Below are 72,089 nucleotides of genomic sequence, written 5' to 3'. Positions count from 1 at the left end.
CTGAAGTTTTCGCAAAATTCAAAACAGTATGAGAATAATTACTCAAAATAGAGGTTATTTACAGCTATACAATGATACCTATGCTTCACAAATGATATGTTAGCATGCCAAAAAAAGTATTTGGGATTTCAAGAATTTCTTGTTCAGTGATTCCAACCAAGCCTTCATCAGCATTTAGCTTATGGGATACACATATTTCTCCAAATAGTCTCATAAATAGTCATAGGCAATAAAATCTGTTGATCTTTAGGACCCTTCTAAAAATTCAATACGCTGCACTGTCCAACAACGCCGCTCACCATTACAATAATTTTTTGTAGAGTAGCAAACATTCTCATCATGGAGATCATTGAGTTCTTTGATAACATGATGATTTCACACACACACATGTGCGTACATGTATTAGATATTATGTTGTTGAATTTCTCATGATTTAAAATCTCATCAGTAGTAACAGCAGTGCTAACTGTAATCACTGATGATGTAAGAGTTTTCTCCTCCATTAAGGTAATGATGATTTGTGTTGTTATAATAATGAGAACTTTGCTGGTTTACCATACTACAGAGGGATCAAAAAATATGTACTCCCTGTTTGTAATTAAATAATATCTAAACAAAAAGACTTATACTCACTAATCTAATGTGTAGTGTAGTGTAAGGTTCGGTAAACACCGAATTTGTTGTAGTAGGCGAAGCTGACCCGTGCATGCACAGGTGGTTGGTGGTGAAATGAGCCAGTCATATTAGCTAGTGTAGTAGAAGACAGACGAATAACAACAATGGCTGAAGTTCGCTAATCGTTTGTTGAACACAAGGCTGTATTGAAGTGGTGCTGGAAGTATAAAAACATTCACGAGGTACTATGTCAGTGACAAAGAGATTTTACAGATGTGCACAATAAAAGATCCGGCCGACCACGAACAGCTACAAGTCCAGCGTCCAGTGCTGCAATGTTGCAATATTTTACCCGACCACCGCAAAAATCATTGAACTAGAGAGTGCATGAAAATGAGCCGGTCAAGTGTAAGATGCATTTTGAAGAATGCAAAGTAGAAAGTCTACATTTCAAGACTGCTACACGCGATGAATAAGGACGACCCAGATCGAAGGATGGAGTACTGTGAATGGTTTCAGCACATGGTTGGCGAGAATGAGGAATTTGCAGGGAAGTTTGTGTGGACTGATGAGGCGGAAATAAAACTTAACGGTACTGTGAACCGCCACAATTGTGTCTCCTGGGTTCCTGAAAATCCTCAAGCTCATGTGGATAGGGCAGTGAATCTATCGGGAGTTGCTGTGTGGTGCGGTCTATCAGTGCCTGTTTGATGGTCCTTTCTTCTTCAAAGGTACCGTAACTGGTGAGGTGTATCTTGATATGCTTCAGGTTTTGGATGCTCCTCCCATCCAAAACCTGTATAGTGATGAACATTTTTACTTGCAACAAGTCAGAGCCCCATCTCACTACCATCGAGATGTCAGGTTGTACCTCGATAAAACTCTACCCGGATGGCGAGTAGGTCAAAGAAGTGCTATTGAGTTCCCACCTTGGTCTCCTGATTTGATACCTCTGGACTTCTACCTTTGGGGGACTGTCAGGAATGATGTGTGTCGACAAAAACCAGCAACAATCGATGAGCTACGTGAATCATAGTAATGTGCTGCCATTACACCAGATACACTAACAGCCATAGTTCGGTGTGCAGTTCGGCACCATGGGCATTGTTTAGAAGCTGCTGATGATCATTTCGAATACATACCATAATCCTTTCTCAGTACCAAAAATTGTCATGTCAAGTCAAATTTGTTACGAGATATGGATTAGCAAACAGCGAGTACATTTTTTGGATCCCTCTATATTGTGGTGTAAGGTAAACTCATCTAGAAAAATAGCATGGAAATGCCATTCAGGGTCATTTTTTAAAGGTTGATTACTCAGTAACCAAACTGTTCAATAAAATTATGGTATTTTAATGGTATTTATTTAATTAGCGATAGAATTATCGCCTGGACGTCACAACATATCAATTCCTTATAACATTTTTATTGGTGAAGGTGCGATTTTGGAAAAATATTTTTTTACAAAACTTCATATTTTTTGAAGTTTTGATATGCGCATAAGAAAAATGCGCATACCAAATGCGCATAAGAAAAATATGACCTTAATTAGGCGAAATCTCGAGATATTGAGGGTAACCTTGCTCTACAGCCTCACCCTTTTGATCTTTAAGTTGAGAATCTAATGTCATTAATGCCCCATATATAGAAGTAATCTGACCAAGTTTGGTCAAAATCGGTCTAGTAGATCTGGAGATATAATATGAGTTAGAGGCCAACACCGAATAGATACACGAACATTAACATCCGGAAAATTTCCATCCGGATTTTTGGGTTCCTTAGGTGTTACAACTTTAAGATCCAGTGAAAACCGCATGTGCCCAAATTGGACCGTTTACAATACTTTCCCTTCTAAAGCTATATCTCTGTTATAGCGCTATCTAGACGGGAAAGTAAAAATTACTTTTGCTATAAATCATGAAGAACATATCTAAGAACAGGTTCATGCAACATAGAGATCCTTTGCCTAATTAAATGACAGATAGTGTATCATGTAGAGTTATCTAACAGCTACAAATCACTTAGTAGACATTTATTGAAAGATAAATGGTGCTTGTAATGTTGAATTTTTCAAAAGCATTGAAGCTCAGAAATGTTTAGGAAGAAATTTTACATTCAGTGATATAAAAAATTTTATTATAATTTAATTTTATCACAACAGGATTTATTTTTCCAAAATCAGAGATATATACTAAAATTTTAATTAAATATATAAATAGGAGGATTTATTTAAATAACATACCGTTTGATTTTTATAAAGAAGGAACTAAGAGAAAAACTTGTTAGTGCTCTAGGGGAGTTAAAGGCCTAATAACGTGAGTGAGAAACCTAAATCGGGCGTCACATGTCCGGAAGCAATTCGGGTATACGATTGGTTTTTCTCATAACAAATACCCCCTGCAGTTCATTGGATTTCTGTTTTATATATATATATATATATATATATATATTATACACTAGTACAAAACAATCCTAATTAATACAAAAACAATTTATTATCATTTCATATCGTATGTTTATTTAGTATTTATTTTATAATTAAATATTTTTTTTTTGCTGATCAGAATGCAATTAAAAGAGTGTTTTATAAAATTATATTACAACGTTTTCCGTAATATTTTAAATTTTAAAGATAAATTTTATTTTAATAAAATTATCTTAAAAAGCAAACCTACCTTTCTAATATATTTTCAATATTTTTGAAAAATAGTGTTTGTATCTACGTTAAAAAAATCAAACAACTGAGTTACAAAGATAAGAAAATTTGTTTTTGACAATATTAGTATTCTTTTAAAACCCCAACGGGATTCAGTCAAGTGTTGTGTACCGTCTCGATAAAATTTGATTTGCACTTAATTTATTTACATCGAATTCAAAGACAACTTTTATAATTTTGTTTTTTTCTTGGAGGAAGTAAAAAAATGTTACTTTAATGGTTTCAAGGAGAATTTTACATTTATGCAAATTTATAATGCGTTCATATGAATTACCATTATCAAGAGTTTCGATCATGACTTGGGAAAATTTCGATAAAGTTTCCGCTGCATTTATTTCATATATTACCAGGGTATCTAATTTATGAAACACAGAATATTTCATTATACAGAGTGAGCAACATAAAATCGAACCCGTAACGTAACCGGTGCAGAATCGGTAGGTTATGTTGAAATGAAATTTTATGATTGATACGGATGAATTAAATAAGTAAAACATAAAACGTAATTTAAATGTTGCTTTTATTTACTTATGTTACAAAAGTTGTTCAAAATGACCATTGTTGTTAATTGCGTTGATTTCTCGTAGAATGTTCATCTTCAGTTCATCAATATTGCGGGGATTAGATGCATAAAATCTTTCCTTTATGTAGCCCCAAAGGAAAAATCGCAAGTAAACACCACTGTGGAACGTGGAGACCACCGTCCTCTAATGGCAGCTCGTGTCTGTCTCCTCCAGTTGTTGCACAGTTGTAACGGGTTTCAATTTTAATTCATGGAAAATTTTAGACAAGATGTGTATTTAACACCAGATTGTTGGGATAACTTGCGAAGTGATTTTTTTTGGACTAGTAGTAATTCTTTCAATATCGACAATGGCCTGTGGACTCTTAAAGGGAGGTTGTCTATTTCATTTTGCATTTGAAACCGAATCTGTTGTACGCCATTTTTTTAAAAACTAAATCGTGTTTGCTACTCTTCGCTGGGATACAGGCATTCGGGAACTTTTCTACGAATACTTGACGTGATTCTTCAAACGATCCAGAACGAATATAGGCCTCTATAGCTATCCTCTCCTGGATTGAATAAGAAATTTTACACAAACACAACTGCACTCCAGCAAAATGTATACTACACTGACACATAACCGCCTGAGAAATGGCAGCAACAATCAGTAGTAACATATACATCCACTAGTTGCGTTAATTGTGTGAGAGTCTTTCATAAATAGTGTTGGGTAGCGGTTTCATTATGGGTTCGGTTTTATGTTGCTCACTCTGTATATTAGATGGAACAGAAAAAGGAATTATTTTTTAATATCCGTAAAAAAATATTTATTTATAACGAAATAAAATAGATTAATTTTTTTAGACTATGTTGGCGATTATGTATATTAGAAAGTAAACGCCTTTCACCAACTTCTGTTACTAGTGGTAGAATTTTTGTCTACATCCGGGGTTTGAATTATTGTCAAGTTTGGCAATTTTCACGCAATAAAAATCCCATTTCTAATACGCAAACGTAGTTGGACTATAGCCTGTTGGTATTTGAAGAATAAATAAACAAATAAATAATATTTATATTTCACATTATCGAATGATTTATTTAAGTGGTGTAATTGGCTTGTTTTACTCTCATGAGTTTTTAGTACATTACCTAAGGAAGTATTGCTAAAGATTGCAAAATGTCCACTCCCTGAGTGTTTGTGAAATTTCAAATTTTAATGTCTACGAATCCTAAAATATTAAAGTATAGCTATGTATGTTGGTGTGTGAAAAGAGAATGGATGATTGTTGGTTTAACTTATGAGAAAACTGAGTTTTTTAAAAAATCCTGCACTGGATATAACTTTGATAAAGTAATACTATTTACAGTATTTTGAAAATAGTTCCTATTAAATTATAAAATTTATGTATTTGATACTTTTGGCTGTTGTTAGTCATTTAATTTGATTTAAAACAAAAAATACATCTCTTTTCTAAAATAGGGTTCTCATTTTCAATGTAGGAAGATTTTTTAACGCTGATGAGAGAAAAGTTTCGGGTTAATTTTTTCCGTAATTCAAAATGTAATTTTAAGAATTTTATAAATCTTTATCACATCAGTATCGTTTTGAACAATTTTTTTATGTAAATTACATTTCCCCAATGAAATAATGAGACGTTATCAGAGAAGGGACGATTTTAAAACCGTATGAAAGAGTTACGAGACAATAAACTTCCAGGTAGAAAGTTGAAAGCCGAATTTTCTACCTTTTTTCACAAAAGATGATAAAGGTGTAGATTTAAAAATTTACTTCACTATTGATTTGAATTTAAATTAAAATATTCTACATAACCCGCGTTACATCGAATTATCGATTTAATTGCTGCAGATTTAGCAAGAAAATGAATACTACAAAAATGTAATTTTCATTGATGTGTAGTAGCAATTGATAAGGTATAGCTAGCTACAGCTATACTTCTTTAGTTAAAAAAAAATCCTACATTTATTCTGTTCCTTTTTCGCTATTCTTTCTTATACAGAGTGACACAAAAAAGAAAACTTTTGAACTCCTTCTGTGCACCTTCCAAATTATTGTTGGTTTTGTAAAACCTATTTTATGGCGAAGCACGCTGTTGACCGTTCCACTGCTCCATGATGACTGAGTGGCAAGGTCGTCTTTGCATAAAGCATTGCTGCCAACTAAACACGGCTGCTACTACGCGTTTCACAAGTTCTCGTTTTTGTATCACAAATTCTTAATTGTACAATTAAAAATTGACTATTCAGATTAAAAATAAATTTTTATATGGGATACTATAAGGTTTTTACTGCATCTGATGTCTACAAATCCGATCTATTTATTACTTTTTCTTTCTTTTTCCTGTTTAGCCTCTGGTAATTACCTTTCAGATAATACTTCAGAGGATGAAATGTATGAGTGTAAATGTAGTGTTAGTATTGTACAGTCTCAGTTCGACCATTCCTTAGATGTGTGGTTAATTAAAACCCAACTACCAAAGAACACCGGTATCCACGATTTAGTATTCGAATCCGTGTTAAAATAACTGATTTTACTAGGACTTGAACTCTGGAACTCTCGACTTCCAAATCAGCTGATTTGGGAAGACGCGTTTACCAGTAGACCAACCCGGTGGGTTTGATCTGTTTATTACTAACACAACTTACGCTAATTTAACAACTTTCGTCTTACAAAAACCTGTGACCGGCAAACAATTAATGAGAACCCACAATACTACACTAAAACAACTTAAGAGATAAGTTAGAAAAATAAGGATTAAAAATTAGTCCCACTAAATCTGTTAAGCTCTTTTTTTTAATAAGAAAGTATACAATTCCTGGTGTATTTCTAAAAAAATGTGTTGATATTTCTGAAGTGAAGACCGGTATCAAATACTTGCTTAAAAAATGGTGTTTATATGGTAAGTTACATATAAAAATGAATAAGGAGTTTCTTAAATACAGAATAAAAAGATTTCTATGATTAAGTTTGTTAATTCTAAATTAATTTTATACAAATTATTATTGTAATCTTTCTGATGTTATGGAATTGAGATATTTGGTTTAGAAAAATCCAGTTACGTTTAACAAATACAAGTTTTTTGAGTAAATTTTTTCGCTTTAGTCCGATATTCTCTAGATTGTAAAAAATCGAATATTTTTCAAACCGTTTACTGTATCCATTAAGTATCAGATACTGAAAATTTCTTTTATTTCTACATAACTGACAAATAACTCAAATACATTGATCCAAGAACCTCAGTAATGTCTCCTTTTTGGAAATCCATTTCAACTTTTAAAAGGAAGATTAAATAAGGATCTTTTCTTAACACGTAATAAAGTCAACACGTAAAAAATAAAAGTAAGTTAAATCCAACTGATCCACTCTAACAATAAGGGCATTCATTTTTTCTAAATATGACTTTTATATTAATGTGCCTTGCTTTGTAACTATAGCCCTATTACTGATTTCTAACATTACATAACAAAACTAAAAAAAACCTTTTTTCCAAAACCACAATTATAATATTTAAAATAATTTTTAGTGAATATATGTAGTAAAATAATTTTAGATTTATTTATATGTCATCGTATTATTTGAATTACTGATGTTCAAATTTTAATTAATAAAAGGCCTACTGGGCTGGTCTAGTAGTAAACTCGTTGTCGCAAACCACTTGTTTAACAGCTGATTTTCCAAGTCGAAGGTTCGAGGTTCAAGTCCTAGAAAAGGTTAATTACTTTTATACGGATTTGTATACTAGACGATGGATATTGGTGTAATTTGGTGGTTGGAGTTTTCCATTAACCACACATTTCAGGAATGATTAGTCTGAGTCGGTACAACATTACACTTAATCTTGTTGTCAAACATATCATCTTCAAATCATTGGGTCGTAGTACGGGAGGTTGCTTCTTGTTCACTAGTTGAACAGATTGCAACGTACACATTAATAATAATAATAAAATGTATTTTTTAGTATGTCTTTTTGAAAATTATTTATGAAATAATATAATTAATCTTTCCGATACATATACTATTTTTAACTTATCCGACACATAACTTTACTTATCCGAATTATTTTCACTAATAAAATATTGCCAGAGAGGGAAATAGTCATAAAAAATCAAATAATTCGCATAACTTTAGTCAATATTTATTATTATATTCTGATTAATATTACATATATATATTATTATATTCCCTTGGCTGTTGCTGGATCAGCTATCGGATGCCGCCCCTGGCGATGGGGTACGCTCATCAATTATGGCTGGAGGGCACTGGGAAAATAAAATATCCAGAGTGGACAAAAACCAGCGAAGATACAAAACAACCCTGAAGGCGGAAGATAGATTCCCAACGATAGAGGGGGCGGAAAAAAATTACCTGGAAAAAAATTACCCGGAAAAAAATCAGAAAGTGAAATAAACCTTTATGTACTTTTCATTTTAATTCAAAATTTTTTAAATAGATTAATAATTATAATAAATCAATATATTTAAATTAAAAAATATATATATATGTATATGAAGTCGGATTCGAACCGATGTATGCATGGTTATGGATCCGACATTGTCACACTACATAACTACTACAACGTGGAAAAAAATTAATGTATAAACTAATATAAAATGCTGATACGGACACCACAAAAAATTGTGACGCAGTGTGGTGTCCACCACAATGCAGTAGTGTATTGTCCACTTTATTAAAGAATCGGAGGATCGCATCTCACTTTCAAATGAAATAGTTTTTTGAATACTAGATCGTGGATACCGGTGTTCTTCGGCAGTTGGGTTTCAATTAACCACACATTTCAAGAATGGTCGACCTGAGACTGTACAAGATTACATTTAATTTACATTCATACATATCATCTTCTGGAATACCTCACGGTGGTTCCGGAGGCTAAACAGAAAAAGAAAAAAATTAAATAGTTTAAATAAAGTCCAGCAAAAATTGTGTGTATGTAATTTATTAGGCGTACAAAAAAGTCATGCGGTGTCCAAATCAGATTTTTTTACTAAAGTTTTGTTTATAATGAAAACGTTCCGTGGAATAGTGATGAATTTGTGTTACTTTTTTTTTAACAACTTAATCTACAATCTTCTTGTAGTATTTTCATTTTGATAAAAAAATTAATAAATTAAGAAATAAGAAAGGTTAGAAGGTAATAATAATATAAATCCTTTTTAATGTTATTCATACAAAGGGTTGTTCTACACAAATGCCAAGAACATTCATACAGAAAGATAAGGCTTTAATTACTGGATTTTTTTTTACCTATCCTTACTTTGCTTTTTGTCAAATATATTTTCCTTCAAATTATATAAAACACTTTTCGTTTAATTGTCTGTGAATCATAAAAATTTGCTTCATTTTAAATAAAAAAAATTACACATTTAGTACAAATACGGTTAAAAATAATAATAAAATAACTTCAAAAAACACCTTTTATACCATTTTGATAATAATAATAATAATAAAATATCATTGTTATAATAATAACAATTGAAATAATGTAGATTTTTGCTCTGCATTACTAAAAATTCTGATGTGGACATCACATGACTTCCTTGTACGCCTATTAAACTGCATAGATATACCGTCTCTTCCTCGTCTACACACACCGGATAGTTAGCGGAGTGATCAAACGTAAACCAAAAAACGTATTCTCTGAACCCACCATGGCCCGCTAGAAACTGTGTGAGACTGTAATCCAGCGAGCAATAGGCCTTCTCGCACCAATTTCTCAGGTCCCCAATTATGCGGTGTGTCCATCGGCCTCTATCACTAGTGTCTCACTATATCTGCCATTCTCTCCTCATTTCTTCCATAGTCGAGCAACCACTCTCTTTTTTTCCGCAGGTGTTGACGCCCGTTGCTCTTTAATCTTCTTCCTGCAGGTGATCTCCAGATCGACAGATAATATTCCCGCCAACACTTCCACTGCCTTTCGAGAAACAGTGCGATATACAGCTGTAATAAGGCGGCAGATCCTTCTGTGTATTTATAGGAGAGCACTCTGTATACGCCTTATCTAGGGCCCCTCCCCATATCTGAACACCGTAAAGTAACGTGGAGTATATGACTCCAGACAGCAGCCTCCTTCTCTGCTGCCTCGATCCCCGACAGTTCGGCAGTAATCTGGCAACCAGACGCATCACCTTTTCAGCCTTCGAGCAGGCCTCCAAGACGTGCGTGCCGAAACGCATCCTGGCGTCCACCCATAACTATAACTCTGGAACCAATGAGAATAAGTACCACTTATGATATATCGTTGAATAGCTCTCAACGACGTATTTACTGCAGTTAAGAAAAAGTCCAGAATCCAAATATTTTTAGATTTTGAGCTTTTTTGGAACTTTTGGCCCAGTTGATTGGAATCAAAAGAGGAGGTGCACAACTAGATGTTACAACAGTCCTAAATCCAAAATTTCATCAGTCTACGACTAATCGTTTTTGAGTTGTACGAGATACGTGCGTACAGATGTCATGGAGTAACTAGTCAAAATTCAGGGATTTTCAAAATGGACATTTCCGTTGAAATCTGAAGACCAAAATTTTTCTAGATCGCAGTACTTCCTTTTGTTTGTACAAGAAGTAAAAGCAATTTTTTTAATTAAAAAAAAAATGTAGAGCTAAATAACTTTGAAATTCAGAACAAATAATTATTTTTTGATTGTAGTAGTAACCAGACCGTCAAGCCAGAACCTAGAACCTCGGGATCCAGGCGAACCCCGGATCCAATTCAGGGGCGCCACGGGGCTTACCCCAGGGCCACAAAGCTCGATTCGCTCGCCACTCCCGTGTTGCAGGAGGACCGGTGCCCTAGACACCCGCAGAGATCACTTCGGTCACCAATTGCGTTTACCCAGAGGGCTCCGTCCAATGGACCGCCGCAGTGTTAGTTATTCTCATGGTTGAGAAAATAATACTGATAAATAACAATTAAAGTATTCAGGCTTTATAAAAACCTGAAAAAAGAATCTAAATTTCTAAAGACAGAATGGTAGTAACTATGATAACTTAAATACAAACACTTTTAATGACGAAACGTGCATAACTTATTTCTTTGTCATGAAGGCAGGTCGGTTCTCGCATGGTGTAAGAACAAATAAATAGACAAACTTTATATGTACACATAAAAATACCGCATTTGAATTTTGAAAATTGGAGGATTGGTTGCGAATATGTAATAACATTTCCGAATAACCGTGATGTGTTAGATCGATAGTATACATGATGCAAAGTAGCTTTCAATCTACTAACCAATACCGCGTTTGAATTTTGAAATTCGCACGGTTGTTTGGAGGAATATTATAAGAGCTTCATTACACCTTCCAAAAAGTGGCCCTGGGGCATCTTTTTGTTTGAGTATTAGTTGATGGTGATGACTGGTCTAGCCTCAATGAGGTGTTGGCGTACCTCATCATTCTAGCCTTCTACGCAGTCCACACGGGAAGCCCATTATTGTTAAACAGAATTTTTTTTAAATTTATTTAATATTATTTTATTTTATTTAACGTAAATTTAATTCTATTATTTTTGTAAAATTATTCATTCGGTTGATTCGAATTATTCAGTTCAAACCCAGCTCAAATAGTGATATAGATTTACAGTTCACGGTTCATTAATTCAATTCATTAAAGTTTGTGCTTCAACCGGGAAATCTCAACTACTACATATATATTTTTTTTTTATTTTTCTAGATGAAATATATCTAAAAACCTTCTCAGTTATGCCAAGAAACATGGGTAAAAATTTGGTTACGATTGATCGAGTAGACCCTTTATTTACTCGGAACGAAGCAAAACCCTCTTGCTCTTTATATAATAGTACAGATAGGAATATTTATAAAAAAAGACCCTAGATATAAGTATTTAATTGTAACATTTTGTATTTTATTAATAATAAATCTCTATTACATTCTTATTTTTTATTTTGTGCAGATTGATAACTTATGAAAAGATGACATGCTTGATCGGAATTCGAACCCTGGACCTCCGCACGAAATTCTAAGACCTACTCAGCCACGGAGGTCGGCGCTGAATAATTTGGAATACGAAATGTTTGCTGTTACATGACTTTAAGTAGTAAGTTTTCTTGTTTTATTAACTCATAGTATTATATCTTTCCTCCTTTTCAATATTTGTTTCCTTAGATTAGTCATTCTGACAAGATAACCTTTTATCTGTATAAAATATTACAGTAGACAGAATAACAAAATGTTAATCTGGCTTGAACATGAAATTTTGTAAATTAAAAACTTAATTTTTATTTTTCAGAATTTCAATGCTTAGATTTTATTAATAAAAATAACTTTTTGATGATGCACTTAGAATATTTTGTAAAGCAATACGAAAAAGTTTTTATTGTTTTGTGTATTGAAATTAATTTTTATTTGCGATATTTTGCTGTAAGTAAAAATAATGAAAAAACAAATATTAATTCAAAATAACTTGTAGCGCAAAATTCTGCATTAAATCTGTAGTTATGCGATAATTATTTCTTAATTGTAAAATCATTTTTAAAAGTACAGGCTACATATATGAAAATTTACTTCGAAATTATTCAGCACATGAAAAAATAAATTCAATTTGAAAACCTAAAGAATACATTAAAATTCTGTACGACTGTAAAACAAAACGATTATGGGAAAAATAAAATGATTACAATTTGTAATTCTATATCTAAAAAATTATAAAAATAAAAAATCAAATGAATAAGTTGAATTTTTAGGAGACTGTTTTTATTACTGCTGTTATTTGTAATAAAATTAAGATTTTAATTACAAAACTCTACAGCTGTAACAATTATCATATTCCAGTATGTTTTATATTGTTAAGAAAACATTTTAGAAAACTTCAAATGATATATTTAGATTCTTAATATTACCGTAAGAAATTCCTCAGCATTCTGATTAAACAATACATATTCCTGTTACTGGTGGAAAAAATGAATGAATCGTTTTAAAAACAACATTCTAATATAAAATCATTTTTGCGTGTGGTGTGGTTTATATGTATAAATTTTGGGTTAAAAACTATGTATTGGTAAAGTGTTTTTGACTAAGGATTAACGTGAATTTAATTCTCAGTTCTTTTTTGGTAAGAATAATAATGTTAGTTAAGAACAATATTTAAAGTTAAAAGTTCTCTGGATTTTATTTAAACACTTCTGTTCATGATGGCCAGCGGTTAAGTAAAATTATGAATCTTGAATAAATAAAAAAGATAAAAACAATATATTTAGTACTACATATTAATAACTATGTAATGATGTTTACAGTCATTTTTTGTGACTATTTCAGAAACTGGTTTCTAAAGTTATTTATTTTTATTTCATTTTTAAGATTGCATCCATGTACTATTAAATCTGAGATTTTAATTTTTTTGTTTTTCACAACGTTCGATTGCGTTAAGATATGGCTTTATTTTTTTGTATTTTAGTAGAATATAAATTGGTGGATTTATGATGCGTACCCACGAGAAGACAAATGTGAATAGCAAAGAAAATGCGTTGTTGTGGCTTTTAAGTTTTCTTTGTTTTATTGAAATGTGGGTCCTTTTTGACCAAGTAGATCAATGTGCAGCTGGAGCTGTACATATATACTTCAAGGAAGACTATTTTGCTCGTTTGGAATGATTGCGTTTTGTGTGTAATAATTTATTTCATTTTGCTTATAATTCTGAATGCCTCTTAGTAGGATCCAGACTTTTAAATTTGTAATTTATTTTTTTCTGAGATTTTGTTTATGGAATTGATGCTCAACTTAAAAACCAACCGAGCCGGCTAGAACAGCAGATTTTTTTAGTGTCACTTTAATTTTACAATATTCGCTGTGCTATTATTGATTTGTGTGTTACTACTGTCACCTGTAAACTGTTCATGCTTCAGTGTAGTATATTTTCATTCTTTGCGATTATGTTTTCCGAAAACGCCTTCCGAAAAACTTCCAAATGGTAGGATTCTATTAAAGAGTAGTTACCCGATTTGGTTAAAGAATTGCGTACAGGGAATTGATTTCGACGGCAAAACAAAACAGGTGACCTTCCTTTAGCATAGCCAATGGCGATTGGCATAGCCAATATTCAAGGAAGAATTTCTTTCAATCCGAAAAAATCTTTTCGTATGTTACTACAAGATAAACGTGTAAAATGCACGTCTTGTCGTAAGATTCTTTACGATTTAAATTCGAGACCATACTGTTTAGCAACTTAAGACAACCGACAAACTGAAATGTCTTAATTATTTCAACTAGCTTCTTAAAAACATTATTGATGGAATTGTTATTAAGATAATTATTATTATTATATTTTCTGCTAAGAACACTATGATTTCTATGTTGAGTACAGTTTACCTTTCTTAGATTCATTCTTATATTGTACGTTGATGCGTTTCGGAACAACTCCATTGTCAAAACTTATTGTATTAGTACTTTTAAATTCCTGTTAGTCTTTATATAACGTTCAGTCAACGGCCATCTTTATTTGACGCCATGCCTTATCTTTTAGTTTATTTAACGGTTATGCTTATCTCATAATTTTATTTATCTGTTTTCTTTTTCAGTAAATTGAGGTTCTTGAAAACGATATCCGCTTCCGCGGATGTTCTATTATACCCTATTATTATCCTATTACAACCTTTAATAACAAATAAACAAGAAGGCCAGATAATGCATGACGTCAAATAAAGGGAGGGGCGTTGACTAAACGTTATATAAAGACTAACAGGAATTTAAAAGTACTAGTACAATAAGTTTTGACGATGGAGTTGTTCCGAAAGGCGTCAACGTACAATGAAAGAATGAAGCTAAGAAAGGTAAACAGTATTCAACATAGAAATTATTGATGGAATATTACATGTTGGACGAGGAATGGTTTCGTTTATCTGGGCATTAGTGCCCACAACATCAAGTATCGGATTATTAAAAATTCTCATCGGATGTTTGAGCGTTCACTTTACGATGAGAAATTCGGTGTATGGTATGTTGCTTTTGGTAATCGTATAGAGTTAACAAATCATATAGTTCTTTCAAAAAATATTCGTAATATTTTTCATCTGACTGCTGTTAAAGAAATGACCGAACAATTTTTTTTAAATTCTAGGTTATAGTGAGGCTTCTTACAAGATGGAGCTATATGTCACATATTTAACAACTCACTGGTTTAGAGTACAGCGAGTTTTTAAGAATGGAATTTATCCGAAACGTGCCTGCATGTGATTTAACCATGACAAAAAGTAGATAATTGTACTAAAATAAATCACTATCACATGTTCATATGGCTTTTACAGAAGAATGAATTGTCATCAGAGAGCTGTGGTCTCCGCTTTCCCCAGATTTTTCTGTTGTGATTTTTTCCTTTGAACTACTTGAAGGATAGAGTTTATGAATCAGATCCCTATACTATCGTTGAACTGAAGGCATTAAATATACTTTTTCATGCTTTCATTTCAGTCATAAACTTTTACATGTGACAACTGTTTTTAGTCATTAGCGGTTTAATTTTAAGTTGCTTACTCTGTATGTTAGTATGATGTATTTTTTTCTGTTATTTGTGGTATAAAGCTGAGTTTATGGGTATGGTTATGAGTACATTAATTTTTGTAGCTAGGCAGTTTGTTGTATTTAGTTCAAACAACGTGGATTTGTTAAGTAGTTTGCGGGTCGCTATCCTAAAAACAAAAGGTTCATGTGAGGGTTGTTGGTTTTGAGATGTTGTGAACCAATATATTCGTCTTTATTAGTTTTCTGCATGTATGAAAAATACTATTCTAACTGGTCAAATTTTTAATGGTGGGGTTAAGAAATTTTTTTCGACATTATACAATTATTTTAAAAGTTTATTTTATATTTTGTATACGTTATAATTTTTTCATCTTATATTTTATTATATAGATATAATAAATAGCGATATCTATTTATACGTATTTACACTTTCTTGATAATTCGAATTTGATAAATATATCCTTTAGACGTTTGTTATGTAAAATTTGTTGTATTTCAGGGATTTTTTTAAAAATAGGAGGTATAGAAACATTTTAAAATACTATAGAAAATAAAATATTATTTAATGGTTATGTTTTGGGAAAAAGTAAAAGTGCTAGTATTTAAATTATTGTGTAGAAAATGTATTAGTAAAATTGCGACAAGAGATAAATAAAATTCGTAACATCATTTTAAATGATTATATACATGAATATTAAGCACTTACCCAAAGCTTTTATACTAGAATATTTTTATAAATTCACGATCTACTTTTTCTTTACCTTTAATTAAATCTCTCTCTCTCACTCTCTCTCTCTCTCTCTCTCTGTGTGTGTGTGCGCGCGCGCGCGCACACACACACCGTGTGTTTTGTGTCACAGTATGTGTTTTGTGTAGTGTTTTCTGGTATAAAAAGACGCCAAAGTTTCACTAATTTGTTCTTCTGCTGCGGACCCGTACAAAATTGATAATGGGCTTATGTATTTGATACGAAAATGATTTCAAGAGCAAAAGAGAGAGAGAATGAAAGAGATATGATAGTTACTTTTGCTTTTATAAGTTTTTTACATTATGCTTTTTGTAGTGTAATTTGGCCTCTGAACTATTTTTTTTCCTAAAGAACATTTGTAGGTTTATGTTCATGTGCTTAGGCTGGTAAGTGTGTATAATTTATCTTGCATAATAAAAACCGTAAAACCTTTTTTAAGCTGTCTTTAATAACGAATCAAACTTCTTTGAAATATTGTTTTTTTTTGTTTTTTTTAGTTGAATTATCCAACGTTCTTCCTATTTCACCAGTTTTCATTTACCGTCAAGAAAGGAATCCTTACTAAAATTTTTGAAAAAATATTTCATACCGAAGTGTTTTTAATTTCCAAAACTATTTTAATAATTTTCCCTAACCGAGATAAAATTAATTTTTTAAAGTTAAAAAAATTTACCCTAAAAATTATTTAACTATTTTCATTAAGTTGCCTGGTTTCTTAACAAACCAGTACGATTAAATTTACCAAAAAAAGAGTGTCCGGGATTGAAATTTCTTAAGACGTTTTCTTAAAAAGGTTTTCTCAGTTTTTTTCTTAATTTTTGTCTACGTAATCACGTTGTAGGCTGCATTATTAACTGGAGAGTCATAAAAATTGTATCACTAAAAAGGGGTAATAGTTACGTTTAAAAAGCGTTGAAAATTATATGAAAATCAAGTTTTATCTATTATTTTTTTTTTAAGTAAAAGGTGTGTTGGGTAAAGTTAAAAAATAAAAAACCACAGCTAGTATTTGCCAAAAGAAATTGGACTTTAATGAGAACAACTTGATATAAGTTAATTATTATAACCTTAAAAACTACTTAATACATCAGCTGAAATCAGCGTCTGAACAATGATAGTTAACTGAAAAAATACATGAGTACACGCTTCTAAATACAGATTGTTACAATATACGTTTTTGACAAAGCCTGAAGGATAACATGAAACACCTTAGTTTTAATTATGACTTTAGAAAAATATGACATCAATAAACATAGTATGCCTGAAAACTATTGCATTACTGACAAATGCTGTGATATTGAAAAATTAGCAATGAACAAATGTCATAAACTTAAAAAAAGTAAATTAAAGTAAATCTTGATTGGCATTGGCCTTTCCTGATTTATGAACCACAAACTTAACGTTAAATAATGTAAAAATGTAATTTTAGTTTGACGTAGAAAAATACACAATAATATTACAGTACAAAAGAGTTAATTACAATATAATCACACTGAACTTAATTGAGCACATGAAATGGGTTGCAGCTGAAATGACAGCCTTCTGTAAGTGACCTGTCGTGACTGTACTAAAGTGAAATTGAAACTTGAACGGCATAGGTAGGATGAACTGAATGTTCCACAAATTTGAATGATAACATAAAGGTTTAACGTAATGAGTAATGAAAAACTGAACTTGCCTGTAGCACACAAATATTTGCCAGAGATGAATTCGTAACAGCAAGTACAGAAGAATACCTATGTAGTCCTGGGCGTAGTCCGCACGGTGAATCAGGAATACAGCGGCGTGATGTGGTTTAGTGGTAGAGTGAGGCGTGGAATCTCAAATGTGTAGTGATGAGTTTGAAATTCTGCTTGAGTGAGGAATGTTACCACAGAGTTTGCAGGAGAGTATTGCCCGAGGCGACTGCAGTGGTGAGATGTTGGAGGTACTCTGCCGAAAAGATGGCGAAAAAAGGCGGGGGTAACAGGATCCAGGTAGTGGACAGGATAGTGTGTGTTTGTATTAGCGAGGGGACGAAAAAATAACGGGTGTATGAAAAGGGTAGTCAGAAATAACTCGATAGAATAATAGGCGCGGTCGCTAAGGATGACGGTGGGAGGTTCGAACACAATAACAATAATAGAGACAGGTGGACTTTACAGACCCAGCAATACGAAACCAAGTGGAATTCAAACATTCCTTGTAACAAAACAACGGGACCTACCCTAGCTGGGGATTCGTAGAAATAACGGAAAAACTTTATGCCAGAATGGCGTAAACATACTGGGGGGCGAGCGAGCAGAATCATGAAGAGAAGACCAGAGGATGAATCTTGTTTACAGGACGAGTGATGAAACCGGAAGAGAGTTTGATACGGACGACACGGCAGATACCATCCTTACCAGGAAATGTTTCCGAGATGACACCAATGGGTTTTTCGGGAAGTCCAAGGATTGGAGATCCGATAAGGAAGTGTCCAGGGAAAAGCGTGCAGGATTCTTCAGCAGGGGCCGATGAAAGAGAAGTTAGAGGTCGGCTATTCATAATTGCCTCAATACGGGCGAAAATTGTGCAAAATTCTTCAAAGGTGAAGGGGGCGTCACCGAAGGTTCGATGTAGTAACGTTTTGGCTGACTTGACAGCGGCTTCCCACAGACCACCGAAGTTGGGAGCATAAGGTGGATTAAAATGCCAAGTGACGCCTTGGGACGACAGATTGGTTGAGATTTGAGCTTGGGAATTGGCAAGGAGATTCGAAACTTCCCTTAAATGCCTCGAAGCGCCGACGAAATTTGTACCATTGTCCGAGTACACTGTATGAGGTCGGCCTAAAGCGTTGGAAGGATGCGAGGAGGGCTTGAGTGGATAGATCAGAAACAAATTCCAAATGCACAGCTTTGGTGGACAAACATATAAAGATACACAAATATCCCTTTTGGATTTTGCCGTTTCGTAAATTAGAAGATTTATAAAGGAAGGGTCCGGCAAAGTCAGTGCCTACAGCAGAGAAGGCCCGTTGAGGAATGACACGATCAGCAGGAAGATCAGCCATGATTGGTTGGGTTGAGAAGGGTCTGAAGCGTTGACAAGTCAAACAGTTTTTAATGGCTTGACGAATTACAGTGTGTGCAGATATGACCCAAAAACGAAAGTATATGTATATTTCTTTCGGAAATATCTCGCCAACAAGCGGGTATAATTTTTGCAAAAATGTTTCTTTTCACGTCACTAATATATATTCTGAATATGAGCCAAATCAGACAATAAGTACAATTTTCCGAAATATCTCGACCCTCAGCGCTACCTAGCGGGTCCAAAATAATTCAAAAACCTTTGTGGGCGTCCGCAAAACTCACCAAAGTTGAATCGCAATCGGATGAATGATATAGGAATGAACGCATACGGGACAAACAAACATTCATTTTTATACTTGAGACCCGGAAATGCTTTGCTATTACTAGATTTGAATATATATATATGTGTGTAGATTAAATGAACACAATTGAAAGTTTGTTATAACATTAAACTGAACATTACGGAATTCACAAAGTTGAACCAAATCGAACCATAAATACAATTTTCCGAAATATTTCGACCTCAGCGCCACCTAGCGAGTTCAAACTAATTCAGAAACCTTCGCGGGCGTGCGCACAACTCACCAAAGTTTCATCGCAATCGGATGAATGGTTTAGGAACGCATACGAGACAAACGATAAACATTCATTTATATATATATATATATATATATATATATATATATATAAGATTATTATTACATGCATGAGTTTAATGAACACAGAAGGAAGTAAGGGGGCAGAGCCAAATATCCCCTGACCACTATGTGAAACGCAAGTTACCATACAGCGCGGACGAAGCTGCGACTGGAATGGTAGTTCCTACATTAATATTTTAAGTTTTAATACATTTAAGAAAACATACCAAAAAAAGATTTCAATGATGATTAATATAATCTTATCGAGGAGGTCTAATTGCAAATGATTTAATTGTTGTTCTTAAGAGATGTCAGAAAAATAGGCAAAAAGAAACTAATCGAGATAAGAGGCAAAATTTTAATTTTGATTGTTAGCGTCATTTAAAAATTTGCTGAAAACATAAAAAAAATTTTGTAATGAAATACATGCAGCAAAGACTATAAAACAAAAATCATAAAATATAATTTTCTTCATAGTATCGAATTTAGAGGTTTAATATGAGAACGCGGCTATTGATAATTTCTAGCTTTGTTAGAATGTGCATGAATGGGATCAAAAATATTTTATTTGTTTATCACTTTCATACTTTTTAATTAGGAGCCATGATCATAGGTAATTTAATAGACCAGAAGATACATTCATGACGACAAATTCATTCTCTAAGACTTACAAACACGTGTCAGTATGCTAAGCAAATTGTAGAGCAAAGTACTTCCCTGTTAATTTATTCATTGATCTTTATGTAATATTGTAAATTAGCTTACGACAGTCATAGAAATACAGTTGACATTTAGCTCGAGAAATGACATCTTTATTAAGTTCACTACAACAGGATGGTCTTATAGCGAATGCCGATGAATAGAATTAAGACTAGTGCCTCTTTTATCTCAGATACATTACAAACGTGACATGTATAAGAAATATTATGTCATATAGCGTAAGTTACAAATATATGTAGCCCTTTCTGTTTTATTAAAATATATTATATACACTCCTTCAACACATGTTTACCTCCTCACTACCTGATATTTAATAAAAATAACCTGATCCAAGGTTCGTGTAGACATTTTTAAAGGTTATATACATCACCAACAAAATCAAACTCATTGTATTTAAAGTCGAAATGTCTGTTTAAATTTACAAAATTCATTCCTATTTTAGTAACCGATGAAAGACTACCTGATTTCTATTTAATTTCTATCTTGTCGTAGGTATTGAATTTTAATTTCTATATACTTCTACTTTTACCTTATAAAAATAAACTTGTTTTTTAATATTTAAGAATGGTCTTAAAGAATTTCACTTAAATTTGTTTAGATTTAAGACGTTACAATTATTTTAAGATAAGAATAATCAACTAACCTAAGCCAATACGAAGGGGTTGCCAAGTACAGAAGTAAATTGGAATCAATCCATAGGAGGTGTTGCATCAGAGTAGCGGCCGCCTAAAAGACGGTGTCCAGGGAGTCGGTTGAGGTGACTGCTGGATTCCCGCCTGTAGACTTGGGGATAATGCACCGTAGCAGAACTAGGGAACTGAGAACACTTCCATTAGAGGAAAGGAAGCGTTCTGCTACAAGAAAGACTAGAAGAAGAGATCCACAAACATGGCAGGAGCGGTGGGCCACGAAAGGTAGGTGGACCCACCGCCTTATTGGGGACATCGGAAGGTAGTGCCGGAGGACCCATGGCACGCTGAGTTTTGAGTTAACGCAATTCCTGGCGGGTCATGGGGGATTCAGGTCTTATTTGTATAGATTCGGGCTCGAATCCTATTACAAGTTGAGGCACAATGGAAGACTGTGAAAAGATTCGTCAGGACGGTCATGAGGAAGCTTCAATTATATGAGGTATCCCGCAGAGGAGGATGGCGCCGGTGGGTGCTGACGCGGATAGGACCTCGGCTGAGCGCCTAGGAGGCCCCACATACGTGTGGGGATTGCCTGGGTGCGATGAGGCCGGGGACACTCTGCTCGTGCGTCTGATGGTGGTTACTGATAAGTGGTGTGATTATTTTAAGATTTCTGTCTTGACGGCTGTGTGGGTGTGTAACGCGTGGGTGTTGTGGATGTTAGAAGCTTTGTCCTGTTTTCTGCAGGTTCTTGTGTGTTGTTGTTGTCGGTGTATGTATTTGACGTGCTGTATGTGTTGCTTCCAGTAGTGTAGTTGTGTGGTGTGTGGTATTGTTGGATTGTTATGACTGTGTGTGTAGGCGATTCTCCCTTCTTCTGATGAAATGTTTTTATAAGCAGTCCCAGGAAGGGGGTGGCCAGGGGTGGAGGTTTAGTCGGTAGTGCGCAGGTATACATACGTCCTTGGTTATAACTGGCGGAACCTGTTAGCGAGCCCGACACTGCTTAGGCGCCCGTAAATGGGGTTCCTCCACCTTTTTTTAAAAAAAAGCCAATACGATGAAATATTATCAAAAGAGAATTATCAAAAAAAAAGCTTTCCTGGCATTGGTTATTCTTATATAGTAGAAAATAATTTTACAATAGAAAAGTTACCTAAGATTCCTTTATTGGGGTGGGGGTAATTTATGATGAAGGTTTATTGTAAAATTATTATTATATGTTTAAATAACCCAAAATAATAGTTAAAAATATTTTTTTAAAAATCAGTATATATTTTCTACTCTTCCACTTCTAAAATCACCTTCCAATAAACGTTTTTCATTTTTTTACATTTACTGTATTAAATGAAAGAAACTAGAAGAATATTCTATTGAAAAATGTACAATCAATGAACAGTTACCGAAGATTTATTATTATTATTTTTTTTTGGTAGTGAAATTTTGTTGTAATATTATTATTAAAATTTTATTATCTAAATTTTAAATAATATTAGAAGTTTAAATAAACCTAAAATAAATTCAAAAATTATATTTTGCTGAAGTTGCATCAGCTTCCCTCACCACTAATACTGTCCCCAAAGTGTTGTTTTGTTTTTTTGATCACTTGTACTACTACTCTACCTATAAAGACATAAAAAAATTCGATTTATTTATTTTATGCAATAAATAATAATAGGGTTTTTCGATTTTTGAGGAACGGGGAATTTTGGAGCAATTTCTTTTAAATGGTAAGAGAAGCATCCACTCATGTACTGAACTTAATATGCAGTGGGGTTATGTTTGAAAAAATTGAGAAAATGGACCCCAAGAAACTATCTACACCCTTGGAGATATTTTCCTCAAAACTTTATCAACAAATTGCCCGGTACGCAAGTGTCTCTGTAAAAAATTTCATCAAAATTTGTTTATTTAGTCAAAAGTTATTAAGCTTCAAAAACATACTTTTGTACTTAGGAAAATTACCCCCCTTTTTTTGGGGGTTCCTCTATCATGAAACGTTGAGAAATGCAAAAGCTCCTACCCAATTTTTTGACTGTTAACCGTACTTTCTTTCTTGCAGCATAGTTCTAGAGCTATAATGCTAGGAAAGTAAAAATGATTAATATTCTTTAAGGATTATGAAGAGAGATTTATTTTATAAATTTTTATTTTCAAAAATATAAGAATTAGCAATTTTATTTTGCTCTCGAAATCATCTGGAAAGTTTTAAGTTTAGATCCTGGAAAAAAACTGGCAGTTTTACGAATTAAAAAATTTCTTTCTTAAAATGTGAGCTTAGATAATAAATTAATTACTTTAAAAAATATATATATATGTATGTAACCTTGATACAACTACTACTGTCTGTTGAGCATTGATGTAATTTGACCTGAGATTAACGGTAATACCAAGCAGTAATATAATTATCTTCAGCTGTTGACCACTGGAACAGTTCAACTACTTCCAATAAATTATGATGAACACGATGAAATGATATAAAGAAAAAATGATATAACAATTTTTACATTTTACTTTTCACGATGAATTTCTTCATATTGATCCGAAAATTCTTGTAGTCTAATACAGTCCTTATTACAAAAGCAACCCGGTTTGAACTTAAAATAAGCTTGCATTTATTTTAATTATATTTTTTTCAAGTACTGTAGGAATGAGCTTTGATTTAAGTTAGATTCCTTTTAAGATTAAATTATTATTTTCCTTTTTAATTTCCAGAAATTAAATTAATTTTCAACGATGACATGCAATAAAAATTTTTCAAATTTAATATATAATTAATTTTAATTAAGTAGTTATTTTTGTGAAATGAATTTTTATTTGCTAAAATGACATTGTTTATATTACTTGTAAAATACCGACAGTTTTTAGATTGTTTTTAAGCATTAATTTTGTTACAGAAAAGGGCATCGTTTTGGCTTATTACACAGAATTTCTTTTATAAATTGTGCTGTGTAATGATAAAAAAATGATTAACTTTTATCACGGTGTAATAATGTTTTAATATTCATTATATCGCTGTATTTTCAATTTATAGTAGTACTTTTTTTATTTCTTAGTACCGTTAATCCCACTAAAATTGTAAGCTATTATTTTAATTAAAAACAACTTTGTTTGTTTGATCTTTCAATTTCTTTTCTTTTTTATGAATATAAGCTGAATTCAGTTTTCTATTCAGTTTTTCATTACCGAGAGGTGTTCTATTTAAATTTTATATTTATTCAGCGCAATGAATTTACTATTCGTTCATAATTTCAAAAATAATTAAATAAATTAAGCTTCACATTTGTTTATGATTATGATTACTAAACTAGATTTTCTTGGGTAAATAAAATTAGAAAAAAACATTATTTTAGTAAATTAATAATTTAGATTTATATCAATAAATAATTTGAAAATTTGAACTCTACGATCCCTCTTTATTCGAGCATCAGTGAAATCATATTTAAATTACCCACCGGGTTGGTCTAATGGTAAATTCGTCGTTGTAAATTAGCTGATTTCTAAGTCGAAATTCTCAGATTCAAATCCTAATAAAAGTAGTTACTTTTATTCGGATTTGAAAACTAGATCGTGGATACCGGTGATCATTGGTGGTTGGGTTTCAATTAACTACACATCTCAGGAGTAGTCGACTTGAGATTTGTTCTACAAATCTCAGATTACAAATTTACCGGTACAGTTACATTACACTGATAAGTCGCTAATGACTTTAATTTTTGATGCGACTATAAATAAAAGTATTAAAAAAAAAAATTAATTAATATTGTTAATTTAATTGAATTTAAATGTAATTTAATATTGTTTATTTTATTTTAAAGACAAAAGATCTAAGGCGCTTTTAAAATCTAAATTTGACAGGATACGAATAGAAATTAAAAAATTGTTTTTTTCGAATTATAAAATTTATTAAAATACTCTAAAGTTTATTAAAATTCCAAAATTGATTAAAAAAGTGTTTTTGGAGTTAATAGAACTTTATTAATCGAGGACAGTTCTAAAAACCATTTTAAAACTATATTTTGTACTATTGCATGCTGGACAGATAAAATACCTTAAAGAAACTGATAGGATAAATAGTGAGAGAAAACTTTGTCATCTCCCATAGATAATTATAAAAAAGTCCATATAAACCAGTACTATAAGTCAGGATCTTGTAAATTTTCAACAATGCTTATAAAAATAAGAAAACATCTATGAGGATAAAAATTTATAAGCAGTTTTTACCTCTTAGAAACCAGTAAGTAGGCTTAAAGTTTTTTCCAGTATACGTTAAACAATTTGAAAATACTGAACTATATTATAAGTTTGTTGTAGTTGGTACAAAAATAAGCTAATTCCAAAGGAAATTTACTTTTATTAACCTAACCTTGCAGACTAAAACTTTATAAGGATATGAAACTATTAACAAGTTAAACATACTAGGTAATATGTATGTTACGTGAAAGAACGATATCTGGTAAATATCGATATTCCCCGGTGAATGTCGACACATATCAAATACATCGGTAAAAGACCAAAATATTTGTTTATTCGTACCTTCATCGGTAAATATTAACAAACACAGATAAGCTCTGGTGGGGATCGAAACGATAACTAGAAATTAAAAAGAAATCACCTAATACCAGTCTCTAAGGTAAATAAATTACGAGAAATCCTCGTAAAATAAGAAAGTTTAAATTAAGCCAAACATAACCTACGCTCGCTAACCTCGTTAAACGAGCGTTAAATATACAATTTATAAATGATATTCTGCAACATTGGAGGCGATTAATCAAATTCACCGTATTTATAAAAAGATTTAATCAAATTTTCAGCGTTTTATAAATTGAAAGGACCAGTCAGGAAATACAGAATACGTTAACAAAATTGGATGATCGATAACGAAACAAATAAATGGTCCGATGGTTTGCCCTTTGTTCAATTTTTTTAATAAAACTATTTTTATTCAACTTTAACCATCAGTGTGCATGCTGAATGCGATGAATTTGATTAATCGCCTCCAGTGTTGGAGAAAAGGGTACATAATTTGTATATTAAACGTAATTAGACGAGGTTTGCGAACGAATCAAGCGTAGGTTATGTTTAGCTTAAATTTAAACTTCTTTTTTTACGAGGTTTCTCTAATCTATTAACTTTAGAGATTGGTATTGGGTGATTTGTTTTTTAATATCTAGTTATCATTTTCACCCCTACTAGAACTCATCTGTGTTTGTCGACTTGTACCAGCGAAGCTCCAAATTTATAATAATATAATAATTAAAATATAAACTCAAAAAAAAAAAAAAAAAATCATTAATTGAAAGAAAAATGTAGTATTTATAATTTTCCGTTTTGCTTATCCGATGGATTTAATTTTATTTTTTTTTGTTTTATCAATTCATTTTTATACGTTATAGATTTTATAGATTGTACGTTATAGATATTCTATATTATATATTTATTTTTCTATTTTTCTATAATATTTATCTGAATAAGAAGTACTAAAAATGCTGTAAAAAATATGATGTGGACACCACATGACTTCCTTGTACGCCTATTAAATTACATATACAAATTTAAAAAAAATGAAAAGTACATAAAATTTTATTTCATTAATAACTTCTGATATTTTTTCAATTTTTTTATTGTTATTATTAAATTATTTATTGTACATCTTTTTTTTACAATCAGAGGTTAATAATTATTAATAAATCAATATATTTAAATTACAAAAAAAAGCTAAAAATATGCGATGTGTCTTCCCCTTGTATGATACAAATATTTGATTAATTAAAATTTTATCTGGCTATAACTCTGAAATCAATGAAAATAAGTACCGCTTACGATATATCGTTGAAACGCTCTTAATGAGGGATTATTACTGCAGTTAAAAAGAATTCCAAACTTCAAATATTTGGATTTTGAGATTTTTTGGACACTTTTGGTCCAGTCAAAAGGTGAGGTGCACAACTAGATGTTACAACAGTCTTAAATCCATAATTTCAACATCTTACGGCTAATCGTTTTTTAGTTATGCAAGATACATACGCATATACGTACGTACAGACGTCATGCCGAAACTAGTCAAAATGGATTCAGGGATGGTCAAAATGGATATTTTTATTGAACTCGCGAAAATCTAAATTTTTCGCGATCACAATACTTCCTTTACTTCGTACGAGAAAGTAAAAAATCGATAATTTTGTTTCATAATTTCAGTTATAATTGGAAAAATATATAATACAGTAAATATAAATATAAAATAAATAATACCTAAATTCACAAATCAGACTTTTAAATATAAAATAGTTTTCAATCTTGGCTGTAATTGAACTGATTTAAAGCTCCTCATTCAAAAGTTTTATCTTTTCTACATACACGAAAATGATCATTTTCTTTTAAGCCTATCAGAAGATTTTATTTAAGGATGTGGGTAAGAGATACTATTATGTAAAGAAAATTGGCTTCTTTTGGTATAATTTTTGAACATATTAAGTAATTGTCTTCAAAGGATCCAAATTAGTATTTCGAATTTCAAAATTTTAGCTATTTATTATTTTATTAAAAATACCTACTCTTAATTCTATTGCTTTTTGTAAAAATCTTTTTCAAAAATATTTATTTAAGGTTTGCTTATTTTACTGGTTCATATTTGCAATAAAAAAAAAGTGGTAATTAAAATTAATTTTCAACTACTTAGGTTAATAAGGTAAATAAAAATTCGAATCAAATTGAAATAAAGTTAAGGAAGAAGTTAAAAATAAGACAAACATGTCACTAGAAATAGTAGCGAGATGGTTGCGTACAAGAGGGTTACAATTATCTGTGAATAAATGTAAATATGTCAAGTTCACCGGACGTAGGGTACTATAATCGGTTGATATACTCATCGATGGTCACAGAATAGAGGAAGTACAGATGCTAAAATATTTGGGAGTCACATTGCAGAAGAACTGTCGTTTTACAGAACATGTTTTAAAAATATGTGATAGTGCAGAAAGAATGATGAGAAGTTTGAATGCGTTAATGTCAAAGAAGAGAGCACCAAGGGCTTCGAAGAGAACACTTCTTGCGTCGACAGAGACTTCTGCAATGTTGTATGCCGTTCCGGCATGGTGGTCAGCATTCAATATTGGAGGGAATAGAGATAGAATGAAGATACACAGAGGGGTACTCTTAGGAGTTGTATCGGCCTACAGAACGGTCTCTATGAGGCCCTCTGTGTCCTTTCTGGAGTTTTCCCTATAGATCTTATCGCTAAATACAATACTTAGGCAGAACAGATAATGAAGTAAAAGAAGAGATGTATAACTTATGGCAGCAAAGATGGCTGGATGCAGGGGTAGCTAATTGGACTAGATTATTAATACCTGACATATTAATATGGACAAGTAGGTGTCACGGTGAAATGGGTTATTACGTTACACAATTTTTAACAGGGCATGGTTGTTTCAATCCATATCTTTATAAAATTGCCAAAAGAGATCAGCCTATGTGTATGTACTGTGTAGAACAAGATGATGTTGAGCATACCATTTTGAGGTGCCATAAATGGCAGGAGTTAAGGCAGTATGCAGGTATTAGAGGGAAAATTTTAAAGCAAAAGAATATAGATGAAAGAAATATGGGGTACTAGTATGTTAGGTGGGGTGGACAGCCTCAGCAGTGAGAGCCAGCATGCTGAGGTGTGCTGGTTTCTGTGATCTGCTGAGGACTTCTTGGGTGTGTTTGGTAGGAATAAAAAATATCAAACGATCCATGGGCCACACCACGGCATTAAGGTATGGCGTGGTGCCATAAAGGACAAAAATGAAATAAACCTCAAAAGAGCCACCGGTTAGCCCGACCTGCCGTGCCGATATATTGCCGGTAGGTGGGGAGGGCTAATTAGAGTAACGGACACTCCCCTGGGTGGCGTAATATCAACAAGTCGATCCGGCCCAGGGGAGTAGAGGGAACAAAAAAAAAAAAACTGAAATAAAAATTCAGGTAGCTGTCAAGATACATCTGACAGATAAAAAACTGTGCTATAAATAAAGAAAAAAATAATTGCACCAGAGGTCATTCCAAGAAGAATTTAGTGAAAAAATTAAACCCCAGATAATAATAGTGTGGTGTTCTGGTCATAAATGCATTAGCCAGCGTGAAAGTAATCTTTTTCTTTACACAATTATTTCTATTTAACTCGTCAATCCTTTTTAGTTGTGACAAGTGAGAAAGAGAGAAATATCCCTCCTTCCATCATTACTTTCATTCATATTCAGCGACGTATAAAGAGGCATTTGTGTAAAATAGCGAGCCTTCTATGATGTACCTCACTGTAGTAATATCAATATTAGGGGAGACCCTATTGTTTATGTCCAGTCATAGCTTGAGGTATACAGGGTTAATTAAATTGATTTTAGAAGATGTTTAGATGGTTGAAAACTCTTATAGAAAACGAGGATTAAAATACATGAAGCAAAAATATCGAAGGTACAAAATAAATAAACCGTTTTCAAAAAAATGATTATTTTATTTAGATTGGTACATAATTATATAATAATTTTGTGGATCACGTTAGGAATGGGATCCATATAATTCCGTTCCCGAAGGATAAAAAATTGAACTGCACTAATATTTACCTGAATAGATCAAGGGAAAATAAAGCAAAACCTTCATCAAAGCAGGTCACAAAATTCTTACTGACATAAAAATAACAAATATATAAAAAAATTACATCAAAAAAAATATTAAACGAATAAAATCAGTACGAAAAAAGGAAAAACACAATTTGGAAAGAGTTAATGGTAATTATTCGAACTCATGTTATTTTTAAATTTTAAATGAAGATCCAGAAATACAAATGTAAGAATAAATTAGAATTTTTAATTATCGATTGTTTTAATTCTTGATTTATGTGGTTCTTATATATGAGGACAAACAAAGATTATACTTATATTAGTAATGTTTTTGCTGTAATACAAAAATTTACAATCGGTTTCTCCTCACGAAACAATAAGTAAATAAAATGATAAAACATTACATGAAAGAGGGGATCCAGTGATGACTTACCTCCCAAGAAAACAAAGAGTAGATGAGTACAACAGTAAACCCACCGGGTTGGTCTAGTGGTGAACGCGTCTTTCCAAATCAGCTGATTTGGAAGTCGAGAATTCCAGCGTTCGAGTCCTACTAAAGGCAGTTACTTTTATACGGATTTGAATACTAGATCGTGGATACCGGTGTTTTTTGGTGGTTGGATTTCAATTAACCACACATCTCAGGAATGGTCGAACTGAGACTGTACAAGACTACACTCATACATATTATCCTCTGAAATATTATCTGAACGGTAATTACTGTAGGCTAAACAGGAAAAAAAGAAGAGTACAACAGTAAACTTCCACGTTAATAAACATACTTATAGTAACAGTTATGATCCAGGAAACACTCATTATATCATAAGCACTATCATTACTGAGTTCTAGAATTTGCCCAATCTATGGACCAAATGTTTCCAACACATTAGTTCGCATACAGTTTTATATCGAATAGAAAATCCTCATACACGTATGAACACAGATAGATAAATGAATGAATGGAAAATTAAACACAGACATAAATAAAAGGCTGACAAAATAAGCGAATATAGAAACAAATAGTAACATCAAACTGTAAATGACAAAGTAATATCATTCAAACAACAACTGTAAATAGATATTAACAATGCAAACAAATAATTGTATAAGAAACAGGTAAATGTACCGAGATAAAAAAAGGTAAACTGGTAAAGGTAAAAAAGTACCGAAAAAATATGAAAATAAATCAAAACATTCATCAACGCAAAATTCTTACTAACACATAAAAATAACAAATACATCAAACAAATACATCAAACAAATTACTAAACAAATAAAATCAGTACGAAAAAATGAAAAAAAACCACAATTTAGGAGCTAATGGGAAATATTCCAACTCGTGTTATTTTAAGTAAAAATGAAGATGCAGAATTATAACCGAATGAATAAGTTAGAATTTTTAATTATCGATTGTTCTAATTATTAATTTATTTAGTTTTAATTTATTAATTTAAATGTCAGGAAAATATTTTTGTCGCTTTATATGGAAGTGAAACTTGGACGATTGGAGTATCTGAGAAGAAAAGATTAGAAGCTTTTGAAATGTGGTGCTGTAGGGGAATGTTAAAAATTAGATGGTTGGATAAAGTGACAAATGAAGAGGTGTTGCGGCAAATAGATGAAGAAAGAAGCATTTGGAAAAATATAGTTAAAAGAAGACAGATTTATAGGCCACATATTAAGGCATCCTGGAATAGTCGCTTTAATATTGGAGGGACAGGTAGAAGGAAAAAATTGAGTAGGCAGGCCACGTTTGGAATATGTAGAACAAATTGTTAGGGATGTAGGATTTAGGGGGTATACCGAAATGAAACGACTACCACTAGATAGGGAATCTTGGAGAGCTGCATCAAACCAGTCAAATGACTGAAGACAAAAACATTGGTTTTTAATCATAGACCATCTCTAAGGTCCAGCACATGAACCCTTTTCAATCGTTTAAATTCTTCAGCGTTGTCTAGCAGGTTCAAAGCAAGGAAATTTACATGTCTATTTAGCCTAACCATGTATTTAGAACTGAAACGGTCAAACTCATCCCGAACATACGGAATCCCCAGGTATTCATACATTTCAGAATTCCTGAGGAACCAAGGCGGTTGGGTCACTTTCCTTAATATGTTGTTCAGTGACCCTTGGATCCCTTTAATATTGTTGTTACTAGTCGTCTTCCAGAACTGAATCCCATATCCATATCGGTTTCAAGAAGGTCTAGTAGTTAACGTAGAAGGATCTTGTTAGAGAGAGACAACTGAGAACCTCTACCCATTGATTCGAACCCGGGACCTCCGGATGAAAGGCCGAGACGCTACCACGAAGCGAAGGCCCCGAAGAAATGATATTTGCGAGACTCTTACCCTACGGTTTACAATTTCACTGTAATTTTTTTGGATTTTAATTTTCACTAATTAATTAAATTTTTTTTAAGAGTTAAATCTCATAATCAGCAAGAAATGAGTGTTGTCTAATGTTTACCCAACTACTCGTATTAATATGAAATTCATTATGTATTATTCCCAGGTGAATATGTTAGATAAACGATATTGGTAGTAAAAATAAAGGATACATATCTTTTCTATATTTTTCTCTTCCCTTTTACCTCACATTTAAAAAAAATATTATATATTACCTAGCCTTTGAAAACTTTTGCTTTAGGCGTTCGGTTAGAAAAAAATTCCCTTTTATTCTAATAGTTATTGCTTAAACGTTTCCGACTACCGCAAATTATATTTTCACTTTTGCTCCTTTATAATTTAGAAGATATTATACCCTTAAACGCTTTCAGATAAATAGATTACTTCTTGATAATATTGTTTTGATTAGAGAGTTTTAATAATTAAAAATAAAAATCAATTTGAAACGAATATTATGAGATTAGTAACCTTATAATTGTTTATTTTATTCGTTAATAAAATATGAATGAACGATAAACCGACTGAAGTTTGTGAATGACTATGCTGACGTAAGGGAAAGCTGTTATACATCCAGGGAATATTTGTAATAGCTAAAGGGGTAGAAGAGTATGAAGAGGGAATTGGTAGTATAGTGAAATATTCCCTTTTTACATGCGCAACGTGAAACGGTCAGTGGGAGGTTGTGGGAGGTTAAATACTGATGAAGAGCGGGGCAGTAGAAGAACGGTTAAGGGAAGGGAATGATAGAGAGTGTCACGGTTTTTGGTTGAGGTAGACCAGGACTCCGTTATTCCAGTAAAACCCGCCAGTTGCTACCGGAGCGTTGCCCGGCGAATATCATTTCAGTGTTAACCATTACTAGTGTATATTATTACATCGTCGTATGTTATCACGTCAGTTTTACAGCAAAATATTTAAAGTTAATAATTCATAAAATTTTATTATTTCATATATTATGTTTATATAAATATTATTTATGCATTATTAATTTTATTTTATTTCTACATAAAATTAAAAAAATATATATACATATATATATATTTATTATTAAATTAAAATTAATTTAAGCTAATTACAATAATAAACAGATAAAATTATTATAAAAATATTATTTATAAAAGTAATTAGAACAATTTTACCGTAATAAAAAAAGAAGAAAATAGTTGCTTTTAAAATTGTTTTTTTTTTTTAATGAAAATTTGTCCTATGTAAATTTGAAAAATTATTTAAATTTTATGGCAGCATTAATTTCATAAATGCTGTGTTTCTAAATATTAATATGTAAAATTTTTGTCGAAGTTTTCTCCTTATTAATAAATAAATAATTGGTTTTTCTTTTTTTATCGCAGTTTTTTATTATCTCATAAATAAAATTTTTAATTCATCATGATTTTTCTTTTTAACATCAAAACAAAAATATTTTATAGCATTTAAAACTTTTAATAAGAAATACATTAATTATTAGAGTAAATTATTTGAGGCTACAAATTTAGTCTATACTATTACCCATTTTTTTCATGATGTATTTTCGATAGGTACAAATTTATTTTTTATTTTTTCAAGATTTATATTTTTAATTACCAATAATAAAACTAATATAAAGAAAAATTGTAAATGCAGATCAGAATCTTTTTGATCGTTATAGATATACATTGACATAAATGGTTCACAATAAGAGGAGACATGTTTTTATTATATTTCGTGATTTAGTTGCATTTAGATTAATTACTCAATTTCAAAATTATGAATACATTATTATTTATATATAATTAATATGTGAATTCTTATGTACTTTAAAATTAAAAAAAAAAAAAAACTAAGTATTAATTTTCTTGCATAATTAAGTTGTAAAAGAAAATTAGTTATATTTGATAAAATTAAATGTCAATATTTTAATACATCAAACAAAGCTTAAGTTATTTTATTTAAAATATTGTTTTTTTTTTATTTGCATCATGTCTCTTTACGTAGATAAAACTGCGAATATATTTTTTGTAACTACTTAATTTTACTGAAATTTTGTAGGTTCTTTCTAAAAGTTACCACCAAACCTAAAAGGTCTAAATAAAACTAATTAGGGAGGATTGACGAAAAAAAGAATTATAATTAAGAAAAATAGACTGATAAGATCAATCTCAAAATTAAATTGAGGGGTAAATTCATTCAAGAAGGAAATGTAGAGGGTTAAAAAAGAGGAAAGACAATAACTAGGACATGTAAAGAAGGTAATAAAGAATAAAAAATGTACGAGGAATGTTAAACTATTAACCTAAAATAGAATGGAGACGTGATATCAAACCAGTCTAGAAGCTGATAACAAAAAATCGTGTATTTATTTAACCTTTTTTAAATACTCCTGTTATTTATATACATTATAGTAATATGTAGAAAAAACATGCCTTGAATATTTTTAGAATTTAAAAAATTCGTGAGTCAAAATGGTGTTAAATGGTTTAAAATGGTGAGTTTATATAGTGTGTCATAATATTTTACCCAAACATTATAAAATAAACTAAAAATATAAGGAAATGTTTTAGAAAATTTCTTAGTTTTTGATTACCAAAATATTATTAAATTTAAAAATTAAATAATATATTCCATATTTTGAAGCCAATTTGCGTCATGTAAATAAGAAAATAATAAATAAAATAAAAAACGTAATCAATAATACTGGGTCTAAATGTCATTTATGAATTTTTTATGGTACTCTGATAAGGATTTAAATAAGTTATGGTATTAATTAATAATAAAAAAAATATTATTTTTTTAATTAATATTCCAAATTAATTATTTTTATAATTCGTTTCACTCTTTATCATTACATTTTGTTAATATAATGAGTATAATTTTACGATTTTATGACGAAATAATTTTACGTTACAAAATTTTTATTAATAATTATATTTGTGAACATATATTTTAATATAATTTTCTTTTAGACAAAAACGGTTTTAAGGCAATTAAAACATAAAATATTAATCCATTAAAAATAATTAGTAATACATATTAATTGAAAGAACTTACAACAAAATACATTACATGTGTGATAAGCATGCCTTGATCAGAAGCCTACCTCTTCCCATTTATCTTCATGAGCTTATGTTACAATTTTTTTTTTTTTCATTAAACCTTTGCGAAATCTTGTACCAATGTGTTCCTATCCAGTGCGAGTATATTTATATATATACACACACACACACACACACACACATATATATATATATATATATATGTATAATTTATTATACCTTTTTTGTATATGTGCGTTTTATTTTATTGAGGATGTTCGTTGAAACCCATCATCATGTGCTTTTTGTAATATGACTTACTTGTGGTTCCTTACTCGGAATTGATAGAGAATAAACAAATTGAGTCAAAAAAAGTCATAAAGTATTCACAAATATATCAAAATAAACCAGTTTTATTAGCAAACAATTCGTTAAAATTAATAGTAATTATTTTATTCTCTTGTAATTTCTAATTAAATGACTAAATATTATATAATAATAATGTACTGTATAAATCATTATGTAGATATAATTTAATATTAAAGATTTTCTTTCTTTATTACAAATGTGTGTAAGATTATTTTAACTTTTACATATACGTACATAATATGCACGTAATAGATTTTTCTTTAGTAAGAAAGGGATACATGGAATTTGTGAAAGATACTGCAAAGATTTTCAACATTATTTATTAATGTTACTATAGCAATAAAAAAAAAAATAAAAAAAAACATTAATTAACTGGAAATCGAAACAGGACCTGAAATACTACTGAAATTAAATACTAGTACTATATGAAATTAAATCCTCTTTAAAGCAAATAACAAAATAAAACTAAAATTCTTTATTATAAAACTGGTTTCCATTCTATTGTAGTTAATTCCATTTTAATTGTCATTTATTAATTTCAAAATTCCAATAGTTATTTTTTTTATGTTTTTTAGTATTGATATTTTAAGGAAGCACAGAAAGGATAAAGAAAATTGAAATTGAAATGCTGGATGAAATTCTTACAATTTATTTCTCTCTAACTTTCCTACTAAAACTTCAAGATGAGTATTATAAAAATAAAAATTTCTTTACAACTACGTAAACTGATTTTGATTTTTTATGCGTTACATATATGCGTCATATATAAATAAAATTAAAAATATGTAATATAATTCTTAGTATTACTCTATATTAATGAATTTATCCATAATTTTTAAGGTTTCAATTTAAAATTTTATATACATAAATAAATATTTTATATACGAGTACTTAAATATTTGATTAATGTATAGCCACTACCTTCGGTAGGATTAGAGATAGCCTATTTATTGTATCCGAAATGTTCTGAATTTGAATTTCAGTCAGATTGCCGTTTTCTCAATACAATTTTTTTTTTTCATTTAAAATTAAGTACCAAAGTTATCTATATTTGAACGTGTATCTGAAGTTGTCAAATTGAATAAATAGATAAATATCTGGCGTAGATTTAATAGAATATTTTGAACTTTAAAGATGTTTTATAAATTTTGGTGTGACGTGTATACTCTAAAAAATTATTTCTCATTCAAAATACGACAAAATGAGAATACGATAATCTATTCTAATTTAAATTTATATTGTTATGTTTAGTAATTTTTATTTAAAATAAATTTACCATGGATTTTATCACATAAATTATTTAAATTTACTGATGAGTTTTGTAAAGTGGCTTCCCAACAATCAACTAATTCCACCTGTAATTATTGGCAGTATTGTTAAGCTAAATAGCACATTCCTGTAGTTAATAATTATGTAATAGCACATATAAGTACGTAATAATTCATCTTCATACACGCGCTGCTATTATTTTGAAGCACAAAGCACTTTATTGTTCATATTTATAAAACTGTCCATCTGTCAAGGACAATTCCCATTATTTTAGAATGAATTAATAAATAGTTTGGAAAAATAAATTTTTTTAAAGCCATCAGTCATTATACTGTTATAATGTTACTATACATTCCTTTCTGTTCTGTGATAATTTTTTAACCGCAACATTTTTACTACATCTTCATCCACAATTGTCTTTCATATTATATTTTAATCTTTGTCTTCCAATTGAGGTTTTATTTTCTACACGTCTCTCCATAACTAAACTAACTAAAAAAGGATATTGTAATACATAATCCATCAATCTTGCTGGTCTCTTTAAAAAGTACTGAAACAGATTTCTTTCTTCTTATATTCGTGTAAAGACCTTTTCATTTTGAGTGTGTTATTGTTCCTCCGAATTTTGAATATCCTCATGTAACAGCACATTTGAAATATCTCTATTATTTTTCTTTCTGATTTTCCTACTGTCTATTCTTTTCTCCTATAAGCTACTATACATCGAACATGTATTTTAAAGGTATTTTTGATACACAAAATGTAGGAAAAAAGATTATTTAAAAGTTGATTCAAGGCAGGTGATTCAAGAGGAAAGGAAAATAAGTTAGGAACTGATTCTAAAGCTTGAAATAAGGAATAAAATTCAGTCAAACATATATCCGAAAACCAATTTCTATCGAGCTAGCGAAAAATTTCGCCCGGATTTCAGTTTCCCCGGTGAAATGAGGTCATGCTGAAATTTTTAGTCGTTATATAAGGAGAAAACTTGTTTGTTGTGTTTTTTGCCCTAAAAAATCTAATAAGACAGGTTTCAGAACTGTATCTCCCGTAGTTTTCATGATATCAACGCAAAACAGTAAAGTTCGATTACTAAAAACACCTTTTTATGTAAATTGCGTTAATTTTATTCTTAAAATATACAAAAAATTTAATTCTGAGCAAATTGATGCAATGAAGTTTGTGAAAAACCAAAAGAAAGCAATTTTATTGTTAAAAACAAAACACAAAAACTTAACAGAGTTAAGTTTCAATTATAAAAATTAAAAACAGCTGTTTTTAGTACAATAAATTTCGACACCCCCCAATAATGAATGAGTAATTTTCAGATTAATTTCAATGTATAGTTGGTATTGCAAACTTTAAAACTTATTGTACTAAAAATAGCTGTTTTTAATTTTTACAAATTCATAACATTTTCTGTTAAGTTTTCTTTCCAATAATAAAAGTTGACTTTTTTTATAGACTTTATTCCTTGAATTTTCTCAGAATTAATTCTTTAAATGTTTTGATAATAAAAGCCATTTTACAAAGACATTGTACTTAAAATCTAAGAAAAAGTATTTTTCATCACTGAATTTTTTTTATTTTTAACCTCCGGGACCACCGTTAGGTATTGCTTCAGAGGATGAGATGAATTATTTGTAACGTATGTGAAAATTCTATGCCTCACCGGGATTCGAACCCGGAACCTCTGGATAAAAGGCCGAGACACTACCACTCGTGCCACGGAGACCGGATTCTGTTTTACGTTGGATACTATGAAAACTACGTGAAGATAACAGTTCTGAGACCTATTTTTTTTTTCAATTTTCAGGTCAAAATCATAAGAAACTATCAATTCTATCCCTTATATAATTATTATCCCTTAAAAATTTCATTATAATCTCATTTCACCGAGGGAACTGAAACCCAAAAGAAATTTTTGCTGGCTTTAAGTCTATAACAAAGCGTTTTCAGACGTAGTTTGTGTGAACGTTTTTCCTTATTCCAATAATAGTTCCTAAGTCATTGAGAGCTTTTCAACGATAAATCATAAGTGGTACTTATTTTCACTGGTTCAAGTTATAGCCAAATAACATTTTAATTAATGAAATATTTGGATCTTAGAAGGGGAAGGCACATTGGTTCGAATCAGACTTCATCTCCTTTTTTTCTTAACTTTTTTTTTAATATAGATATATTGATTTATTAACCTCTGATTGTAAAATAGTTTTACAGTAAATAATAATTCAATAATTAAAATATTTTCATATATATATATGAAAAAATATCAGAAGTTATTAATGAGATAAAATTTTATGAACTTTTCATTTTAAAAAATTTGTATGTGTAATTTAGTAGCCATACAAGGAAGTCATGTGGTGCCCACATCAGATTTTTTTTTTGACAGATTACGTACTTTCCTGCTTGCGGCATAGATCTAAAGCTATATACCAGGAATGTAAAAATTTTCACATATACTACATTAACCAGTGAAGGGAAAATCCAGCAATAACAGAGTTGAGTTTTTTAAAAAGTTTATTTATGTGCCTATTATTTAAATTTTAAATAAAACTAACACTGTTAGCACATAAAAAAAAAGAAAAACTCTAAACTATTAAATCAGCTTAAACACAGTGTTAGATCGCTTAAACATTAATCATTGTAGCACAAGCCGACCACACATCTAAGCTTATAATCCTTCATATTTTTTTACCTTCTTTAGGAAAAAGGCTAAATATGTAGGCTCAGATAATGTATACTATAATTATATGATTTAAAATGCTGTAAAATAATTCTGTTTTTAAAATTTTGTTTGATTTATAAAATAAAATCATGTTAAAACAAAAATTTTATTTATGGAAAAATAAGAAAATGTGAGGAAAGTCATTTATTTATTTATTTATTAATAAGTAGAATTTTCATTATATTAAACAAACCGATTTATCCTAACTCAGACATTTTTTCGCTAAAATGTTTTATGCTATGACATTCAGAACCACATAAAAATATCTCAATAAAAGAGTCTAATATATCTAACACTTTATTAGAAAAAAGAAAAAGAAAAGAAGTATTGAAAGAAAATATGGTTTCATTAATGATATATGGTTATTTAATACACCTAAATTATCCAAAAAGTTATGAAATTTAAGGAAAAATGTTTGAATCAATAAAGGGACAAGTTCTAAAGTATTTAAATTATAGAGGTTTTGGGGACTTGATAAGACTGTAAACCATTGCTTACCTGTTCTTCGATTTTATTGCACTCTGGGGATTCATCACTACTTTAACCAGCCAATTGTCTACCATTATAGATATTAGTTTGTAGCACCTTTACGGTAAATTATGATGCTCTCATTCCTTAATGTAAAGATAAATTTTCTCTCCTTACCCAATACAACGTTCATAACTTATTAATGTATCTAATAATAGCAATTATTTTTTCTTTTCAACTTGGCTAAATTGTCTACACATAATAATTGAAATAACTATTTTTAATTTAAATACTCAAGATTTTATTATCTCATAATTATGTTATTGAATTTTTTAAAATTAAAAAATTATTTTCTTTTAAATTAGAGAGAACTAAACTTCACGGAGATAGGACCAGAATCTTTTCAATAAAATATATGAAAGGCATTTAATTGAAACTAGTAAAATTGTTTTAAGTAAAAGAAATAATGTATATATATATTTTAACTAAAACCACATGGTATTTAGACGCTACCATCAACTTTGGTTAAAGTATTTGAATGAAATTAATCCAGTAAATACATAAAACAAAAAAATAAACTGAAATAAACGACCGACCACCGTGGCGGAGTGGTAGCATATCGGTGTTTTATCTCGAGGCCCCAGGTTCGAATTTCAGTTAGGCATACATAACATTTTTCATACGCTAAAAATTTCCATTTTTTATATTCCTATACACGAAGTTTTTATAAGCTTCTATGGTGAATTAATCCATCATCAATAAATAAATATATAATGTTTATTTGAATTAAAAAACATTACGAAGTGATTAATGTTAACATACTCATGGTGATGTGATTTAGTTTTTTATATTCTATTTTAATTATATTGTATAAATAAAGATGATTACTCATTTTAAATAATTATATAACTATTGAACATTATTAAACAGTTACCGTGGTAATAACACTTTCAAATTCAAAGAAAACAAAATAATTATATTAGTATTAACACCGTTATAACTACAAATAAATTACAGAAATAATTTGTTTGTCTATTAAAAGAATAAATTAATTGAGTTGTAATAATTGGTTGAACAAATATGGACATATTTAAATAATGCAGGTAAATTATCTAGATTTAATTACGAATAAGCACTTCTGATCTCAGTGCGAAAATATTAGAATCGCTACTTGTAATCTTAGAATTCTCTGGTTCAAATTCCTGTAAGACGTAGTATTCGTCATCGGCAAAAATGTCCATTCAGGTTTCGGGTGAATTAATCATAAAATAGGTTTTATGGAGCTGTTTAACCATTTATTAAAAATATATAAATAGTTAATAAATTGTTCTTTATTTTCAGTGTAAGAACAGTATATACACTATAAAAAATTTGGAATTAAGATGAGGTCAAGTTAATTTATTGTAAATTGTGTATACAATAATAGTGATTTTACTAGTTTATTCTTACTTTGAGCGTAAACTGTTATTTTTTTTATCATTTGAGCAGCACATTAAATTTACTCGTGTACTTTTATCTAAATGTATTAAAGCGTAGTTATATCTGTACATTCGCACATAAAAGTCTGTCTGTATTTTGGGGCATTAGATCTGTTTCGCCCAAAAAAAAAAAAAAATGTATAAAATTCGCTAGATAGTCCTATCTTGATCCTGATTGGGTTTAGAACATTGGAAGTTTCAAAAATTTTCCCGGGGATACCAAAAATGGGATAAACTAAAAGATTCAATCCTGTTGATCCGATTGATGTTATTTTTAGTGTTTGACCTAAATTAGACTTCTATGTTTTGAACCCGTCGAATCCTCCTGGCCTTAAAATTGGGGGGGTTTTCCTATTTAAAAATTCAGAAACGAATTCATTTTGTTTTTCGTGTAAATATTTGTATGATAAATTGTTGATGCCTATTTTTGAACCCATAAAACTGTCTGGGGCAGAGATGTTTAAAAATTAAAAACCTGATTGATGTTATTTTTTGGTTTACGTATTAATTATGATATAAATTGTAAGCCATAAAACCCTATGGGCCACAAAACAGAGTGGTGTTTCAAAATTCAGATACTACTTGATTGGTTGATTTAGTATCAACCAGGTTTCATATGTACATAAAGTACATTATATTATATTTATCGTCCTAAGTGACGTTACTGACAGGCATGAACCAGCTCAGTTTAACAAAAATATTTTTTTAAACTTCATAGCAATGTTTAGGATAAAGGTGAAAGGCAAACAGAATGAAACCATATAAGTAGCTAATGCCTAATAAATAAATTTGAAATATAAAGTTTTGTAAGTAATTTATTTAATTATTTTTACAAGTTTTTACATTCTGTTGAAATTTTTACTTTATTTGAATTCTTAGTTAATTAATGAACATTTTGATCATTATCCTAAATTTATATTACAATATTGCATATTCGATAATTAACTGGATATTTCTTTAAATATTAAAAAAGTGAATTAAATTTTTTGCAGCAGACACGATTTAGAAAAAAAGTTAATTCTTTTTGTAATTAATGAGTTATCATTTTATATAATTTATTTTAAAACTGTACATTCATTCAGTGAATATATTTTTTATATAATTTAATATAGATACAAATAAAAGTGATTTAAAATGTGACATATATTAATTGCAGTATTATTATTGATAAATACGTTTTATTTCAGTTATGATTATATTTATGATTTGTGAACTGATATCAGTGTTACCGAATGTTATTGTGATTCGTGATTAATTTGCAATGTTAAATAGAAGTAATACGTGGCCTGTTGTAGTCGTAAGACTGGAAGATGGACGTCCATCGACTAAATTGGATGCTAATTGTAATGAGAAAAATAAAAAAACGGAACCCGATCTCGGTTTACCGGAACAGCCAAATTTGGCTTCTATGGACCCAAAAAAAACTGCTACATTAACTAGACATTATTATCTAGAAGGAGGTTGGGGATGGGTTGTTATTACTGCCAGTGTTCTCGTTCATATTCTCAATCATGGTTTACAGTTATCTGCTGGTGTTTTATTGGAGCCTGCTGCTACAAAATTTGACGCCAAAATAACAGATGCAGGTAGGTACTGTACTCTATTTTTTATTTAGGTAGATTTAATATAAATTCTACTTTTATTTATTTTGTATATATGTTTTTTTTTACCAACTTTTTTTCCAGTTTTCCTATTGTGAAAAGTAAAAGGGCATTAGCTCAAAAAATTGGAACTTAGAAGATAGTATACTTATAACGCACGTGCTGGAAGTTTCTACACAAAAAGAAAATTTACTTTTCTACGATTTCAAAAATATATAGGGTTAAAGGTATCAATATAAATTGTTTATCAAGTTTATTTTTTGTCCAAAATATTCAAATTTCTCTAGCATATATATATGTTTAATTTATTTTCTAACATTAGATATTACGTTTCAAGACGGAAGAAAAGGCAGGCGGGACCGCCCACGGCCACGGTCGTGGTGAAGGTAGTGGGAAGGTCCTATGCAGACCTCCTCTGGCAGGTTAAGAGCAGTGTGTCACCGGGAAAGATTGGGGTTCTCTCGGCTCGTCGGGGCCAGGAAGAGGACCTCCATATATAAAGTATATAAGTGCGGCGATCCCTGAAGGACCGCTTCTTCAGCTACTGGCGTCCGGGGAACAGGGCAAAAGCGTGTAGTGGCCAAGACCGTACCGGCCACTGTTTTAATTGTTGGGAGGGTGGCCACGTCAGAAAGGACTGTCGCTGGAAGATCAGCTGTTCTTCCTGCAATGTGCATTCCTCCAATGTGCATGGACACGTTGCTGGAGGCCGTGGTTGTAAAATTACCCATGCGGCAGAGAGGAACGGCTGCTGCTGGACCTCGATACTAAGCGGTTCCGGTCTAGGACAGTTCCGTCGGGGAGGGGAAACTTACATCTCACTTTCAGTGATAGGGCGGGAACTCCTTCCGGACCCGCCGCGGGAAAAATTAAGACCGTAGTCCCGTTGGGGGTTCCCCACGGGAGTCTCCTTATTTGAGGCATGACAAGAACAGACCGAGTCCCGACTACCTATGTGGTGCCTTGGGAACAGCATATCCGGGCCCAGGGTTATTGCCCAGGTGGTTTGAGGCAGTGGCACCCCCAGAGCTGAGTCTGTTTGAGTATGTCAAACAGCCTGGCTCTGGTAGGCGGGCATTTAGTAAGTGTTTGTGCCCAACACTAAAACTTATAAAAATATTTTATAAATAAATCTTAAAATTATAAATAAATATTTAATAAACATAGAAAACTCCAACCGGCTCTGGCTATTAGCAAAATCTTGTTTCATTATTGGGTGATTAGAAAAGGACTGATGATAGAAAAGCACATCAAATTTGTCAACCAAAATTCACTATGATTCGATATGGCTTTCATTTTTAATGCGACATACATCCCACCTGAAGTCAATTTCATTCCAGACTTTAACATTTTCATTCCAGACATAACAGCAAGTCAGGCGTTACCGCAGCTACTGCGTTAATTCGAAGTATTAACTAAATAAAATCAGCAGAAAAAGGTAAACCCGATCTTTAATGAAACCCCATAAGAAATCTAGTGGGGTCAAATCTGGGGAGCGAGGGGCTCATGCAATTGGACCTTCACGACCGATCTACCGACCTGAGGGAATCGAGTATTTAGAAAATCTCGGTATTCTAGGCGTTAGTGAGGTGGTGCCCTGTTTTACTGATTTTACCTTGGTCATCATTGTCTAACTGAGGAATTAGAAAATTTTGAAGCATATCCAAATAAACGATACCATTTACGATTGCCTCTTGGATGAAAAACGGGCTGTACAGTCTCTTTTTCTTAGGGTACAAAATCATTGACCGTAGGGCTATCATGAATATGCTACACAAATTCATAAGGATTTTCGCTAACCCATATTTGGAATTAATAGGTGTTCACCTTGTCACTAATGTGAAACGTTGACTCGTCACTAAAAATTACATTGTCTAAAAATGTATCGTGGTCTGCAATTCTATACATCATTTCCACACAAAACTGCAGCCGAGCAAATCTTTCGTCATACGTTTGTATGGCTTTAAGTACAATCGTTTATATAATAGGCGTCAACAGTGTGAAATGCCAGTCTCACGTGATGCACGTCGAGTTGATTTTTTCAGACTACATGCAAAGCTTTCTCCGAGTTGTTCCACAGCAGCTTCAGGAACGCGTGGGGGTCCTTGTTATTTAACAAACTGTCTCAACGAAGGTTTAGTTCCAAGAGTAAATTGTGTACCTACTCGGAAGCTTCCTACCGTACTCTCTACGAAACTTACATTGAACTGCAGAAATCGTGAAACCAAAGCACATAACAAGCACGTTCCGCACCAGTAAATGAATCCATTTTTAACAACACTGGTGAGAGCGCTGGTGGCTGAATTCGGTACTAATGAACTACGTGAATCAAAAACCTTGATGTGTTTTGCTATGAAATGAGAACAATCGAATCTGTAATTTATCTTAATAAATTTTTGTACGCTTAAAATTTGAAGTCCTTTTTGAATAACCCGATATTTTTAGGCCATAATAATGTTGTTCCCAATTATAAATCAAATTTAATCGCTTCTACCTTTTTATGACAGACAGGAAAACTATTTCCCTAAAAATATTTTATGTTAAAGAATTTTAATGAAATTTTTTGAAATGTGAAATTACTGCTTTTTTTGATAAAATTGTAATATGTCTAAAAGAAAATAGTTTAATTTGTTTATATATTCTACAGATTTTATCATTTTTATGTAAATATAATTTAGAATAAGTATTCTTTCAACCTGTTTTACTTATAAACGTTTTTTATGTACGCTTAAACTTTAATTAAGCTTAATATTACATAGAAAATAAATATTTTTGCAAATGCTAACCTGATCTTTAGAATTCTGATAAAATTTTTATAAGTTTGTTGTGAATAGTAGTTTTTGTTTTTCATATTATTTAAAATTAAAGATTACTTTAGTAATCTCAGGAATGATATTGAACTTATTTAGTATGCAGCGTTGTTTACCTATTCCCAATGATATGTTAAAAAAAGAATTAATTTTTACAGTCGGAGCAGGAAATACATATATTATATATGAGTAGAAATAAAGAATGAACGGAAAAAAGAAAGTGAGAGATCATACATATATACGTGTATTTACATATATATATATTTTGATTTAGTACAACAAGCGCAGAGAATATAGACGAAAGTGAATAGCGTTAAGATAAAAAAAAAAAAAATGAAAAAGATAAAAAAGTAGAAAGTAACTATAAATCTCGCACAGTTTTATTTTTCCACTGATCAGTTATACTTATTTGCGTACGTGAAGAATGAAATATGGCGTAAACTAAAAAAAAAAAAATTATATAAAATTTTCGTTGTAATGCTACGTAATAAAAAATATTCTTTTTAGTTTTTTTCTCCAAAAATTAAATCGGATAGAAACATCGTAATTTATTAGTAAAATTACGCTTGGTGTTAAGTAATAAACATGAGAAAGATCCAAATTTTATAAAACTTAAGTCAAGAACGATGTTGATGATGAATTTACATCCGTTTTTTGGGTTCCTTAGATGTCAAAACATAAAGATCCGGTGAAAACTGTATATGCCCAAACTGGATGGATTACAATGCTTTCCCTTCTAAAGCTATAGCTCTGCTATAGCGCTAGGCAGAAAAGTAAAAATAATAGGTTGAAAATAATTCTCTAAAAATTAGATGACATATGATTAAGAAATTTCAAAAGAGTAGTTCACACTTGGATGATTTCAAATCAAACAAAATATATTTAAAAAAATATAATTAAATATTTTTTGTAATTTTAGAAAAGTTCTATTTTTGTTCTAAATTTCAAATTTATGAAAAATTTACTTCCAAAGGGCTTGTAGAGAAGTAGTTGACTGCATGTTCATCAGTGAAATTTTTAAATTAGTGCTGTTTACAGCTTCTGAATTTTAAACAGCTAAATAATTTATGTAAAAGAAGCTTCGAAATTTCTATTAAGTAATATAATGTTCAATAATCTAAAAATAAAATAAATAATAGTGTAAAATAATATCGTGGATCAGTAGGGACTACTCTTTGACCAAGGAATCTTAAATGGTTCACAGATGACCACCAGATATTTCATCATGTAATTGTATTTAATATTTATTTTTATTTATGTTAGCGCTATGATTTCTTAACGGGGTAACTTTTTTTTTCTTCCCTTATCACTGAGGCTGGTTCTGTACCAAAGCATTGCGCAGTCTCAGCGGGTGCCATGGCCTCTAACCCCCGGTTATGCCGTGCCCCACGGAGGATCACCCCGTTGGCCGGGACTCTGTCCTTTTATGTTAACGTGCTTCTAACCGGTGCCCTCCGGTGAGCGAGGGCTCCAGCCGAGAATACGGTCTTTTGTTTACCAGAGCAAGAGGGGTCCTCGGTCACTCATCGAAATCAAGACGGGAACATTGCTTTCCTACAACCTTACCTCTGATGACGGTTGGTGATAATAGTGAAGTGATCGGTTTGCCATTGAAGTAATGTCATACTTATTTACAACAGGGGGGAATATGTTGATAGGGTATTCATTTTGGATGTGTCTAATGGTAATGCTACAGCTGTCTCAGTAGAATATGAAATACTTTTTCCACATCGAAGGATTCCAGATCCCCAAAAAATTAGTGCGACTTTTCGCAATCTTCAGGAAACAGTTTTACTACCTTGTACTCGTAACAGCATTCGATGGCGTGGAGGACATCTGAACAAAGCAAGTTTTATCCTTTTCATAAATAGCCAGTCAGGAATAGTCCGCTTTCCTTGGAGTTCTGAAACTGGTAGAATACAAATCGAAAATTATATAAGTGTGTTTTGTTTACCGACGAGGGAAATGTCACTCAAGATGGCACCATCTTACTCAATGATCGTACATCGGTATAAGTAAATTCTCATAAAACGGTGGAAGGTAATTTTCAACACAGACAACTGACTGTGAAGACCATACATTGATGCTAAGTCGGTGTTAATGTATGGTCTTCACAGTCAGTTGTCTGGATCGTTTATACTTCCTGGTCGCTTAAATGCGGAGGTCTACTTGCACTTTCTTCAATAAGAATCACCGCAGCTGCTTGAAGATGTTCCAAGATCACCGTTCAACAAGATCGCATGCTCTAACAAAATAATGTATTAAAAAAAAAATATATATATATATTCTCGTGACGGAATTAATTATCCGCATTATGGATGCGGCTGAGCAACTTAGAACCAAAAAAAGTTATTGTACGTCAACATAAAAATACAGGGTTTTATACCCCAAATTATTGGTTTTAACCTCAAATTTCTCAACAGCTAATGTAGATACGGTTCTGTGACCTATTTTAATCAATTTTTAGGTCAAAAACGATATAACACCTATGTTTATATGAACCTTTTCAAATATATTTACGAGTAGAATAGATTATGAATGTTCTGGGAGAACTTCGTGATACACCTTAAATAATTATGCGTTTTCTGCAACTAGGATGCAGTTTGTTAACTTGATGTATTAAATGTATTATGTAAGATTAATTAATTTATAAATGTGATTCCAGATATGTTCTTAAAAAAAATAAAGAACATATTTATTTTCTTTATTTTTAAAGAATTAAAAATAGAATTTAAAATTATTTCGTGAAATTTCAAACTGGGATGTTGTCAAAGTAGAATAATGCTTTTTTTATTGCTTTTACGACTTCATAGGATCACTTTCGTTTCAGGGCCAGTCCATTTTTTAATCGGATTTTCTTATTTCCGAATCGTGTGTGTTGTTTTATTATTGGTTGTTTTCTTTTCGCCGACATCCTTTTGAGGCGTTCTGATCTAATGCTTTTTTTTGTATATTTAATTTTTTTTTTTAAAGAGGTGGACGAACCCCATTTACGGGTATCTAGGCAGTGTCGGGCACGCTACAAGTTCCGCAAGATATTATTAGGTGCGTATGTGTTCCTGCGCACTACCGACTAAACCTCCACCCCTGGCTATCCACCTCTCCCGGAAACCGCATATGCAGCATTACAACAGGAAGGGAGAAACGCCCGCTTATACAATCGGACACTGCAATCAATCAAATTCTTTTTATTATTAAATTTTTTCGCACAAAATGATTTTTTTCTCTTAATATATTATTTGAACTACTTAAAACTGTCTGTAAAAGCAATCAAAATTTTTAAGAAGGATTTAAAAATTTATTAAATTGATTTTTAATTACATTATATTAATTGAAAATGCCAAAAAAATAGTCTCCAAATTAAATTGCATGATTTCATAAAAGAAAACGTTATAGTGATAAATTATTTTAAAAAAATTTATATATAAAGTTAGAATTGCGATAGGTGAATTGAACTAGAAAATTTAAAATAGACACTTGGTGTAGGGAATGGAGAAATGGAAATGTTTTACGAGGTATTGAAATGGAACTTAATGACAACATTTCTCTTCTTTTATAAAATTTGACACCTTTGAAGAATTTCAACAATACAACTTTACTAATCCAGATGAATTGTTACGACATTTCATATAAGTTATAGAATTGAAAAAAAAAAAACATTTCAATCAAAATCGTTTATTGAAAGCGATCACAAAAGATTTTTAAGTTTGAAGTATTTCGATTTCAAGACAATCGTTCAAATTGTAATTTCGCATGATTATGCAAACAATTAGATCGCTGTACATTTATTGATAATTAATAATTATTTGTAAACAATAAAATTCCAGGGTTTTCTTATTAATATTTAAAGATGGTATATTTTTTATCCTAGCATTATAGCAATAAAAATGAGAATAACAAAAATTTTATTGTTATATTTATGAACAAGGGGTGAGCATTGTATGTTAATATTCACAAGAATGATGTGATAACATAAATAATTCAATCAGTAAAATATAATTAATGTAATTGAATTATCCACTGCTCCTTCGGGTACCAGCTATTATACCCGGAAGAGAACCCTTTGTTAAAATTATTTAAAAAAATTACCAATTATTTGATATAATTGATTTTAAAAAAAGGGAGATAATTTCCCAGGATACTATAAATTTAATCATAGTAATTATTACAAAAAAAATTTATTGTTTAGAAATTGGATGGATATTTAAAAAAAAGAGCTCAAAGGAAGGTTTTCTACACTTTTTACCGGACTACATACATAGGAAAATTGGTAAGTGTTTAACTGTAATGTATGTTTGTTCCCCTCTATCGCGTCACGGATCCAACCAATTACAACAAACATTTAGTAAGAAACACTTTTTGCCTTTTATGATTTTTGAGAAATTCATCGTTCTCGAGATAATTACCACTACAAAATTAACTTATCATTCATCTAATAAACTGTAAGATGGCGCAAGACTCCTATTTAAATAAAAAAAATACAAGTTCGAGTGATATTTATTTACATTATGTAATGTAAGTATGCACTAAATTACCTGTGAAATTTAGTTTCCTGCGTAGTTAACAAGTATCTTAATAAGTATCTTAACAAAACATATGCGTTACGCACATACACATTATCGTACATTGTCATTTAAATTTTAATTTAAATAAGATGATAGTTGCTTATATTTGAAAGGGACAACTCGTGGTGACCTTGGATTTGACCTTGAATCTGGGACCTATTTTGAAGCTCATACCACTATCTGATGGTTAGCCGAATATAAAACCTTTAGATTTCTGCATCGGGGGTTGGATAAAAAATATTTTATAAAAAAACAAAAATACATTCTCGTTAGAAAATAATTGTCCGCGTTATTGACGCTGCTGAACAACTTTTTTTCCTGTTTAGCCTCCGGTAATTACCGTTCAGATAATACTTCAGAGGATGATATATGTATGAGTGTACATGAAGTGTAGTCTAGTCTTCTACAGTCTCAGTTCGACCATTCCTGAGATGTGTAGTTAATTGAAACCCAACCACCAAAGAACACCAGTATTCAAATCCGTGTAAAAATAACTGCCTTTATTAGGATTTGAACGCTGGAATTCTCGACTTCCAAATCAGCTGATTTGGGAAGACGCGTTCACCATTAGACCAACCCGGTGGGTTGTTGAGCAACTTATGACGAGCTTATTTCTGAACATAAATAGGGTTTTTTTATTTTTTTGGTACCCCCAATTTGTTTTCACTCTAAATTTCTAAAAATTACTGCAGATATACTTGTCGGCCCTATTTTATTTGATTTTATCAGGTTAACAATCATACTCGTAATTCGGCACATTAATTAACGTCCTAAAAATTTCAATACAATCTCGTATTACCGGAATAGCTGAAATCTGTGCAAAATCTTTCACTAGCCGTAACTCGTAAACGAAGGAGTTTAGGACATATTTTTATATAAACTTTTTCCATTATTTTCACGAATAAAATAGGTTATGAACGTCTCAAGAGAACTTTGTTATACACTCTATACCGAGAGCAATACAGTATACTACATGAGGAAAAGTTTGCTGATTGGATCACATTTTACGCTTTTTTTTGCATTGAAAAATCTACGTACTTTTATTCAAGTATGTATGTTGGCCTGATTCTTTATGGGTACCTGTAGACCGGAATATGCCGATTTGGATAATATTTGCGGCAATAATTTCTGTATACGCGTGTTTAATTCCATTCAGTTTTGATCAAGAGTGAGAGAGACTGACTTTGTGTCTATTATTTCAAAATATTAGTCAGAAGGTTTACATTTTTCATGTAATTTCATACCCCTTGGTTATATAAGATACTTTCTGATGATGGTGTTAAGTTTTATTCAAACCCTTCAAAAAGGGTTGGGGACAAAAAAGCTTTTTTGTTATAATTAATGATTCCATTACATTACTATTCTATTTGGTTATCTATTTGTATAATTTCATTCAGGGTTTGGTAATAAGCCTATTTGGCTTAATATTTTCAGACTGGTTCTATTAAATTTTTTACGATCTTGTGACTTCTGAATGTAGAACATTGATCTATTTAATTTTAATTACATACGACCAAATAGGTTGGGAGATAGAGTTGCCATGGTTCCCGGATCAAAATTTTATACTCAAAGAATAAAATTTGTTTAAAGAATTCTGTACTTACTTTAATATTCAAATTAACCTCCTAAACTTGGGAGAGTTATATAACCATTTTTCTCATTCTTGTTTATTCATTTAAATTGTATTTTATGAAATATCATCTTAAAATTTTCAGAAACTTAGCTTCCAATTTAGTAATGAAAGCTCAAAGAATAAATCTTAAAAACACAAGACCGGATTTTGTGTAAGCGTTAACAATTGCACTCCAGAGACAGAGAAGTAATCAAAATTAATGAGCAGTCAAGATAGTAAAAATAATTTATTTTAATAAAAATATTTTTAAAACTATAATGTTTATATAAAAAGTATAAAATAAAAGTTGTGTTTCAAAAAGAAACTACTAGTTTTTACAAAGTAATACTTCCAGTAAATCTTAAAATAAATGAAAAATGAGCTATTAAAATAAGTTTTGTTTACTACAAAATATTGCAAAGTTGCGTTTTATATATACTATACTATAAATCTCAATTTCCTTAACAAAAAAAAACTTTTTTTTAGGTTTATGGCCTTTATATAAAATCCGACTGTAAGAATTTTCACGTAATATTAGTTTATAAAAAATCTGATTTGGGCACCATATAACTTCCTGTACCCCTATTAAATTACATATACACATTTTTTTCAAATGAAAAGTACATAAAATTTTATTTCATTAATAACCTCTGATATTTTTTCGTTATTTTTCTTTTTATTATTATTCAATTAATTATTTATTGTAATTTTTTTTACAATGAAAGATTAATAATTATTAATTAATCAGTATATTTAAATTAAAAAAAGGGAGATGAAGTCGGATTTGATCCGATCTGCCTTCCTAACCGTTTTAATATATTAAATGTTATAAAATGTTTATATCGTTTTTTAAAAACTGAAGTTTTCAAGATTTATTCCAAACAATATAAGCCCTAGAAAAAAGTGAGTGATGTGTTATTTGTTGACAGAAGAGTTATATTTCTTTTAGCTATAACGCATGAAAAGCATGCATCAGATGTATATAAGAAGCACTAATCGAAATTGCTTTCTCTGAGAGTGATAGTGTTTACAGGCATTTCCTAACACAATGAAGGTATCATCGCTATAACGGGTCTTCAAAAAATAATATCAGGGTTTAATTTATAATAAAACTTCCCTAACACAATGAAGGTATCATCGCTATAACGGGTCTTCAAAAAAAAAATATCAGGGTTTAATTTATAATAAAACTTTTTACATGAGGTGTATAGTTTTGTTTTAGGGTTAAAATCAAAGAGAAAAACGGGTAATTTTAGTTTCGCCCATGGCTGTAGGTTAATTTATTATCTTTCCACTTGAAAAAACCAATGGCAAAGTTGACGAATTCTAAACAGACATGTTTTGCAACTTACTATATGTGAATCTATAGTTACAGTTTGATATGCATTCCGTAGAATGTTTAATTGTGATGCAGTAAGTGACAATAACATTTTGTCGATAGCATAATCGGTTTGAAACGACCGGATATCTGTGTAAATGAAAATGAAGAAAACTAAGAAAGTGTTAAACATTAGGAAATATTTTCAGCGTAGAGTTAAAACATTTGTCAGAAAGACCAACCGTGATGACACTGTGGAATGTTTTAAGAAAACGCTTACATACGCGTTTACAACCGTAACCGGCTTTGAAGGCTATTGACTATGACAACTTCCTTGATCTTATTTTATTTGGTGATGAGCCAACATTTCATATTAGTGGGAAAGTTAACATGCATACTATCCCACCAATGAACTATTACATTACGAATTAAATATTTTCTTTGCAATATTCCGACGGTAAGTTTACGGGCTGTTCTTTTTGCTGATTTGGGTATGCTGTGTTCATGGGTTTCTTTAATTTCAAAATGAACCAGAAAATTTTATTTGTTAAGATGGTGCGACTCCTTTCGAGTATAACTCAAAGCGATTTGTTGAATGACGTGGCACCGCGGGACCGGTCGGCCCGACCGATAAAGAGTTAGTTTGTAGTAGTTTGTAGTAGTTTGTACGGTCACCTGATCTGATTCCATGTGACGTTTTCCTTTGTTGTTTTATAAAATATCTTCTGTATGTGTCTTAGTTACTGATTTATCCGATTTAGGGCTCAGATCGTTTCCATTATTCCAGACACACTGGTTAAAGTATGGGACGAACCCTCTTCTCGTTTGGTTGTGTACCGATTTCTTCTTTCATAATACATATTTTTTATTGGGGTAAGTTGTATTTTCCTTAATTGAAATTTTAATTTCAAATAACTCCTACTTTCTATAGTTAAACAAAGATATATAAAAAAATAATAAAATTAAATACATAAAACCATTAGTTCTTTATAATTTTTTTAAATATTTTTATGGGTTGGTCTTATCCTCAAGGAATGCTATTTACTAAACTTGTGTTAATGTAAATATTTTTTATTAACTTACGACGAGGTAAAATTTTAACGAGCTTGTTTATAACTGGAAAAACTTATCGGTGTCTTTTTAATTCTTCCTTTTATTTTTATTTGGATAAAATTAAACTCATTTTTAAATAAAATAAAAAATAATAAAACACTAAAACAGATATCGTGAAAAAGAAAAACACATTTTAAGAAAATATATATATATATATACGTACGTTAATAAAGTAATGAAATAAAATGAAGATACTAGTTAGTGGAAAAGAAACACGGCATAAAATAAAGATGTAAAAATAAAATTAGAAGAAAACTCTTCAAAGTTAACTCCAGTAAACTTCCTATAGATCTCATAATAGGTGAAACAGAAGAGAAAACGTGGTTTGAAGTTGGCAGGGTACTCAGCTTTCTTTATACATATCTACTCGTAAACTTTACTTTTCTCTATATCTTCTCTTTTCTCTGTATCTTTCCCTCCTTTTATTTATCATATCTATCCGTATATGTATCTTATGAATCGGTCAATTTGACTAATAAATTAATGCAATTTCAATACTTCTATATTATCCGTTTTTTCTTTCTCTTTTTAAATTAAAAAATGTAGATAATTTAAATATTACGAAAGGTATGTACAATTTTTTTGTGAATGCTTATACTTGTTTCCTATTTAAACAAGCAAAAAATTATAATTCTATTATATTATAATATTTTACTCCTTGAATCTTGTATATTAAGTTTAATTTGTGCAAAGTGCTTTTATGGCATTTGTAGCAATTTTTTTATATGTACGCCCGATCGTCTACGGTAGATTTTCAATCTCCTACCACTCATGCTTGTATTTAATATGAATTTTCCTTTCCGCACCAAAGTAATTCAATTTTCTTCTCTTCGCAGTCTGATTACATCATAAAAACACAGTTATATTTTTTAATTCAATTTTATTTATTATATAAACAAAAATCATATTAACTTCCGTAATCCAGTAGGTTAAATCCTTTGTTATTTTTCTTAATTTAGCTTGATTTCCAGTTTTTGTCGGTGATCTATAGAAACCTTCTTTGAGAAATTTAAACAATTTCAAGAAGTTATGAACTTGATTTTGTTGTTCGCTTTTAAGGCCATAAATAATCTAAATGTCTTTTTCTATGTACAAATCTACCTATGGTGGTGACCCTTGCATTTTTTCTAATCAATTTGGGAATGGATTGGATAGTTTTCTGCATAGATTTATAATATCTCATACAACTTTATATAAAACAACAATAACAGAAGCCTTTATTCAGCTGAAACCCTAACGCTAAGTAATAGAAAAAATTGTAGGTAACTTGGGATAAAATTAATCGTCAGTAAAGTTATATCCAAAAATTAAAAAAATTCTTTAATTTTAGAAGAGTTTCTATAGTTATAACTTTTGAATGGACAATAATAGATTTACAAAACAAATACTTGAATTCTTTTAAAATATAAAAACTGGAGAGCAATGATTAAATAAATCCTAGAAGACAAATTAATTAATTATTAAAAATTATTAAAAATTAAATAATTGAAACTAGTAAAAAGGCGGGCCTAAGACCCGCCACGACGTAGGCTACTGTTTCTTGAGTTTTGATTTGTTAACACGGCTCTAAGCCCAATATTCTCCTCTTTTTTCCCAAAACACAAATATAATTTCAGATAAATCGTTCGTATCAAGAATTATAAATCGTTCAAACGAACCAATCATTCAAGAAGTATAAATCGTTCGTGCGCTACGCGCAGCCACCCGGCGTGGCCCACCAGCATTGGTCCGCTCAGCATCAATAGCAGCTAAATTACATATATACAATCTTATATTACATATACACATTTTTGTTTTATTTTTTCCTTTACTTTTTTTTGCAATCAGAAGTTAAATCAATATATTTAAATTTAAAAAAAAGGTAAAAAATGAGATGAAATCGGATTTGAACCGATGTGCTTTCCGTTATATTATCCAAATGTTTCATTAATTAAAATTCTATTTGGCTGGAACCAATGAAAATAGATACCACTTATACATCGTTGAAAAGCTCTCAATGAGGACTGATTACTGCAGCCCAATTTTTTTTATTTTGGAATTTTTTATACACTGTTGGTCCAGTCGATTGCAGTCAAAAGGAGAGGTTCACAACTAGATGTTACAATAGTCCTAAATCCAAATTTCAATATAAACGACTAATCGTTTTTCAGTTATGAGAGATGCATAAGTAAGTACGTACGTACAGATGTCACGCCGAAACTAGTCAAAATGGATTCAGGGATGGTCAAAATGGATATTTCCATTAAAATCTGAAAATCGAAATTATACTTCCTTTACTTCGTACAAAGGAGTAAAAATGTGATCATATACAGAAGGAAGAAAGCAACCTCACAAAGAAAACAACCGAAATATATAAATAATAATTGATCAAACGTACCCCAAAAGTAGGTAATTCGAAACAAAATTCTATTGTATTCTAATTAAGCAATATTAGAATAAAATTAACTTATAAAGATGAATTATCAGCCCTGATTTTTTTACTTATTTTTGGATCCAACAGTTATATATTCCTCTTGTCTTTAGCGTTTAATTCTACCTCTTTAGTGCACATTTAAAAAATAAGAATGAAAAAATATATAATTATCCTCATAAAGTTCATTCGTTAAATTTAAAATAAATTAAGAAAACGTTTTAGTCTTTTTTTTATCTTTTGTTAACAGTTTTTTTTTTGTGAACGGAAATGATGAGAAATATTATTAAACCAGTCTTATAATTTATTATGTTCTTTTTTTTAATTTTTTAAAGATACAATTATTGTTTTCACAATAAAAAAGTGCAATATAAAAATATCTTAATACAATTCTTAAAACGTTTGGTTCGATGGTTTAGGTTTATTAAGTATTCCTGATTGGTTTGAAAATACACATACATTTACAGAAATACTCATATAACTAGATACCTTGCAAAAAATTTATATATATATATTTTTTTAATAATATTTTTATGAAAATAGAAGCACAACTGTTGGTTTGCTTACAACATCGTCATCTTAACATTATCTTCGACAGTAACAGTAAATTCTGCACTTTTTCTTTCTCTTTTTAACACTGGAGGAGGGGGAAATTCTACCAGCCACCGTCTGCTCGCTCTGACAACATTGTCGGGCTCTGATCGACTAAAACCCCTCCCTCACGGTGAAACGGGAACACGGGATCTGCAAAAAAGCGTAAGACAGTCTCCGATGGGATTTGCAGGATCGACGGTGAAACGGTGTCCTACGGGGATAACTGAGAAACGCCCATCCACAACCGGACGCGGACAAACGCACTATACCTACAGCAGATCTCTACCCATCCCACATTTGCCTCTCTTCCTCAATGATGCTCATTACCGTGATGCAAACAGTAAGATCGTCGTCAAACGAAAAGAGACGGCAGGAACTCAGTAGAGTCCCATGGGCATCAACGGAGAGCGCACATCCACATTGATACGCGGACGGGCGCCCCTTACTCTCACAGAGCCTAACCTTCAACTAACATTCCCGCGTTAATATACCTTACCATTTCAGAAACAGCTTTGTACTTTTCGATGGAGTCGAGCGTGACAGTAGCAATATTTTTGGGTCTAGAGGGCACGTCACCGCCACACAACGCACCACTAAATTCGCCGACCTATTGTAAACAAAAATCACTTGTTCAACATCAAGGGCGCCGCAGTACAGACACAAATCGTTCTCGCTGCGCCCACGCACAAACAGTACGATTGAAGAAGCCATGACCCGAGAGAAATAATCTACTTCCCTAAAACCTCTACCGACTAATGGCGCGACACGATCAATTAACCTGAACGTCCACCTACCTTCGCTGATGTCTCCCACCTGGTTTGTCACCCATTCAAAAGTGTCATAGGATAAGGTCCTATACTTCCTACAGTAAAATTCGTTCCTGATCTGGCCAATCGGTCCATCGGCAGCTTACTGGCAGTAACGAACGCGCCTCCGAAAAACCATTCTGTACCCCGAGCAGACTCTCAGAGACATCTTAAGATGTTTCATCTACTTGAATTCAGTATAAATTATTTATTAAATTTAATTTGTTTTAACACCAACAATTTATTGAACATTTGAATATATTTATCATGGGAATATAAGATATTTCGTCTTATTATCAAAAAGTAATCTTCTTTCAAAGTAAGAAGAATCATGTGTAAGAGAGCTTCCGGAGTTACTTTTAGATTCTTTATTTTAATGTTGTTTAGATTGGATCAGTATGCATGAGGGAATATGTGAAATAAAATTTTTAAAATTGAAAATAACTTTTATAACTAGTTTAATATTCATAAAAAGTTCTTTAATCTGTTTCAATTCTTTTATAATACATATTAAACTTAATACATTTATTTTTGTTTATATATTCTTTAAATGAAATTTCAGAAAAGAACCAACTTCTATTTACCCCGTTTCATTAATAAAAACAAATGTTAAATAAATAAAAATTATTTATTTTAATTATACAATTTTTGCGTAATTTCCAGTTTTTTATTTTTATTTTTTAACAGAAACTTTTGGTTCTACAAATTTTTCACATCACCAAAAATGAACTTTAAGAAAGGGTTTCTTAGTCCAGTTTATTGATTTTCCCCACAGATTTCTCAAAACCTATTGCACAGTTCTGGGACCTATTTTATTTTTCAGGTCGAACACCGTAAGAAATCATTGATTATTCCCTTAAGTTAACATCATAAAGAGTTCAGTACAACCACATCTTTCACTGGCCGTAACTCCCATGTTTATATGAACTTTTTCTATTATTTTCACTAGTAGAATAGGTTATGAAAACACCGGGAGAACTTTGATGCACTCTGTATACTCTGTATAATCACCAGACAAACAAAAGTTACTCAGTTTAGAGATGGACACCTCATGGTGACCTTGACCATTATTTCAAGTTAACATGATCTTTCAAATGAAACTATTTTTGATCCCGGCAATGAAAAGATCAGAAAATTTTACATTGAAATATGTGATCACAATATAACCTTGAACCTTTTTCCAAGGTCTTTTGTTTTAATCGCCCCAGGCGATTTTCTTGTAAATTACACACAATACAAAAAAAACAAAAAAAATTACTTAGATTGGACAGGAACATCTCATGATGCCTTTGGATTTGACCGTGAACTTAATCTTTTCAGATGGAATGACCTATTTTTGACCTCACCTGTGGAAAGAACAGAACATTTTATGGTTAGCCGTATGACCTTCAAAAAAGGTCCAAGACCGTATGTGTAACAACATATTCCAAAGTAAAATTTTCTGCTCTTTTCATTGGTGGGGGTCATTTGAAAAAAATCGTGTTAACCTTAAAACGGTCAAGGTCAATTCCAAGGTCAAATTCAAGGTCACTATAAGGTGTGTCCCCCTCCAATCTGACAAACATTTGTTTAGGTTACTTTTTTTGCATTGAGTATTTTGCGGAAAATTGCCTAGGGCTATTAAAATGAAAACTGTATACATATTTATACTTTCGCGTGTTATAGATTTGAGAGAGTACACATGCACTCTCATAAAAGTCTTACAAATTAATGTTTTTTTTTTTTTTAATGAAACACTACCGCATGCTATAGGTTTGACAAATTGAGAGTTCACACGCTAAAAGTCTTTTTTTTTGTAAATATCTATTTTTTTGTAAGTAATGAAAATTAAAACAAGCGAAAATGTTAGTGCAGATTACAATTATAAATCAATAATAAAAGGGATTATTTACTTTTATTATTTACATAATGAAACTAGCTTTTATTTATAATAACGATAAATGCCCTTGTTCCCCGTTCACAACAAACTCACAGAACAGCTTCTTGGATGTAACCGCAGTACAGAACACTGTCATAAAATGGAATACACTCGGGTTCGTGATCTCTTTTATGATACTCTGAGCTCCTAAGCAGTATTTATACCCCTGGGCCAAGTATTTATTCAGATGTAACAGCAGCCGACCCATCTCTTTCATCAAAACATCAGTAATGGTTTCAAAGCATCAGTAAAGGTCGTTCCTACTGTTATTTATTTCCAAGAATTCTTTTGATTTGGAACTTTAAATTTTTTTCAATTATTCCGCTTTTTTCCATTATTTTATCTAATGCTCTTTACATCTATCTAAAATCTGTCACTAATTTCTAAAAGCTTCATAAAAATATATAAATACTTCTACACGTAATAATATTATAGAGAGAAAAGCAAGACGAAAGTGACATTTTCCTTGATCTAGGTACTTAATTTTTTATATTTTTGTTATATTTCCGTTTATTTTGTTTAATTCATGAAATAAATACTTTCTTCGTTTACAGTAAAATAGACATGCAGAAATTTGAACTACATGGGGAAATAACAATATTCTTGTTCTATTTTAAACATTTAAAATGTATTGCACAAACCTTAAACATAATTTACTTTAAAAATTATAAACTTTAGTTTAAGAAATAAGGTGCCTTGGAACTTGATGTATGAAATTATATTTTCTTCCTTTTCATTTAATTCAGAAAAAAAATCTCTATAAAAATTATTTTTTATGTTAAGAAATAGAATACAACAAATTTTGATTTTTTTTTCTAAATTGTTTAAATAATTTAAGTAATAAGAAAAAATTAATAGATTTTCATTAAATATTAAATATTATTACTACCCATTTTTCTCATATTTACTGCGAATTTTATGAAGAGTTTTTTAAATGGTTCTCCACTGAATAATCGACAATTCGTCAATTTTATTAACTGGTAATATTTATTCAACAAAATTTCTACGAAATTATTGGCTACGATAAATCTCAGAAAACGAATTTGATTTGTAAATTTTATTTTTCATATTGCATTGGATAACGTGTACAATCCAACTGACGTTTTTATAATAGAATTTAATCATTAAATTAATATTTTTACAACTGTGTAATTGGATTCCAGAGATCTGTATTTGAATTTTACTCTCAGATTATGGTACACATTTTAAAAGTTTTCGCAATAACAAAATATTTCTCTATCCAAGAAATTCAATGATTTAGAGAAAGTGATACTCAAAATGTTTTTAATTTCTAGTGGTTGCAACAACTGCGGTTTGTTACAGTGAATCATACTTTTTTATTTTTAACCTCTCTCTTTCTTACTCACCCTCTTTCTCTACCACTCCATGTATACACTGCGCAGCCGAGAGAATGTTTCCGCGTTTTTCGTATTAAGCAGGTGTGTGTGTGGGCGTGTGAATTCGCACAGACAAAGACATCTTTCCATGTCATAACACGTTTGAGTGATAAAGGCTTTGTATTCATAGCATTCGACTAATTATTAGAATCAACTAGGAATTCAAAAGCCCTTTTTTAAAATATAAGAATAGTTTAAAAAATAATGCGTGGAAGATGTTTTAGTTAATTTGTTCTATACAAAAACGTCTGTGATAATCCATATTTGAGTTCAACAAGTTCGACATTCTTACTTAAAGTTCACAAAACAGGAATCAATATGCAAGTAAATAAAGCAGAGCAATTTTTTACCAATGACTGAGAATATTTAGTGACTGAAATTAAAAATTTTTAATATATGTCCAAAAGAAAATGTTGTGATAAACCAGAGATCTCTGCGGAAGTACTAAATGTGAAATAAAACATTTAAATAAAAAAATAAAAAAACAGTATAAATAAGTATATTTTGTTGCCAGGATGCAATTCGCTAAACAATTTATTAACTAAAGTTATGTCTGAATAAAAAAAAAAAAATGTATAAATATCCATAGAAATAAATTTGAAACATTTGAGAATTTATGAATGTAATTTTAGACTAACATTTATCTTTCCATTTTACTCATACATTTTCTTTAAGATATATTTCTTTTAAACTGCTAATTTAAAAAATAAATAACAAAAATTCCTTCATGAAGACAAAATTCCTTATAATGTGTGCGAGTTTTATAAAAGTCATCTATAAACGACGCGAAAACATTTAAGAAAATCAAGTAAGTAATTATGGCAAATATTTTCAAAACCCCATATTACGAATTTAAACAAAAAATAAAATATTTTTAATTGATAATAGCAAGCAGCTGTAATTTCTGTAAAAAAAGATAACACTGGTCCTTTCATAAGGCAATTTATATTAAAATTCTATTTTTGAATAAAATGTATCACGAGCTTCTCCCGGGACTTTCAAAAACCCATTCACTCCTGAACATAATGGAAAAATTTTATGTATATGTCCTAAAATGCTTTCGCTTGCGAGTTACGACCAGTGAATGTTTTCGCTCGCGTTTCAGCTACTCCGGTGAAATTATGTTGTACTGAAGTTTTAAGGATTTAAGGATAAGTCATTTAAAAAAAAGTGAAATGTAATAGGCGTACAAGGAAGTAATGTGTGTCCACATCGTATTTTTTTTAATGTTATATTACTCAACTACCTGCATTTATTCTACTTGATAAGTATTTTTTCAAAATTTATTTTATTCTCTGTGTTTAATTATTTTATCGAAAATTTTCTAGACCTAACAGGTTTTTTTTTAATATAATAAACCACAAAACATTATTCAGTAATTCTGAAATATGTATTGATCGTGTTTTATGACATACACGGACTCTATATAAATGTATATAATTTAAAAAAGCTAGGTTTTATCTTTATCCCTTGAGAGAAAAATGCCTACACTCATGTATATTGTTTTTATCAACCTATTTTATCAAATATGTTTTTCACCAAAAGTTGAACAGATATAAATAATAAAAAATTTACACCAGAAATATTTTAAATTCCTCGTTTATAAAGATACATACACAATAGAATATTTCAACTTTATTACGATGTTTATGTTAAAAATTTACGTTAAAAATATGCCATTAGAACTATTGTCTTCGTAAAATATATTGAATGAAAAATTAGAAAGAATATTACTATGGAAACCAAATAATTAAAACGGCATTTTAAACAACTTTATACATGTCAAAAAACAACTGTTGTAATATTTTTAAACCTATATAGCAATTATGACTATACTATTACAATAAGAAATAAGGCAAATCAAGGATTGCAAATAAAGGATTTTAGGACATATGATTGCATGAACATTTTCTATTATTTTCACGAGTAGAATAGGTTATGAAACGCCTGGGAGAACATCGTGATAATCTCTCACTCTCTCTATATATATATTTTTTTTTTCCTCTCTCTTTACCCTCCGTAACCACTGTAAGCTATTACTTCAGAGAATATCGGCAATCACCTTTAGTATGGATTAACTTATTGTTTACAATATTTAATTCTTCCTTCTTTAATCCACCGTCAAGCAACTTTTCAGAAATCATACATAGTTAAAATAAATTCCATGGTTCATGAAGATCTAAGTTCAACTTTCTTAGCAGCTACATCATCTTTTTCATTCAATGGTATTCATACGCGGCATGAAACTAGGAAGAGAATTTTCCTTGTATTTTGGTTGCTAAGAATATAGAAAATTTATGATGGTCAATGAATATAGTGAATAATGCTCAAAAAAACAATTGCTAAATTATAGCTCACCAGAATATGACGGAAATTATTTGTTACGAATAGAGAGGTGTGATATAAAATTCAACTGTAAATAAATTGCTTTGGCAAGGAAACCCGAACACGTAAATTCTGTAGCCAAAGTTGAAAGAAAACCTAATGGAATTTCACTGCTTGTACTAATCAGTTTAATTAAAGCATGTACAGAATTCATCAAAACCCACGGGGTTGATTTAGCGGTGAACACGTCATCGCAAATCAGCTGATTTCAAAGTTCTAAGGTTCAAATCCAAGCAAAGGCAGTTAATTTTACTTGCGTTAATTTTACGGTATCCACAATCTTGTTGATTGTGGATACCGTTGGTCTTTGGTGTTTGGGGTTCAATTAACCACACATGTCACGAATGGTCGACCTGAGATTGTTCAAGACTTTACCTCACTTACATTCATATATATCATTCTCATTTATTCTCTGAAGTTATAGCTTACGGTGGTTACGGAGGGTAAAGAGAGAGAGAGAAAAAAATATATATATAAAGAGAGAGAGAGAGAGAGTGCATCACGATGTTCTCCCAGGAGTTTTCATAACCAATTCTACTCGTGAAAATAATAGAAAATGTTCATGTAACCATATGTTCTAAAATCCTTCGTTTGCAAGGTAAGGCTACCCCGGTGAAATTAGGTCGTAGAAATTTTGAGGACGTTAATTATAAAGCAGAATTAATGATTTCTTATGGTCTTTAACCTGTAAAATCTAATAAAATAAGTCCCAGATTCGTATCTGTAGTAGTTTTTGAGAAATTTGAGCTGAAATCCAATAAATTTGTGTAAAAAACCCTGTTTTTTTGTTTGACGTACAATAACTTTGTTAAATGAGTAATAAAAACAAAATACCTAAAAAGAATTGTAGGAAATTTAATTCTGAACAAAATGATGTAAGATAAGTTAAATGAAACGCAGAATATTAGAAAAATTTGAATATTTTTGGATACAGTACATTGCTATATTTGTCAGAAAAGTACTTTTCAATGTAAATAAAAACCTAATCCTTTTATTGTGATGTGAAAAATCTGTAAAAACAAGATTTACAGTTTTGAAATAAATAAGTAAATAAAAATTAGTTGGATAATTTACTGTGACTATGCTGTTAGTGAAAGTTTTCTGTGAATTTTAGTTTGAACGTGATCGGTTTGTCGTTGAAGTAATGCCGTACTTATTTAAAATAGAGGAATATGCTATTATGGTAATCGTTCTGGGTGTGTGTTATGGTAATGCTAAAGCCGCTGCAGTAGAAAATTAAATAAGTTTTCCGAATCGCAGGATTGCAGATCCCAAAACAATTAGCGCGAATTTTCGCATCTTCGAAAAGCAGGTTCACTACCTCATATACGTACCAGCACAATCCTTTTATTGATGAAATTATTATCGATGCAGTTCATCGCAGTCGAGGCGTCAGTACACGAAGTCTTTCTAAGCTGATCGTAGTTTCGTATTCGATGGTTTGAAGGACACAAAAAAAAACAACTTTTATCCTTATCATAAAGAGCAAGTTCATCATCTACACCTTGGAGACAGTCAGCTTCGTTTGGGGTTCTGCGAATGGTGAAAAAAAAACATACCCGTTTGTTTATCGACGAATTAAATTTCACAACTTAGGCAATAAGCATACATGGTCAGAAGTAAATCTTCATGAAGCGGTAGAAAACACCGATTTAGCGTGAATGTACGTTGCGTCCTTTTTCACAGTCAGCTGTTTGGACGATTCGTATTACCTAGCCGCTTAAATGCTGAGGTTTACTTGCACTTTCTTCAAGAATTGCGGCAGCTGCTTAAAGATATTTCCTGTAGCGCTGAGACGCAAAGTATACTTCCAGCAATGGCGCGCCATTCCATTTCTCTTGCACCGTTTCCACTCACTTAAATCATTATTTTCCTGAGAAATGGATTGCTCGTGGATCTCCATATTCCTCACCGCCACGATTCCCTGATCTAATACCTTTAGATTTTTTCTTCTAAGGATGGATTAAACATATTGTATACCGGGATTTCAGTTCCCCCGGTGAAATTTCCGAATATCACGTTTCTTGACGTGAAAAATCAAATAAAACAGGTCCCAGAAATGTATTTCTTATAGTTTTTATGATATCCAACGTAAAACAGAAAGATTCGGTGACGAAAAACTTCTTTTTCCGGTTTGAAGTACAATAACTTTGTTAAATAACTAATAAACGCAAAATATTTTATCAAAACTTGTAGAAAATTTTATTCTGAGAAAATTGATTTAATATAGTCTATGAAAAACAAAAAATGAACTTTTATTAATAATAAACTTAACAAAAAAATCTTATGAATTTGTAAAAATTAAAAACGGTTATTTTTAGTGTATTAAATTTTGACCTTTGAAAAATTAAAATATATTTTATTTTACTTTTAAAAAATACTCACCGGTTTATATTCTAATAATTTACTACATGACTGCCCAAAAAGCAGTATGATGTATTGAAGGTGTGTGTATGTTTGTTCCACCGTGGCAGCTCAATGGCTGAACTTATTTAAATGTATGAAACGCCGATGGAATTGGAATCCCTTACGTTATTGGGAGTTCATAGGCTATATGTATGATAATTTAAACAATTTAAAAAAAAAAACCATTAATTTAAATTTAATAACAAAATTATACTATAGACAAAATTTTCACCCGCACCTATATTTATGATTTATCCTATATTTATCCTTAATTATCCTATATTAAAGAGCAATGCTTTTTTGGCTGTCGTGCATTTTAGTTTTTAATATTTATTTCTAATTTTTTCCAGTAATTATATTAGAATGATAAAACGTTGTTTTAACAAAAGAAAAAATAAACAATTTAAATTAACTAATTTTTGTGAAAAAAGAATAATTTTTTTTATTGTACTAACAATTGTAGATGTAGTTCCAGCATTTAGAAATAATTTTTACTGAAGTAGAATATTATTTATCGTAAAACATATAAACATACTACTTATAATAGAATTATTTAAAATGAAAGCAGAATATGAAAGAGCCCCACGCACGAAATAATAATATGATAATGAGAATCTATATGGATATTATATGGATGCTGTAAAACAAAGGATGGTATGCATATATTTCAGACCTAAACATATAAACGTATGAAAACAATTACGTTAGTCTTTCTTTGTATTTCATATTTACTAATATAACATTCGCAAATTTCAAATAATTTGCGAAAAAATATTGTAATAAAAATCTGTTAAAAATATTATCAGATGGACGTTTGAGCTTATGTACGTATACATTGGTAGACCTTGACGTTACCATTATTGGTACATTAAAATGTATCTTGGTAAAGGTACTACCTTTGGGAGAAAAAAGTGTATTCAAATATTTTAATTTCCTTTCTAGAAAATTACAACCTTTTTTATTTAGATTTATAGCTTTAGCTTTGTATTTTTAAACAATTTAAAAAAATACTTTTTTAATTTATTATCACGAATTAAAAATTATTTCCTTTAAAAATTACTTTACCCGAATGTTTCTTCATGTGTATAAGAACCCTTAAAATAAAACAAAAATTGCAATTTAAAATTTTTAATACTCAATATATTTTGTTAAACAATAAAGTTACTAAAATTAGTTAATACCCTCTCCTTATAAGGAGCTCCAAAAACAAAAAAAATCTTAAACCTTAATTTAAACTTAAATTTATTTTAATAATTGAAAAAACCCCATTGATGCATAAGCCCCAAATTTTCAAAAAAGTCAAAAATATATTTTTTGAAATTGAAGTGGTAACATAGCAATATTAAACATTTTGATTAATGCTTTATTTTGTTCAGCATCTTGGCTTCAAAAATTAAAAGATTTAAATATAATGAAACGAGTATTATTGATTAATCATAAATGTCCTCTTCAGGTTTTTATCCCAAAACATACAGCTGTCATAAAGGCCGTAGCATGGAATCCACAATCGTTAGCATTAGTTTGAGTTTGAACTTTATGGAATGATATTTTCATATTTTTACCGTATAATTTAATTAAAAATTTTAAATCTATTTTCTTAAGTTTGAACTAATTCAAATGATCGTATATATGAAGTATTTCACCATTAAAATATGTACTTATCAAATGCTAGGGCAAAATGATTGAATAAAAAAAAAAAGAGTTGCATAATTTTATCAACGTAGCCGGAAAAATTACAGGATCCTCTAATAATAGAATTGCCTTTATAAAACTCAACGTATAAAAAATTCGGCTAATGAATATCTTTCTTTCATTAATATGTTTATCTTTTAATCTTTTAATCTATAAAAAATCAAAAAATCTATATAAATAAAAATGTAAATATTCGTTTGTTCAAAATCTTAAATCTCTGAAAGTTTTTCAGCGTTATCTTTGAAATTTTGACACAACGTTGCATTCGAATACGCGCGTTTTTATATACCTACTATTTATATACCTATGATATCACATCTGTGATAGGTAAAAACATGCTTTTTTTGAAAAAGCATATCTTTCCATATCCGTTTCCCTTCTTTTTTTTTCTTTTTTCCATTTTTCACTTCTTATTTTTTTACTTTCTTTCCGTTTACCTTGTGCGATTTTTCCCTTTCTCCCTTTTTCCCAGCGCGTAAATCGCTCCAGTTGTTTTTTTAGTTTATAGCGCATACACATATTGGAAACATTGAAACGGAATCGTAAAATATTTAGTATAGCTTGTGTTGCTTTTCGTCCAACAGATAGAACTGTTTTTCAAAAAAAGCATGTTTTTACCTATCTGTTGGACGAAAAGCAACACAAGCTATACTAAATATTTTACGATTCCGTTTCAATGTTTCCAATATGTGTATGCGCTATAAACTAAAAAAACAACTGGAGCGATTTACGCGCTGGGAAAAAGGGAGAAAGGGAGAAATCGAACAAGGTAAACGGAAAGAAAGTAAAAAAATAAGAAGTGAAAAATGGAAAAAAGAAAAAAAAAGAAGGGAAACGGATATGGAAAGAGGTAAAGAGAAAAAATAAAAAGGGAAAGGAGGAAAGAGTAAGGACAAAGGGAAATAGTAATGAAGAAGCAAATGGAAGGGGGTGAAAAAGGGAAATGAGGAAATCGGTGAAATGAAAAGGAATAAGGTAAAAATTAAAAATGGGAAAAGGTAAATGCGGAAAGGGAAGGAAAAGGGAGAAAGGGTAAAAGGAAAGATTACATTTTGTAAAGAATTATGGAACCCTGAGATTGCAATATTTAAAAAATTGGGTAATTTTATCTGTCTACTTAAATACTAAAGATTTTCTTTAAATGAAGAGAATTTCACACTGAAGCTGAAAACATTTTAAATTAAAATTTATTTTATTCGTCAAATTTTTAGTATAATAATCACCATTAAAAATAAAATTTTCTTTCATAACCCTTACTATAATACTGAAAATGAAAAATTTAATTAACAGCTGGGAAAAAGTTAATTTTATCTTATTAGATTGAAAACGCCACTACTTTCAGAATTTTACCTAAATAAAATCCGCTTATTTAACTTTAGGAACACAAAAGAAATAATTTCCAAGACAAAATTGAATGCAATAAAAAGAGAATTTTTAACACTTGAAATTCTATTACCGTAATTTTATTATTATAAGCTATATTACTATAGTATTTTATTATATACCTTTGCTTCATTACTTTGCACTGCGCTTACATTGACAATCAGAGATCATTTTGAGCAGAGAATTAAAGATACTTTAAAAAAGACTTTACAGATAATATTAACTATACAGTTAATGATAAAATAGCTATAATATTTGTTAATATTAAACATCAGTTATAGTTAATATTATTATTTATTTTGCATTAGCAACTTACAACTTACTTAAGGGAAAAATCGAACAAGGTAAACGGAAAGAAAGTAAAAAAATAAGAAGTGAAAAATGGAAAAAAGAAAAAAAAAGAAGGGAAACGGATATGGAAAGAGGAAAAGAGAAAAAATAAAAAGGGAAAGGAGGAAAGAGTAAGGACAAAGGGAAATAGTAATGCAGAAGCAAATGGAAGGGGGTGAAAAAGGGAAATGAGGAAATCGGTGAAATGAAAATGAATATGGTAAAAATTAAAAATGGGTAAAGGTAAATGCGGAAAGGGAAGGAAAAGGGAGAAAGGGTAAAAAGGAAAGGTTACATTTTGTAAAGTTTTGTAATGTTCATTTTGTTAATGTTTTATCTAAGTATCAATTGTGTTCATCTATTCTGTATATATACTCAAATCTAGCAATAGTGAAACATTGCCGGGTCTGCTAGTGAATAATAAACCTTATACGAAGAAAGGTCAAAGTTATCGACGTAATAGTTTAAAAATGTTTCAATTAAAAAAAAATAATAATTTGCGAATCCATTAAATTAATTGAAATTGTTATTGGAAAATGTATAAAAGTTAAACAAACACGCTTTTAGTTTTTATTTCTATGGAAACAAATGTTTCTATCTGATAGATTTGATATTCAGAATGACCAAAGAGAAATAAAGACGTACTGAAAGAATAGTTCTATTTATTAAAGCAAAACTGCATACAAAAATAAAGTTTGGTTACGAATTTTGTTTTCAATTATAGTTATTAAAAACTAAATCTACTCGTTATTTTTCTTTCCAATAAATTCAAAAGAATTTCAGTTATTTCTCAGTTACTTTAATAAAAATGTTTATAAAACTCGTTACTTGAAAATAAAATAATAACCGTCTTAAGGATTGTAGAAATAAACTTTCAACGATGATGAAAAAAGAATTAGGTACACAGGTATATTATGTAGAAAATTTAATTGTAAGTTGCTAATGCAAAATAAATAATAATATTAACTATAACTGATGTTTAATATTAACAAATATTATAGCTATTTTATCATTAACTGTATAGTTAATATTATCTGTAAAGTCTTTTTTAAAGTATCTTTAATTCTCTGCTCAAAATGATCTCTGATTGTCAATGTAAGCGCAGTGCAAAGTAAAGAAGCAAAGGTATATAATAAAATACTATAGTAATATAGCTTATAATAATAAAATTACGGAAATAGAATTTCAAGTGTTAAAAATTCTCTTTTTATTGCATTCAATTTTGTCTTGGAAATTATTTCTTTTGTGTTCCTAAAGTTAAATAAGCGGATTTTATTTAGGTAAAATTCTGAAAGTAGTGGCGTTTTCAATCTAATAAGATAAAATTAACTTTTTCCCAGCTGTTAATTAAATTTTTTATTTTCAGTATTATAGTAAGGGTTATGAAAGAAAATTTTATTTTTAATGGTGATTATTATACTAAAAATTTGACGAATAAAATAAATTTTAATCTAAAATCTTTTCAGCTTCAGTGCGAAATGCTCTTCATTTAAAGAAAAACTTTAGTATTTAAGTAGACAGATAAAATTACCCAATTTTTTAAATAATGCAATCTCAGGGTTCCATAATTCTATTTAGAGAATTTAAACAAAAAATACAGTTTAGTTATACCTAAAACTGTGTTTAAACAAAAAATTGGTTTGTGTGGAACTACGTTTCGCAGGAGATTTGAGCGTGACAACGTCTTGCAAAGACTGACAACATTTGATTGTAATGTCACAAAAAAAAAACTTGTTATCTTTATCAAGTAATATCCTTATCAAGTAATATCCTTATCAAGTTACTTTGTTCAAAAATAATTATGAACAATTTGTTATAGAAATAAACTTTAATCACATCAATGTTGATAAAGTGTCAATTTAAAACTATGAAAAAAAAAAAAAAAAAAAAAAATCAAATCAAATCATAAATCAAATCCATGAAATTGCAGTTTTTGAAAACCTGCTTCACATGATAGCATATTCCATTGCACAACAGTTAGGCGGTTTAACTTGTCATTAAAACTTATAAATATTTTTAAAACTGTGTTAAGTAAATCGAAATTCTGGTTAAAATACATTAAGATTCAATTTTTAAATATTATTTATATTTTTTGCAAGTTTAACTTAAATAATTTGTTTAAATATAATCATGAATAATTAATCATAGAAATAAACTAAAATCAAATCAATGACAATAAATCGAGGGAAGAGAGATAGATGCGGCACAAACCGAACGCTTAGGCCGATCGTGCCTCTCTCTTGCTCGTATGCTCGGCTCAGGAGGAACGGGACAATGA

This window comes from Lycorma delicatula, chromosome 7 (assembly GCF_047948215.1).
Source record: "Lycorma delicatula isolate Av1 chromosome 7, ASM4794821v1, whole genome shotgun sequence".
In the NCBI taxonomy this organism is placed as follows: Eukaryota; Metazoa; Arthropoda; class Insecta; order Hemiptera; family Fulgoridae; genus Lycorma; species Lycorma delicatula.
Note: the sequence above shows the minus strand (reverse complement) of the source record.